Consider the following 72,089-nt stretch of genomic DNA (forward strand, 5'->3'; position numbering starts at 1 on the left):
TCACGTTTGAGGAACGGCCGGTAGAGATAGTAGATCGACGAGAACAAGTGTTGCGACATAAGTCAATTCCACTTGTTAAAGTACGATGGCAGCACCACGGGCTTGAGGAGTGTTCTTGGGAGCCCGAGGCTGATATGAGAGCTAAATATCCATACTTGTTCGGTACGTAATGTTAACCAAATTTCGAGGACGATTTTTTTTTTAAGGGGGATTGGATGTAATATCCGAAAATTTCTAAGTTCTTTTCTATAGCATTGTGAAATGTCTTGAATTTCGTGCCAATATAGAACCCTAATTTCTTTAAAAATTAATGTTTGAGTATATTTGTAAGGATTAAGGGGTTTAATTATATTGAATTGTAGTAAATATAAACCCTACATGGTTTGGATATCTGAGAAAATTCTAAGTGATGTCTAATTGAAAACATCTTACTTAAAAAGAAAATGTTGATTTTTCTTTTAAGTAAAATTATTTAAATAAAGTAAATTAACAAAAGTAGATTTTTAAAAATATACATATTAATATGCTTAATAAGATGGAATTAACTTATATTCAATTCCTTTACATTTTCACATGAGTTGTGGTTATATAAAACAAAAACGATTTTTAATTGGAATTTTATGATTATTCAATAATAGTTTAATATAATAGTTTTCTTTTTTATAAATTAAAATCCATTTTCATTAGTTTAGTAGGAGCCCATAGGTGGGCCGTCCCATCCTATGTGGCATCTTACTTCAAATTCAAATTGAAAATAAAGGTATAGTGATTTTCAAGGTTATTTAAAGTTTGAAAAGTCAAAGTGGAGATCAAGGGCTCCAAATGAATTTCATTAATGAGATCAAGGGCTGGAATTAATTCCAGCACATAACCTAATTTAAGAAGGGTTATAAAACCCTCCTCATTTGTGCTGGAAAAAAAAAGGAGAGCTTCTCTCTCCCCCCAAAACCCTCTTCTCTCTCTCCTCTATTTCCCTTCCCTATTCTCTTCTTTTAGGGTTTCTTTTGGTTATTGAGTGCAAGATCCAGGCCTCAAGGGGTGTGGAGAGGATATCTAAGGTCCTCACCTTGCTGGAAGAAAGGGCTGATCGGTGGATCGAGCAAAAAGGGCCGTTCATCCATCAAGAAATACATTTTTTTCAACAAAAGGTAGGGTTTCTATGCTTTTCTTGCAAGAACGGAGTCCTTGGCATGGATTTTGATGCTTTTTCATGAGTTTAGATCATAATCAAACCCTCCTAACCGTGGGTTTGACTCAGATCTAATGATCCATGGCAAAAACACGTTTTTCCCTAAAGAAAACCATTTTTGAAATCGGGTTTATTATAAAAATTGGTTTTTTAGAAATAGATTCGTAAAATATATTTGTATTTGATTTATTCCATGATTTTTATGCAAATATTAGTTTGGATTGATAGATTATGAAGTATTTCATCTACTGTGAATATTTTAGAATTTTCAGAATTTTATTTCATGCGGATTCCCTATTTCTTTTAATTTTTCTTGGGATTCGGGTGACGGTTTGATTCACCCAAATGCAAATCTCGGAATTTCAGGTTTTCCACTTGACCTCCGTTCAGTAAAATGGTTGTTTCTCCCTCGTCCGAAAGATTTTTGATGAACGAATTGTTGCGTTGGAAAGCTAACTCCATTGTGCATCTACTGTAGAAATTTGGGCTTTGTTTATGGACCGAGCACATCTCTGTGACAGTCAAAACAAAAACAAATAGGTCTGTAGTAAAACATGCATAACTCTCTCATACAGAAGAGTTTTTACGAACGGTTTGCGACTATGGATAGCTGACAACAATTCCTATATACTGTAAAATATTCAGCTCTGTTCATGAAGCCAAAAATTTTCTGTGAGCTCTGTACCAGTCGAACAGAGTTAAGAAATTAGAAAAATTTAGGGCAAATTCATAAATCAAGTCTCAAAGGGTGCATAGTATATATGTTTTTAATCAAATTCTTTATAGAATTAGTATGCATTATGTGAATGATTATGTAGGTCTGATTTTATGCAATCTTATATGATTATGGCATGAATTGTAAATGGAAGGTTACACATTAAAGATTTAGGATCAAAAGGTCCAATGAATACAAGTTTATGTTTTAAATTCTAAAAATGTGTTGCCTACATGTATGTTCATGATATCGTGATGATATGATTGTTTCATTGATACGGATATTCATATATATTCTCCTTGTTGCAATGGCCATGTACATGCATATGCATTATAATGTGTGAAAGTGAATAAGATGTTTATGCTACGCATGTGCTCTAGTGTCTGTTATAAGTTTAATTATATGACTTTGTCCAATGCTTTATAAGAATGCATCCATGACCATAAAGTGGTTTAAGTTTGATGTTGCATAAAAAGTATGACTGTAAACAAGTAAGCATGTGACATTAAACTCAAGATACTTGCTTGGAGAGTAGCAGGTGATACAAAACTTCGTGGGGCAAGTTCTGTTACGGGCACGGAAGGTTGCTCCTCCCCTCCCACGATTTTAGGGAGAAAACCTCTGCATTAGACTGCAGCGTAGAGGTTATAGTACTCATGAGGAAAAACTGATGCATCGGGTTGAAAGGTGTTGGGAATCTCTCTCGTATTAACGTCCCTCACCCCGTCTTAGTGAATGGACCTGGTGAGGCTAAAGCCACCCCTGTATGTAAAACACGTCCTGTGTCATGGTCCTGATCTGAAAATGTCTGCCTGTGTCGTATCAGCAGGGCTAAGAACTGATAACTTAAATGGTGTGTGCATTAATTTGGCATCGCACGCATCATCTAACTAAGAAAATGTAACTAAAGATAAGAAAATATGCATGCATTGAAAGAGCTTCTGCATATGGTAAGTCATGCATTTTAATGGTTCATGCATTTTGTATTTTGAATATATGAATTTATGTCTTTCTGTTAAATATGAAACTTCTAAACATGCATGATTGTTGTATGATTTTTTTTTAGTTAAATTAAATGTTAAACCATGAAATTTCTATTGAATACCTTGTCTTGTTATTCTGTCTTACAAGTTTAGCATAATTACTCTACTGAGACATATTGTCTGACCCTATATGGTTTAAAAATTTTCAGGTAATGAGTAGGTACTTACGTGCGAAGGCGGAAGGTTGCGACGGGGACTGAGCCTACCTTTCCTCTGCTTCATGAATTCTGAACTCTGATTTTACTTTAATTCAATTCAATGACAAATGTGATAAATTTTGGATATTATGGAACTTGATTTTATTTCATGCAATGTTAATTAGTTGTTAAAGTTTAAATTCCATAAGTATATGTTTGCAAGCATTCATCTGAAGTAGCACGCCAAGTTTTATGCCCAATGTGTTTTTCCGCTGTTAACTGCTAAAAGATTTAAATGTATTTCAAAAAAAAAAAAAAATTCCACCAATTTCGGGTTATAAAAATTGGGGTGTTACACCATAAATGTGAATCATTTACTTAGAATTATTTATCTCTTATTAGAAAGGTGCACGCGCCATTCGTGTTTTACCATTCGTGAATTTTTGAAATAAAAAAAAATGAGATGAAACAAGTAATTTACGAGATTTACATGCTGATACATTCTATTCTAAACTGAAAAGTAAAATTCTCATTAATATCTAATTATTACAGACTTGAAGTTGAAATTGAAATGATAAAATCTCTAATCTAAGAAATGAAATCAACATTTCCATGTATTCCTGCAAAACAAGGTTAGCATAAAGCAAAATGCAAAATATAGAAGCAAATGGAAGGTATCATACTAAAACCATTGTACATATGATCATACTTATACTAATGAAGAGATGCATGTGGACTTGCCTGAGTGTGATGCATGTATTTAACGAAGAGATGCATGTGAGGATGCATGTACTCATGAAGAAATACAATATATATATATATATATATATATATATATATATATATATATATATATATATATATATATATACCTAAGGGTAGTGCTTAGCCCTAATGAGAAATGCACTTATACTGATACATAGGACATAGGCAAGATTGAACATATGTACACTGGACATACATAGTACATAGGCCAGACTGGATGTATATGAATAGTTCATAGGTCGGACTGATCATATATACAACCTAAAATATATGTAGTGCTGGACTGAGAAGAGGGCAATGCATATGCCAAACATGCAGGGGATGGGGAACAGGCTTGTGCAAATAAAAGGGGATGAAGGTGCAGTGGCACATAGAGGGTTGCAGTGAATATGTTGTTGATGGGGAATGGAATGGAGGTGAGCTTGGTGAATGGCGGATAAGACAGTGAATAGGGTGTGTATGCATAGGAGAACCTTGTTAATATGCAAGATGTGAAATGCTGCAAAAAGTAGAGGTTGCAACAAGTGGTTAGGTGGAATGGGTGTGGCAGCAGTATGTGAATGCAGCAGGTAGGTATGACAGTGCAAGATGCAGTGAAGTGTAGTGGCATGGTGAAAATGTAGTGAGAAAATCAGAAGATGCTGTCAGATGCTGTATTGAATATAATAGATGGTGCAAGGTTGTGCTGACGAAGGTATGCAGCAGTGGTGTAAGGCCCTGTACACAGAATGTAATGAAATGCTGATAGTGGGTGGTGATATTGCTGTGATTGCAACAATGTTGCTGTGAAGTGAAGATTGTAGAGGAAGCATAGGGAGATATGCAATAGTGAAGGTACATATGCAGTGGTAAGTGGATGGTGTTAAGCGTGATGGTGTTGTGCAACACAGAAAGTGGGGAGACGGTGGGCGTGTGCACACAGTGTGTGTGCACACTGTGGAAAATACAGGTGCTGGTGTAAGCGTGTAGGAAGTGGAGTATAGTAGCAAGTGAAGATGCTAATGGTGAAAAAGGTAAATGATGCTGTGTATTAGAGTGTTGTGAATAGCAGCAGGTGGATCCTATGTTGTTGTAAGTGTTGCAAGGTGGTGTAGTGAGTGTTAAGTGCAGCATTGTGTAAAAGAGTGTATAAAATGGAAAAGTGTTGTGAGATGGTGAGATTAAGAAGTGGAAGGCTGCAGGGGGTGCAGGTTGTGTAAATGCTATATACCAATGTAGCAGTGCTAGTGACGTGCGAACTGCAGTAGTGGAAGTGAAGTTGTAAATGTAATGGTGCCTAAGTGAATGTGCATCGGGTGCTTGCCATGCTAGAGATGTGTGAACACCCCAAATTTTTCAAAGTTTTGTAAAAATGCCCCTTTTGCCCCTAACCCCGTTTTCTGAGAAAATCAAGTCATTTCTTCAGATTCTCTGAATTAAAATCCATATTGATATATTCAAAATCAATTCCGGATCCGAATACAGTGCTTTAAGTCCATATTTCTTCAAAATCCGGATCCAAATGTATTTTCTGAATTTTTTTTTTCTCAAAGTAGCTTTTAAATTCTCAGAAAAATTCCCTTTTGTAAATATTTTTGCAAAAACACAAAAAAATAGTTTTAACCTTTGATTTCTCGTAAAACTTTAGGGTTTTATTCTAAAAATACAAAAAAATTGAAAAATAAACCAAAAAACAAAAAAAAATTGGAAAAACTACAAGAAAAGCAAATGATTCTCAAGGTTTTTTAGAAGCTTCTTGATGAAAACCTCAATTTTGAACTATTTTACAAAAAATTCTTTTTAAGGGGAGCCTCTTTTAGGAAATATCACAAAAAGCCAACGGTTTGCTCCCGCACTTTTCCTCCTTCTCTCTCCATCGCAGATCTTCAAACGGCCTCCTCCTCTCTCAGCCTTCGATCCTCAACGAATTTTTCTTCCCGAACCCTCCATTTCCCTTTAAGAAGGAGCCTCCATCGCTTCTGTAAAGGGGGAGAAGAACAAAAAAACCCATCGTCATCACTTCTCTGAAGGTCGTGAACCAACCTTCCCCTTTCCCTTCTTCAATCAACTTGTCTCTTCATTCAGAAAAATAAAGAAAGAAGAAGAGTCCTCCAGGGCAAGCACGAAGCCTCTTCTTCATCCCTTCGAACTTCAATAAGATCCTGGTAAGTCGCCAATCCAACTTCATTTCTTCTTTTGTGATTTCCTCTGAAGTTCATTTTCCTCATTTTTTTTTACCCCTTGAACGCACTATGGGTGGTGTTGGGTTGTTTATACCAACCTCAACCCATCCTGTGCGATAACAACGAGATCTTCTAAATCCCGACATTTTTTTTTACTTTCTCTTCCCCTTTTTGCCGATTATTTCTGACTTGTCCATAAATTTTCATAAGATCTCTAATACCTATTTGCTATCAGTTTTCTATTTTCATATTAATCATCTGTTACATGGGATTTTCTGATTATATTGCTGATGGTTTATGTCCACACTTTTTTTTTCTCCTTTCTGCTTCAGCGTCATCATCATTTCTGGGTTATATCTCGATTTTGGATTATCATATCTCATCGCAGCGATTTTTCATTACCCCCACGTCATTTCTATAGTTATGTTTGATTCACTTTGTTTGCTGTTTTAATGTTTTGGATTTTGTAATTCAGCACACTTCCCCCCTCCCCCCCCCATTACTCTGTACCATATCCGTGTTGCATTGCATCATTTCATCGTTCTTTTTTTTTTCATTGAATGATAGGTCAGGTAACATCTTGTTGTCCAAAGAGGATCTGTATCAACCCCTGTTTGTTATTGCATTTGCTTCAGTTCACTGATAGATCTGACCACGTAGGTTGTGTTATGAGAATCATTCATTCCTATTTGGTATCCTTAATTGCTCATTTTACCCGTCAATTTTATTTGTCTTCTATGATCAGTATTATCATGATCAGTGGCAATATGTCATTTCCCCCTTTATTGCCATTACCTTCACAAAGGGACCGGGACTGACCCTGCGTTAGATCCGATCTTTGGAATGCAAATATCTTGTAGAACCTCATCAGTATTAGTTGCTGCTTAGAGTAGCATTTTACCAGTCATCAGTCGTAATGACTGCTAATTCGGCATCTACAGCCCTAATCGTATGTCGATTATAAGTTGTCTACATTTAGACTCATACTGGCATTTGTTGCAGCTGGGATTCCCTCATATATTTTCCTTTTAGACATCACTCAGGAACGCTTCTCTCAAACTAACAGATTTTGGGGAAGGCTCAATACCAACCAATCATGGGATTCATATAGGTAGAAAGTTTTCATTTCAATTTTCACAAAAGGAGATATATGTAAGTTCATCAATCTTGCGCATGGTATGGATGATGTAGCATATATACCCTCTTCAGAAGAGCAATGTTGTCAGATCGTCGCTCACTGGGGCAGGTCTCAAAGCTCCATCAGTAATAATCTTATGGACATTAGAACAGTTATGCTCAATTACTGGAACAACTTGAGTCTTGGCCCCTTGAGCCTAATTCATTTTGAGCAGTGACTCAGATCAACGATGGGAATGTGATGTCGTGAACAGCACCATGGTCTATGAAATTCCACTAGAGGGGGGGTGAATAGTGAAATATGATAATGATCGATAAAATAAAACAATTAAGCAATAAGGCACAACACATAAAACACATAATTTATACTTGTTCGGTCAGTATCCAGACCTACATCCAGTCCCCAAGCAAACCACTTGAGCTTTCCACTATAACATCCGAGTCACCGGATAAATAGTACAACACCCTCTTCCCCAGAGGTCTTCTTCTCTCAACAGAGAAGGACAACACCCTCTTTCACAGAGGTCTTCTTCTCTCAACAGAGAAGGGCAACACCCTCTTTCACAGAGGTCTACTTCTTTCAACAAAGAAGAAATACAGTGAATAACAGAGTTACAATACTTCCTATAGAACCTTCAGAATGATATGAATGCACGAATGAAGGATTCTCAGAATGTTCTGTTTGTCACTCAGAGGATACTCTTTGTCAAAGAGCTGGACTTGACTTTTTCTCTTTTCTTTCTTTCCTTTTTCTCTTTCTTTTTCAAGGCTCTCTTTTCAAATATCGAATAGAAATTTTTCTCGTTGTAAGCTCACACGTCTATTCCATTCCATGTTTGAATAGTTTATTTGAGTGTGTTTATATAGCTTTTTAAAAAGTAGTCGTTACATTTTTGGAATTGTAACTTTTTGAAATGTGAAATGTTATGTCATTTCAAAAATATCTTTTAGATAAATTCGAGAATGCCTTTTTCCATAAAAGTAGAATAGAGGGTACACTAGTCGTTGTAATATTTTAGGTAATACATATTTTATGTAAAAAGTCTATTTCTTACAATAGTACATTGAACGTTGGGTTGTAGTTTTGTCTTTATTCTAATTAATGATTTGAGGTACATTAGTACTTCTTTGCTTTAAATGAGTGTAAGTACAATGAGTGCTTTGAGATATTTATTTGTACATAGTCATGTCAAGTGTTTTCTTTATGTTGTGTATTTCAAAGTCTCCAGAGAGAATGAGGACCAAAAGAAGGTCGACATTCTTTGAGAAGGATATTAACAAGGATTTGTTACAGGAGGCATTTAATGCTATGTAAAGAGAATGATGACTTCAAGTAAGTCGACATTCTATGGTTATGAAAAAGTGACTAGAGTCCTTTCAAAAACATATTTTATTTGTTTTTCTTTTGTGTAGCCGATTTATGTTTTTGTCTTCTTCTTATTAAAAAACATTTCTTTAAAGAAGGTAACTAAAGTCCTTTTAAAACATATTTTATTTGTTTTTCTTTCGTAGTCGATTTTATGTTTTTGTCTTCTTCTTATATTAAAAATATTTCTTTAAAGAGGGAAACTAGAGTCTTTTCAAAAACATATTATATTTGTTTTTTCCATGTAGCCGATTTTATGTTTTTGTCTTTTTCCTACATTCATTTTTTCATGTTGTCTTGTATATAGTGTAAGGTACAATTATTACATGACAAAATATCTTTTTCATAAAAGGTTGTAAGAAGGTACAATTATTGGTTTTCAAAAAGGAGCTTTTTGAAACTATCGTATACTTTTATGATATAGTGTTTATGAATGAGTATGTAATATGCAATATGCAAGTTCCTGAAGGTTCTGTTACATATGACTCTAAAGAAGAAAAAAGTCTTCATCTTGAGGTAGCCGATTTCTTCATTTGAACTTTAGGAATGCATGGCTCATCAAGCTTTTTCTTCAAGGAATATGATTGTACCATAGTTGTACTTGAACAGGAAGTCTCCATCCTTATTGGGTGAGATATCCTTGCATCAAATACTCGTTAGATTTATGGCAAAACATATTCAGTCATAATATAACATTATTTCAAGAGGACATATTATCATATCATATAAAATCAAATGAGACAGTGTATCATATTATGTGACATCAAAACCGAGTTTCTCAACATTCTCCCCCTTTTTGATGATGACAAAATATGCTCCCCCTGTCAAAAAGACATTATGCATAGAAATAATAATATGATAAAAAAGTGAAATAATGTTTAAAGAGAGAATATTTCTCCAATAATGGAGACAGGTTTTCTCCCCCTTTGTCATGGACAAAAAGGAAGGGATCAGAGTAAAAGAGTTATTACAGACCAAATATTACAGTCCAAAAGTATTTAAAAGTTATTATAGATAAAAAAATGAGTTTATTTCGAAGGTGGAGGAGGTGAATGTGTTCGGTCGGCACGATTCCGCTTGCGAGTCTGCTGCAACAGGGCTTGATTACGAAGGATTCGATCCTGAGTTTGCTCGATATCCATCATAGCAGAAAAGTAATTGAAGGAGGATGTTGGATCTGCTTCATCAGAGTCGGGCATGTGCAGGGACCTTAGATTGAAGGTGGTTCCATCGAGGACTTGCGAGGGACGGAGGATGACTTCGTTGTGAAGTGGGACTTGGAAGTATTTGAGAATGGGAGTTATGAAACACCCAAAAAGAAGAGGCTCAAATTTCTGATAACGAATGAAAAGGTCAAAAAGAATGGATGACCAGTTTATCGGAAGAGAAGAAAAGATTGCGTAGATAAGAAGAGAGATTTTTCGAGGAACTAATCCCTGGCGGGGACGCTTGGGATAGATGTTGTGGAGAAGAATCTGGGCAAGTAGCTGAGCATGAGGTTGGAGATTCCTCATGTGCCACGGAAGTTGGTAGCAGTTGGTGCAGAGAAGTATTTTTCGAAGTAGCGATTGGTACTATGGTGTTAAGGTCGGTACCGGTGGTAGGTAGGTTTAGAATTCTACCTAGGTCGGAAGCATCGAAAATCATCAGCTGTCCTCGGACTTTGCTGGTGATTGAGGTCTGTTCATGATCAGTAGAGAAGTTGGTATAAAACAGTCGGACTAGTTCGGGATAATAGGCAGCTGGGTATGAAGATCCTATTAGAGGTTTGAGTTCAGGGAGATAGGTGTCTAAGTCAAAGAGCATGAAGTCGTCAAAGTTGACCAATTTACCTTCATGAATGGGGCGAGAGCATAGTGAGTTGTAAGTGTGAAACAAATCTGGATACCTTAGATCGGCTGCTGTAATCACATTGTTGGAGGAGGAAGAGGTCATTGCAAGAGTTTGTAAAAAAAAGAACTAAGGAGAGCGAGTTTGAAGAGGGTAATAGTGTGTAGGAGAATTGATAGATACGAGTGGAATTGGTATGGTATGAACCAATCCATTAAATAGAAGAATGACAATAATTTAGATATGTTTTGAATGACATTTGAAAGTGAGTGATTTTTAGAATTTAGTCAAATAAGGAAATCCGTGAGTAGTAAGTTAAGAGGCTTGTGAATGACAAATCAAATCAAGATTGGAGGATAGTGTATTATATTTGAGAAGAAGTCAAGGGGGAGATGGTTTTGAATTATTCTTTTATATGAGAGTTTTATCGAATTGTGAGTTTGTGTCATGTATGGAGTGACTTGATGTGTGATAAAGCCAAAAGAGTGAATTTTTCTATGGTTTTTTTTAAAGATTTTCGAGAAATGAGGTGAAATAATGGCCTAATAAAAACAAATATCCTTTTATAAGATGTTTTTACTTTATGGAGAGTATACGTGAAGAATGTGTTTGGAATAAGACAAATAGAGATGTGTGAGTGACATAAGATGAAGTTTTTCTTGAGGAAGTTTTTAATGAGTCTTGATTGGAGAGAAAGATATACAATATGAAAAAGGTCATGATTGCTAAAGACGATAATTGATTGAACATAGGCTATGATATAGTAGATGATATAGTAAAAAAAATTAGCAACAAAAATAGTAGATGATAAGTTGTATATTTTACGTGAAATGTAGCAACAAAAAGATCGATGGATAAATAATCAAATTTTGACCCAAGTTTTAGTATATTGAAAGGACAAAGAAAGAGATATATCATTTGAATATGAGGAATATACTATTTTGTTGATGATTGGCTAGCCTATCGTGAGAGAGAGGAGTGATAATGATGGAAAGAAGAAGATATTTTGATTAGACATAAAGTTGTTTTGAGAGAAACAATGAGAAACTCATGAAGAGAGATAGAGAGAGAGAGAGAGAGAGAGAGAGAAAGTGAGCAATGAAGGCCTACTAAAACAAGAAACAAGTGGGTGTTATTAAAATATAGTGCATGGGTTGAAGTGTAGAAGATTGTTATACGTATGAGGGGTTTTCACAAGAGGACAAAAGGTGATGAAAGGATGTTATGAGATGAGTGATATGAAGGAGTGTCATAATACTTATATTTAAAGAAGGTAGTACTCATGGGTATGCGTGGAGGAGGATAGGACAAAGTGTGATTATTAATGTGTACTTGAAAGGTGACAAAAATGAAAGACATAAAGAATGTGTTGTTATTCATAGAAGTTTTGGTTTGAGGAACAAGGTTTTGAAGAAATTCGATTGAAGGAGTTCATAGTTTCTTTAGGAAAATAGTAAAGGAGTCAAAGTTATGAATGGAGATTCAAATCGTATGTGTGAGAGAGAGAAAAGTAACTAAAGTAACTATATAGTAAAGAGAAAATCAAGTTATGAGAAACAATAATTCTGAAAGTGACGTAAAAGATGATATGACAAGAGGTAGAATGTACTTTGACATGAAGTTTCAACTTTTAAGGCAATGTGTGGTGTTCGAGACCCTTAGAAATGATTCTTTTGTAAAAATAAAATAATAAAAAAAAAATTGAAAAATGAAGACACGAAAATTTTTAAAGTCCTTTTATTATCCTTATTAAGATGAATTTAGTAAATATTATGAACTCGAGTGAACTCAATATTTTATATATCATTCAATTTACATATACCTAGTTCTCTTCTTATTCTTATAAAATCTTCATTTTTTAAAGGTTTAGTAAAGATGTCTGCTAGTTGTTTATCTGTGGGTATAAATTCTAGTTTAATTATATTATTTAAGACTTGTTCTCTTAGAAAGTGATGTCTAATTTGAATGTGTTTAGTTCGAGAATGTAAAACAGGATTTTTGGAAAGGTTTATAGCACTTGTGTTATCACATAAAATAGTTGTATTTTCGAATTTTAAACCAAAATCTTTCAAAGTTTGTTTCATCCAGATGACTTGTGTACAGGCTAGGCTAGCAGCAATGTATTCGGCTTCAGTAGTTGATAAGGATACACAATTTTGTTTCTTACTGAACCATGATACTAGTGAGTGCCCTAGCATATGACATGTTCCACTTGTGCTTTTTCTGTCAGATTTACTTCCAGCAAAGTCAGCATCGTTGTATGAGATTAGATCAAATGTAGAGGATTTTGAATAGAATAATCCAAAATCAACTGTGTCTTTTAAATATCTCATTATTCTTTTAACAGCTTTAAGATGTGATTCTTTTGGATTTGACTGAAATCTAGCACACAAGCAAACACTAAACATAATATCTGGACGGCTAGCAGTTAAATAAAGAAGTGATCCTATCATACCTCGGTATACCTTTGTATCAACAGACTTACCATCTTCATCTTTGTCCAAAACAGTAGTAGTGCTCATAGGAGTAGATTTTGAAGCAGTTGAGTTCATGTTGAACCTCTTCAGAAGTTCACGAGCATACTTACATTGATTGATGAAAACTCCATCCTTGGTTTGCTTGATATGCAGTCCAAGAAAGTAGGTGAGTTCTCCCATCATGCTCATTTCAAATTCTTTCTGCATGGACTTAGAAAAATCTTCACAAAGAGTGCTGTTAGAAGATCCAAAGATGATGTCGTCGACATATATTTGAACAATTAAGGTATGATTATTCACTACTTTAACAAATAATGTAGAATCTGCTTTGCCAACAGAAAAACCAGTTTTTAATAAAAAAGTTTTAAGCCTATCATACCAAGCACGAGGTGCTTGTTTTAAACCATATAAAGCACGTTTGAGTTTAAAAACATGATCTGGGTATTGTTCATTTTCAAATCCTGGAGGTTGTTTTACATAAACTTCTTCATTTATAAAACCATTTAAGAAAGCACTTTTAACATCCATTTGATATAATTTGAAATTCATATAGCTTGCATATGCTAAGAGCATTCTAATAGATTCAAGTCTAGCAACAGGAGCAAATGTTTTATCAAAATCAATACCTTCCTCCTGGTTGTATCCTTGAGCTACTAGTCTGGCCTTGTTTCTTATAACATTACCTGCTTTGTCTAGCTTGTTTCTGAAGATCCATCTTGTCCCAATGATTGGATGATCCTTTGGTCTAGGTACAAGATCCCAAACATCATTTCTTTGGAATTGATTCAGTTCTTCAGTCATGGCTAGCATCCAGAACTCATCAATGATGGCTTCATCAATCTTCTTTGGTTCAAGTTGAGAAATGAATGCCATGTTTGCAATCCGTTCTAGCTGAGCACTAGTTTGAACCCCCTTTGTTAGTTCTCCTAAAATCTGCTTTTGAGGATGATCTTTGATATCGACAAAGGTTCTTTGATGATCATCTTCATTAGACTTAGCTGTGTTATCTAAAAATAAATCTGTACTTTCAACATCATCATCATTAGTTTGTATATGAACAGATTGATCAATAGATTCACAAAAACTAACATGCATAGATTCTTCAATAGTATTATGACTCTTATTGAAAACTCGGTATGCTTTACTATGACTTGAATATCCTAAGAATATGCCTTCAACAGATTTAGCATCAAACTTATCTAGGCTATCTTTTGTGTTTAGGATAAAGCATTTACATCCAAAGACTTTGAAATAGTCTATTCTTGGAGTTTTGTCATAGAATAGTTCATAGGGAGTTTTATTTAATAAGGGTCTAATGAGAACTCTATTTGTTATGTAGCATGCAGTATTAACAGCTTCTGCCCAAAAAGATTTTGCAAGATTATTGTGTTGGAGCATAGTCCTGGCAGATTCCTGAAGGGTTCTATTCTTTCTTTCTACTACACCATTTTGAGGTGCAGCTCTAGGAAAGACAAAGTTATGAGAAATACCATGCAAGTTACAAAATTTTTCAAAAAGTTCATTTTCAAATTCTCCTCCATGGTCACTACGGATTTTAACAATAGAACAAGATTTTTCGTTTTGTAATTTTTTACATAAGATTTCAAATTGACAAAACGTGTCACTTTTGTTTTTCAAAAATATTACCCAAGTAAATCTTGAGTAGTCATCTACAATAACAAAAACGTATTTATTGTGATTATGACTAGCTACTCTAGAAGGACCAAAAAGATCCAGGTGGAGAAGCTCTAAAGGTCTCTTACTTGAAATAATATTTTTTTATTTGAAAGATGATTTTGATAATTTTCCTAATTGACATGCATCACAAAAGTAATCCTTTTTAAAAGAAATTTTGGGTAACCCACGTACTAACTTATTTTTAGCTAATTTAGACATGTATTTAGAATTCACATGACCCATTCTTAAGTGCCATAAATGTTGAGAGTCATTATTAGCTATAAGACAATGTTCTGTGATGTTTTCTAGGTATAGTTCATATATATTATTCTTTCTTATACCTTTTAAGATGATGTTTTCATTGGTGTCTGCTATGAGGCATGCATCATGATTAAAGCTAACATTATAACTTGTGTCACACATTTGACTGATACTTAGTAGGTTATGTTTTAAGCCTTTAACGAGGAGAATGTCTTTAATAAGAGGTTTATCTATGTTACCAATATTTCCAATACCAATTATCAAACCTTTGTTGTTATCTCCAAAGGTGACAGTTCCTCCTTCTTTATGATGAAGAACAGCAAAAAGGTCTGGATGTCCTGACATGTGCTTTGAACATCCACTATCTAGTATCCATCTGTTCTTCTTCTTTGGAGCCTGCAAAACATTAAGTAAATCTCCTTTTTGGTACCCAATCGGGTCCTTTTTTGTTAGACTTTGGAACCCATATCCATTTGGATTTGAGTTTGTCTATATCTTTAGAGGAGTTAAAAAGATTATCATTATAATACTCCTTATTTGGTTCAGATGAACTTTTCACAAACGTGGTCTTTTGATTCATACAAGAAGGTTTTTTGAAATGAGAGTAGCCAATACCATTCTTGTAAAAACAGACCTTCTGAGAGGATAAGAGTTTATCCAAGTTCTCTTTACCTTTAGTAAACTTGAAAACCGTTTTCATGAGGTTTTCAGTTTTACTTTTTAGCTCTGAAATTTCTACTTGCATATTTTTAGTTTTGGAGCTAGTAGAAGAAATTTCAGACATAAGCATAAGACTTTCCTTTTTCAACTCAAAATTTTCACTGCTGAGTTTTTCATTCTCTTGGGAAAGCTTTAAATTTTCAGATTTTAAATCTTTATTTTTGAAACTCAATTTTCTAGATTCTTCAAATAGTTCTTGAAAAGCATCTAGAAGTTCTTTAAAGGAAAAATCAGAGATTTCACTTACCGAACTTTCGTTTGCCATGAAGCACATATTTGCAGTTTCGGCTTCATCATCACTTGACTCTTCACTAGTGGATGGTTCTGAATCATCCCATTGAGCATGCAGAGCCTTTTTCTTGAAGAACCTCTTCTTTGGTTCCTCAGTCTTGGACTTTCTTTTGAGAAGGGGACAGTCACATTTTAAGTGACCTGGCTTATTACACTGAAAGCACATGGGATCTTCTTTAGGATCTTTTCTTTCCTTGTGCCTGTTTGGAAGCCGGTTCCTTCTCATGAAGCGCTGAAATTTTCTGGTAAGTAGCGCAATTTCTGATTCTTTATCTGAGTCTTCATTCTCAGATTGGGCTGGGAAAGCTAGAGTTTTCTTTACTGGTTGCTCTTCTTCCCTTCTTTCTTTCATGTGGACTTCATAGGCCATAAGATTGCCTATTAAGTCGTCCAAAGTAAGCTTAGATAAATCTTGAGCTTCTTCAATAGCAGTAGTCTTTTTCTCCCAATCAGTTGTGAGAGATCTCAAGATTTTCTTCACCTTTTCAGTCTGGGAATATGTTACACCCAGAGATTTCAGATCGTTGGTGATGTTGGTGAATCTGGTAAACATCTCTGTGATGAGTTCATCTTTGTTCATTTTGAACAACTCATATTTTCTAACAAGAGATAAAATTTTGGCTTCTTTCACTTTGTTGGTTCCTTCATAAATAACTTCCAAAGAATGCCAAATATCATATGCAGATTCACATATAGATATTCTATTGAATTCGTTTTGATCAATGACACAATATAAGGCATTCATAGCCTTTGCATTTAGGTTTGCCATTTTCTTTTCTTCATCAGACCATAAGCTATAGTCTGCGGATGGAGATGTGTATGGATGCTCAACAATTTTCCATACAGCAAAATCTATGGATTTGAGAAATATATCCATTCTGCACTTCCAGTATCCATAGTTGGAGCCATTAAAGAAAGGAGGACGAGATGTGTGTTGACCTTCAATATCACGAGCATAGGAAGTAGATGCCATTTGTGCTGGAAGACTTGTTACGTCGAAACCAGCAAACCTGCTCTGATACCAAATGAAATTCCACTAGAGGGGGGGTGAATAGTGAAATATGATAATGATCGATAAAATAAAACAATTAAACAATAAGGCACAACACATAAAACACAGAATTTATACTGGTTCGGTCAGTATCCAGAACTACATCCAGTCCCCAAGCAAACCACTTGAGCTTTCCACTATAACATCCGAGTCACCGGATAAATAGTACAACACCCTCTTCCCCAGAGGTCTTCTTCTCTCAACAGAGAAGGACAACACCCTCTTTCACAGAGGTCTTCTTCTCTCAACAGAGAAGGGCAACACCCTCTTTCACAGAGGTCTACTTCTTTCAACAAAGAAGAAATACAGTGAATAACAGAGTTACAATACTTCCTATAGAACCTTCAGAATGATATGAATGCACGAATGAAGGATTCTCAGAATGTTTTGTTTGTCACTCAGAGGATACTCTTTGTCAAAGAGCTGGACTTGACTTTTTCTCTTTTCTTTCTTTCCTTTTTCTCTTTCTTTTTCAAGGCTCTTTTTTCAAATATCGAATAGAAATTTTTCTCGTTGTAAGCTCACACGTCTATTCCATTCCATGTTTGAATAGTTTATTTGAGTGTGTTTATATAGCTTTTTAAAAAGTAGTCGTTACATTTTTGGAATTGTAACTTTTTGAAATGTGAAATGTTATGTCATTTCAAAAATATCTTTTAGATAAATTCGAGAATGCCTTTTTCCATAAAAGTAGAATAGAGGGTACACTAGTCGTTGTAATATTTTAGGTAATACATATTTTATGTAAAAAGTCTATTTCTTACAATAGTACATTGAACGTTGGGTTGTAGTTTTGTCTTTATTCTAATTAATGATTTGAGGTACATTAGTACTTCTTTGCTTTAAATGAGTATAAGTACAATGAGTGCTTTGAGATATTTATTTGTACATAGTCATGTCAAGTGTTTTCTTTATGTTGTGTATTTCAAAGTCTCCAGAGAGAATGAGGACCAAAAGAAGGTCGACATTCTTTGAGAAGGATATTAACAAGGATTTGTTACAGGAGGCATTTAATGCTATGTAAAGAGAATGATGACTTCAAGTAAGTCGACATTCTATGGTTATGAAAAAGTGACTAGAGTCCTTTCAAAAACATATTTTATTTGTTTTTCTTTTGTGTAGCCGATTTATGTTTTTGTCTTCTTCTTATTAAAAAACATTTCTTTAAAGAAGGTAACTAAAGTCCTTTTAAAACATATTTTATTTGTTTTTCTTTCGTAGTCGATTTTATGTTTTTGTCTTCTTCTTATATTAAAAATATTTCTTTAAAGAGGGAAACTAGAGTCTTTTCAAAAACATATTATATTTGTTTTTTCCATGTAGCCGATTTTATGTTTTTGTCTTTTTCCTACATTCATTTTTTCATGTTGTCTTGTATATAGTGTAAGGTACAATTATTACATGACAAAATATCTTTTTCATAAAAGGTTGTAAGAAGGTACAATTATTGGTTTTCAAAAAGGAGCTTTTTGAAACTATCGTATACTTTTATGATATAGTGTTTATGAATGAGTATGTAATATGCAATATGCAAGTTCCTGAAGGTTCTGTTACATATGACTCTAAATAAGAAAAAAGTCTTCATCTTGAGGTAGCCGATTTCTTCATTTGAACTTTAGGAATGCATGGCTCATCAAGTTTTTTCTTCAAGGAGTATGATTGTACCATAGTTGTACTTGAACAGGAAGTCTCCATCCTTATTGGGTGAGATATCCTTGCATCAAATACTTGTTAGATTTATGGCAAAACATATTCAGTCATAATATAACATTATTTCAAGAGGACATATTATCATATCGTATAAAATCAAATGAGACAGTGTATCATATTATGTGACATCAAAACAGAGTTTCTCAACAGTCTATGCAAGGGATGTTAGTTATGAACTAGGAAATGACTTCCATATTTCTTTTCCAAGGAATACTAGATTCTCCTGGGCGTTGATTGGATGGATAATATTCACAGCATAAGGTATGACAGGTAGTAATCAGTTGCACACCACTGTACACATAACTTACTCATTTCCCTCACAAATGCATAATACATTATATTCATTCTCTTGTATATAGATAGCCTATATATATATATATATATATATATATATATTTTACCTGAGCATATTGTTTCATATATATATATTCCTGCATATTCTCCCTTATTTTTTTTTATTTATGTCATTAATATTTAATGTATATGGTTTCCTTGCTGCAAGTATAACACAATACCCATCTCCATCTCCAGTCCTCTCACCATGCGTCGGCCAATTACATGATTTTGATATTCACAAAACTCCCAGCTCTCAGAATTACCAAATCTATATATTTTCAGAGGACTCTTGAGGTCTAAAAAAAAAAAGGGGGTCAGTGGAGCATTAGCAGAATAAGTTTTATTGAGAAGAAGCTTTTTACTTGCATAATTAGATTGATATCGTACTTGATGCAATCACCTATTCAGCTCTTATGCAGGGTTTGTATGAGCCACTGAGAAGGAATGAAACTCATGGTTCCTTTGAGAAGATGTTAGGTGAAAATTTGCTTCCTGATCATGTTTATGATGTTAACTACTTTAAAGAGGGCAATGTAATGTGCGCTCTACATCTTCACGATGAAGTATTTCAGAAAGAAACACTGTCCTGATATTTATATCTTCCCTGTGGACATACCAGCTGAGCTTACTCATTAGGTTTATCTGCTATGGACTCTCCGTAGCTTTATTCACCTTACCTGTATCATACTTCTCCATTACTATCTCATTAATGCCTTGCTTTTTCCATTATATTCTCAGCCCTATAAATCCTTGTCATTATCTATCGCAGTCCCATTTCCTTAAGTACTTACCACGCCTGTTATTCCATGCATATACCCCTATAGCCCAGCCAACAATTAGGATCCTTCTGCTCTCATATCCGTTGCAGGTCCACTATCCCTGTCACACGTGTATATGCACTTCTCTACAACACCTACCTTGCTGCCATTGCTTAGCAAAGAGTCTGTCACTGCACTAACCCTACACATCTCCAACAACCTATCCTATTCCACTACCATCGGTGTCAGTTGCTGTATTCTCCAGCTCCTGCCTACATTCCTAGCAATGTAAGTTGTAGCTGTGATTTCCCTAAAGTCCACAGATGCTGAATGTCTTATTTTCACAAATTAAGTACCACAGAAGTTCCAACTGCTACCTGGCCATCGTCAATCATCAGTTTTCTCAGTCTCTAGCACATTCTTGATTTCAGAACAGGCCATTGCAACATGGACATATTCAGTAAAATATCATAAAGGGGTAAATTACTCAAGGTTAAGAAGTCATATGGGTCAGTCCTCTGGAAGTGTAAATCAAAGCCTTGTTCAATGTTGTACAGACATCACAGAATTTTCAGATGATGTCCAATATGACAACTGCAATTTCGTTACAGCTATCTCTTCAAAAGAGGCGGGGCAAACTTCAGGTTCACAGTTTAATTGGAGATCAATTTCATCTCCATCTACATCTTCTTCCTTCAACAATATAACCACATTTCCCTTTACCATCAGCATATGCACTCATTTCCAACCCAATTTTCATCTTTCTTATTTTACAAGATATTACATGTGGCATTTCCCATCCTTCTCATCATCCATATCTTTTTTATTTCCGTATGATATATATATGATTTTCCTTCTCTTTTCAATACTAACCCGTTTGTTTTGCAGGAAATATGTGGATAAAGTTCTTATTTAAAGTTGTAAATTTAATTTTATGAGTTGTAATAGCTAGACTTTAATGAGAATTTACATTTTCCTGTCTTAGGTAGAATGAATGAGCATTATAGAATGCCATGAATTGTTTATTCCATGCACTTTTCCTTTATTTCACAAAATCCCCACAATGGTGAAACACGAATGGCACATGCACCATTTCGTAAGAGGTAAGTTAATTCTAAGTTGACGATTTACATCAACGGCCATAGTCGGGGTGTGAACAAAACTTAGAATTCTCATCTTTTACGAAATAACACTGGATCCACACTAGATCCACTTTCAAAATTCATCATATTTTCTCAAAATATTTTCTTTCTTTTATCAGAATCTAACTTAGGATTAACTCAAAACATATACCAATGGCCATAGTCAGGGTATATTGAGAGTTAATTCCATTTTAAATTCTATAAAAGCACTAAAATGTATTTTATTCTTCTTTTGAATTTAAATATAGATTATCATATAATACATTCAATGACCATATTCAAGGATGTATTATATTTTTAATCTTATTTTAATTCATTTAAAGAATGAAATAGCTTTTCAAATTCCAATTTCAAACTTATTCAAATTCAATCATCATATAGGATAGAATTGCATCATTTTTTAAAAAAAATTCCTTTTCAAAAACTCAAGTGATTTTGAACCTCTTTCTTCAAATTTCTATTTCAAATCCCAAATCTATCTCAATTTCAAAGTCCAAATCTCACTTTGGAATCATTTCATATTCAAACTTCAAAATTCCAACTCAATTCAAAATTCAATTTCAAAGTTCAATTTAACTTTGAAGTTATCTTCTGATCAAGTCTTCAATCAAGGTTTGGATTGGAATCTAAAATTTTGGGTTTCTAAAAACCCAGATCCATCTTTAAAAGTCCTATTTGGACTTCTCAAAACCCAAATCCAAGGACAAATCCCAGTCTCAAACTTGGATCCAGATTTTCAAGTATAAACTTCATTCCACTTTGGATCTCCCATCACAGATCCAAAATTCCATTTTAGGATCCAGATCCTCATTCTACCTTGGATCTCAGATTCAGATCCAAATTCCAATTCCTAGGATCCAGAATCCAATTCTACTTTGGATCTCAGACTTCAAATCCAAATCCATTCTAGGATTCAGAACACAATCCTACTTTGGATCTCAGATTTCAGATCCAAAATTCCACCTAGGATTCAGATCCCCATCCTATATTGGATCTCAGATTACAGATCCAAACCCATTTTTAGGATCCAGAATCCAAATTCTACTTTGGATCTCAGACTTCAGATCCAAATTCCATTCTAAGATCCAAAACCCAATCCTACATTGGATCTCAGACTTCAGATCCAAATCCATTCTAGGATCTAGAATCCAATTCTACTTTGGGTCTCAGACTTCAGATCCAATTCCATCTTGGGATCCAGAGTCCAACCCTATCTTGGATCTCAGATTTCGGATCAAAATACCATCTTGGATTCCAAACCTTGGATCCAATTCCATTCAAAATTCCAAAATCCAAATTTCACTTTAATTCCAACTCTTAAAATAAATTCCATTTCATTCTAGATTTCAAACCAAGTTCTCATTTCAGATCCTAAATTCAAAGCTCAAACTTTGAACTCTATTCAGAATCCAGATCTTGGATTCGGATTACATCTTGAAATTCCAAATCAATTCCATTTCCCAAATTTTATTTAGATTTCCCAATTCTATCTTTTTCTTCTGATTCAATTCCATTTTTCATTTCTATTCTGATTCAAAGTCCATTTATGACTTTGAAAATTTCCTTCATTCTCTTTTTTTCAAGACTTTAAGATCAATTTCCAAATTCCAGATTTATTTTCCCAAGCTCCTGATTATTCTAAAAACCTAGAACTTTAATCTTAAGTTCTAAGTTAGAAAACATTTCTTCACTTTATCGGATTCACTTGGGATTTCTTCAAAATATTTTCAAAAAGAGCATACATCTTTGCATTTGCACAAGCATGATTCATTGTGCATTTTAGACTTGGATAAATACTTAGATAATTTCTTAGCAAAGCAAAAGGCATTAATTCGACCCTTGGTTCGATTACCCCTGGTAAAGGCGCCAGGAACGGTCGAACCTCGTACCGACGAGCGGATCCCGTCTCCCAGTTTTCCCGCAAATATTTCAAAAATGGAGGCGAGTTATTTTAAAAATTTTCAAAATCAAGGTCAAGTGAGACCCGCAAAAGAATTCCTCTCCTCTTCTCTTCTTTCTTTTTCTCTTCTCTCTTTCTTTCTGTCTTTTTATCTTTCTCCCTTCAAAAAGGAGAAAAATAAGAGGTTGGAAAGGAAAAGAGAAGGAAGAGAGAGAATATTACGAGAGGAAAAATTTTGCGATGATCACAAGATGGTAGGTGCTGTGGATGGAGCTGGTTAGGGTGTGAATACATAGGTGCAACGAAGGGTAAGGTGTTGTAGCTGTAGCTGTGATGTACAGGGTATAGGTGATGATGCTGAAGGTGTAGATGATACTAAACTCACATTCATGAAATAAGCACCCGATTACGGCTTTCCTTTTCCAAGACAATTAAAACTACACTATGTACAATCAAAATTTTAATGAAGTATCTATGCTAAAATACTAAGCTTGACCAAATAAGTCGATTGAAGATCTATGCAACTTTGATGATGGGTTGTATTAGCCATATTAAAGGCTTGATGCCGATGATCCATTACTTTTGCCATTGCAAGATTGCTGAAAATTAGCACCTGCTACACCTATTTCAAATCTTTATCCTTACAGCCAAGGCACAACCAATTTTCAGATGGATTATCACACCTAAAATAACAGTGATCCATCTGGAGCAAGAAGAATGAGGGGATGGATCGATGATGATGATATGCTGGTGTGAATAATCGGATGTCGTGAACAATTTAATTTCAGTGAAGCAGAAATGTAGTCAAAATAAATAGAGTTCATAAACAAAAATGATCAAATGCTATCAAAACTAGGAATCAGATGCAACAGATAATCAAAGAGGAAATGTGAAACTCAGATGTAAGTATGGCAATCTAAGATAAATTGAAAAATCAGAATGAAAAACAAGGAAATGAAAGGTAAACAAGACGTCAAAGTGCAAAGTGGAGCAGGTAATGCTGGTTAAAATTTCACTACTCGGGCCAGCCTGTTAAAGCACTGAAATGCATTGATTAAGGCAAAACCTCATAAACATTGGCGATAGGCTAATGAAAACTAAATTTTAAATCTGCAAACATGCTAAAACACAGATGAACTAGCTAGCTCAATACAATATAAAGCCTTACACAAACGTACGATATGGGATATACATAGTGAAGGTGGACATATGATATCAGAAGTAAAATTTTGGGTCCACATCAACAGAGGCAACTCTTATACTCAAAAGAGGATTGCCGTGATGCTAGTGGATGCCAAGGGTATGATGCAGATGAAACCTGATGCAGAGGGAGGATCAATGCATGATTTGAAACTGAAATAAAATATGCAGATATAAGGGAGATAAATGACATAGTAAAAACATCTATAGGAAACCTGCTGGAAGCAAGCATGAGATGGATGCCTGTGATATGCATATGATAATCAGTGAATTAGCTAAAAATGCAGGTGGTTTTGCAGAGAATCGACGATGAAACAAAAAATTTGTGTGTGAAATGCAACGATTCGGCCACAATGGAAATAGGTTCATCCAGAGTCATCGCAGAGAATGGGGCACATTGATGAAGACACTACACGAAACAGACGTTGAAACCAAAGCATGTGTTTATGCTACAACAAAGCATAAACACATGCTTACAGCGAGCTTTCAAGATATATATATATATATATATATATATATATATATATATATATATATATATATATATATATTTATGCTACAACCAGGCGTAAACATCTGTTATACGTGATGCATAAAAGGAAAATCAATTAAAATCAGTAAAGGAACACAAAAAATAACAATGATGAATAGAATTAGCGACAAATCAAAAGGGATTTACAGAAATGAACAACAAATTAAAGGTTCAAAGAAATGGAAAACACATACTCATGCTATAGCAAGGCATGTTCATGTATTATAATGAAAATTCAATGGAATTCAAAACAAGGTTGGAATGACAATGCACAGTGAAAATAAGAAATCGAAAACCAAAGAAATTTAGAACAAAAGAAAGAAGATGTTGGAATCTGAGAATTCCATTGATGTTGCACATCATATGTGGATTGGTATTTGCTATATGGAAACCGATACCACAGTGGTGCTCTAATGGGGCCGATTAAACATAAAAACTAAAAAAAAAGAAATCAAAAGTAACAAAGAGAAAAGGGGAGAGGCTCTTACCGGATTGCTGGAGCTTCAGAAGATCGTTCCTTCAGTCGCTTGAAAGGAGAACAGAGGAAGAAAGAAAAGGAAGAAGTATAGGGATCGAGAGGAAGAAGGAGATAATGAGGAATCAGAGAAGAGGGAAAGAAGGGAAGTAGAGGACTCGATGGTGGGGTGGAAACGGATGGCTTCATCGACTCTTCGGCTTTGGTTTTATAACTGAAGGCCGTTAGAGGCTTTTCAAAGGGAGTCTCTCATCTTTTAAACAAATTCAGAAACAAGGTTTTTGAAAAGTGGTCTTTTTCAAAACGATGGTTCTCTTTACAAAGTTTTTTTCAGAAAGGGGATTTAAACTAATATATATATATATATATATATATATATATATATATATATATATATATATATATATATATATATATATTTGAAATCTTTTTATATCTTTTTGAAAGAAATTCTAAAGACACGAGGGAAAACTCAAGGATTTTTAAAAGATGGGATCCAGACGAGGTTTTTGAAATGTTTTTTTAAATTATTGGTTTTAAAATTTAAAGATTTTCTGAAATGAAGCTTTTGGGAAAATACATGGTTAATTTCAGAAATTGGGTTTTAGAACGGGTCTGGATCCGAGATTTTGAGAGAATATTGGGTTTGGATCTCAAATTGAGATTGGACCAAGATAAAATATCTGAGAAAATACAAAGAATTACATTTTTTGATTTTTTTTAAAAAATAAAAGATCCGAACTCAGAATCAGATTCGGATATTAGATCTGGATCTGAAGTTGGGTCAAATATGGAATTTGGGATTGAATTTTGTATCTTCAATTAGTAAATCCGAGAAATAAATGAAATTTTAATCAGAAGTTGACCCGATTATTCAGAAGATGGAGGTCAGGAGCAAAAAGGGAATTTTTTGATTTTTTTGGAAAAATTGGGGTGTTCACAGATGCCCCTCTTTGCTGCTAAGCCGGTTGAAAGCCGAGCTTAGTGGCAAAGAGAACACACCAAATTTTAAAAATGCCTCAGTCTGAAATAGGTGTGGAAGAATTGTTTTGTGAAATATCATTCTCAGTTTTAGCACCTTGTCCTAAATGGATGTAGAATGACGAAATCCTCGAAAATGAGATAATTGGATAGAAGGAAATAAGAAAATCGTGATGGGACTTTGGGATGAAGATCCCGAGAAAAATGAAGATTTTGAACGGATGAAGGTCTCATGGGTGAGACAAAATAAACCTTTTGGAAAGACTCAGGTTTAGCCCTTAACCTGGATGGGACAAAGATATTTCAAAATGAATTTCAGGTTTAGCCCTTACCTGAATGGGGACAAAAAATATTTCAAAATGAATTTTCAGATTTAGCCCTTACCTGAATGGGACAAAAATATTTCAAAATGAATTTTCAGGTTTAGCCCTTACCTGAATGGGGACAAAAAATATATTGAAAGCTACGATGGGACATTTTTGAAAAAGACCTCGTGAGGCGAGGCTCAAGTATAATCCTTACCTGAATGGATATGAAAAATATGGATTCTTTGTCAAGATGGGGAAAAACCATGATGGGACTAGAAGAGATATCTCACCAAGATGAGGCAACTCTTTTTTTCATAAACCATGCTAGGTTACATCAAAATAGACATCGAGTATTTATTTCATTTTTAGATAACTAGAGAAATTTGCCAATAAGGTAGAATTTGTAATTGATTCAAAATGCTTAAAAATGTGCACATGTGTGCAACAAATATTCCCTCTTTTATCTAGAGTATTTCCTTCAAAATGAGGTTAACTCCCTGGATTCAAGAGTCAAACTCAAATTTTAGCGCTGTTGATTTTCTTCAAGGAAGCTATCCATTTCCATGACATGAAAAGAAAATAAATACTCTTAGTTTCATAAAAGCAAGTAGTGGAAGAATATTGATAACAGAATTTTGCATGAGAAAAGATGATTCTAGGCAGTTTTGGCAATTTGATATATAAGATATACTTTTTGCACCTTTTGAGACATAAAATGAATTTTTTTGTTGGGGTTTGGTGAGAATTTCATCGCATCAACCTTCAATTTGGAGATGTTCTGATTTTCTCTAGAAGAACACTTCACACACTCCTTTAACTTGGAGGTGATCAGGGTCTTCCTTGTCCCCAGAAACTGATAAAGATGTCTCTTTTGATTGAAATCTTTTGATAGTATGAATCAAATATCTTTGAGGGTTTGTCGGGAGGTTCATCGCATCAACCTTTAACTTGGCTATGATTTGAACTTTTCTTGGAAGGATACGTCACAAACTCCTTCAACTTGGAGATGTTTCGAATCTTCTTTGGCCCCAGGGGTCTAACTCGCATATCAGTCTTCAACTTGACGATAGTTGAGAGATCCCTCTTGCAGACAGTCAATTATACTTGCTTTACTAGGAACTTGAGAGGATTCTTTATTTCTCAGAATATTTCTATTGTTTTTCTTGCCAGAAGAAACATCTTTTAAAATTCACCATAGCTATGATCAATAACAATTCGCTTCTGGCTTTTCAACATCATCAAAATTTCTTCACTAATCATACCAAGGATATTTCTTTCAGCCTTTTGGTTGATCAACAGGGAAAAAGTTTTGAATTTTGCTCTTTTTTCAGCAAGCTTCACCTTTTTGAAAAGAAATACTAGAGGTAGGTAATATGAGGTGATTCTTTTGTGTAATAAAATATTAAAATCAACAAATGTTTTTAGCAAGTTGGCAAAATATTCGAGAATCCTTTGTGAAATAATCACTCAATATCAATTTTGATGCGACCTTGGGTTGAAAATTAGACTTTGGAAAATCTCGACCAGTAAAACCGGATTTTGAAAGACTGACCAACGAAAGTTGGAACTTTTGATTTACTAACCAGTGAAAAACTGGAACCTTTTATTTAATGACCAACGAAAGCTAAAACCTTTGATTTAACGACTAGTTGAAAAACTGGAACCTTTGAAAAGACTGACTAGCGAGAGCTGAAACTTTTGACTTGCCGACCAGTGAAAAACTAGAACCTTTTATTTAACGACAAGCGAAAGTTGGGACCTTTGATTTAACGACCAGTTGAAAAACTGGAACGTTTGAAAAGACTGACCAGTGAGAGCTAGAACTTTTGACTTGCCGACTAGTGAAAAACTGGAGCCTTTTATTTAACGACCAGCAAAAGCTGAAACCTTTGATTTAACTATCAGTTGAAAAACTGGAACCTTTGAAAAGATTGACCAGCAAGAGCTGGAACTTTTGACTTATCGACCAGTGAAAAACTGGAACCTTTTATTTAACGACCAACGAAAGTTGAAACCTTTAATTTAACGACCAACAAAAGTTGGGACTTTTGATTTAATGACCAGTGAAAACTGGGACCTTTGATTTAATGACCAACGAAAGAGCTGGGACCTTTGATTTAACAACCAGTGAAAACTGAGACCTTTGATTTAATGACCAGCGAAAGAGCTAGGACCTTTGATTTAACGACTAGTGAAAACTGGGACCTTTGATTTAATGACTAGCGAGATAGCTGGGACCTTTGATTTAATGACCAACGAAAGTTGGAACCTTTGATTTACTGACCAGCGAAAGAGCTGGGACCTTTGATTTAATGACCTGCGAAGGAGCTAGTACATTTGATTTAACGACCAAAAAAAGTTGGGACCTTTGATTTAACGACCAACAAAAGTTGGAGCCTTTGATTTACTGACCAGCTAAAGAGCTGGGACCTTTGATTTAACGGCCAACAAAAGTTGGGACCTTTGATTTACTGACCAGCGAAAGAGCTAGAACCTTTGATTTAACGATCAACAAAAGTTGAAACCTTTGATTTACTGACCAACGAAAGAGCTGGGACCTTTGATTTAACGACTAATAAATGTTGGGACCTTTGATTTACTGACCAGTGAAAGAGCTGGGACCTTTGATTTAATGACCAACAAAAGTTGGGACCTTTGATTTAATGACCAATAAAAGTTGAAACCTTTGATTTAATGACCAACGAAAGTTGGAACCTTTGATTTAATGACCAGCGAAAGAGTTGGGACCTTTGATTTATCGACCAACAAAAGTTGGGACCTTTGATTTACTGACCAGCGAAAGAGCTGGGACCTTTGATTTAACGACCAACAAAAGTTGGGACCTTTGATTTAATAACCAACGAAAGTTGGATCCTTTGATTTAATGACCAACGAAAGTTGGAACCTTTGATTTAACGACCATCGAAAGAGCTGGGACCTTTTATTTAATGACTAGCGAAGGAGCTGAGACCTTTGATTTAACGACCAACGAAAGTAGGAACCTTTGATTTACTGACCAGCAAAAGAGTTGGGACCTTTGATTTAATGACCAACAAAAGTTGGGATCTTTGATTTAATGACAAGCGAAGGAGCTGGGACCTTTGATTTAATGATCAACGAAAGTTGAAACCTTTGATTTAATGACCAACAAAAGTTGGAACCTTTGATTTAACGACCAGCGAAAGAGCTGGGACCTTTGATTTAACGACCAACAAAAGTCGAAACCTTTGATTTAACGGCCAGTGACAAACTGAAACCTTTGATTTAATGACATGCAAAAGAGTTGGGACCTTTAATTTAACGACCAGTGAAAACTGGGACCTTTGATTTAACGACCAGTGAAAACTGAGACCTTTGATTTAACGACCAGTGAAAACTGGGACCTTTGATTTACTGACCAGCGAGAGAGCTGGGACCTTTGATTTACTGACCAGCAAGAGAGTTGGGACCTTTGATTTACTGATCAGCAAGAGAGATAGGACCTTTGATTTACTATAGACTATTATAATTGAATATATGTGGTCCATTTTCAGGAGTATCCCCTTATCCTGAATGGGTAACTCAGGTTTATCCCTTAACCTGAGGGGGAAAAAGAAATTTTGAAGAGAGTAAACCTGAAACTTGAATTTGGAGGGGAAATTCTAAATGAAAGATTCTTGATTTATGATTTAGATGGACCATCATAGTTAGTTGTATGTGGTCCGATTTTCAGGATTAATCCCTTATACTGAACGGGGACGAAATTGAAGAATTTTGAGGGAATCATGAAAAATGATTTAGGTTTATCCCTTAACCTGAGCAGGAAATGAAGAAATACCTCGTTAGAAGGAGGTTCAGGTTTGTCCCGTAACCTAAAAGAGAAGTTCAGGTTTATCCCTTAACATGAGCGGGAAATGAATAAAGATTGAGGAGAATTTTGAGGAAATCATGGAAGGTGATTCAGGTTTATCCCTTAACTTGAGCGGGAAAGAGGAATATGAATGATGAAAAGATTTGATTTGATCCTGCCTACATACAGAATTTTTGAAAAATGAATTTTTATAAAATAATAAAAAAATGCCCCAGTATAATGGTAAGGAAGAATAACATTTGAAAAAGGGCTATTTGAGAAAATATAACAATAATAGGAGAAAATTAGAATTGGTAATAAGTCAAAAGGGAATTTTTTTTTTTGAGAAAAATCACTTATCACCTAAAGACACAAGACAATTGGAGGAATTTTTGACAAAAGAATGAATCAAATTGACAATTTAAAGACAATGATATTCCATGATGAGGGATTGGGTTATTATAAAATTTATGACAATTGTGTTGCTCCTCCGTGGGTGTAAACACCCCAAATTTTCACTCACACTTCCACCAATAATTGCAGCCTATCCTCCAAGATCTTCAGAGAGCAAAATGGTCAATTTCTGAGCCTGGACCCTGCAAAAGTCTAATTTTCATCTACAATTCTCAAAATTTACATGTTCTGGCTCAAAAACTTCAATTTCAGTAGCGAATTTTCAAAATCCTATTCATACCAGGAAATTGAAATCTCCAATTCTCCATGCAGCATTGAATTCCCCGAGACATGTCATTGTGTATCATCGCATAAGCATTTCATATCATTCCACTGCATAGCATGTCATTTTGAGGTCCAGAACTCTTGATTTTTAAAAATTTTAATCCAGATTCGAGTTTTAACTTTTTCAAAGTTGATTTCAAAACCCTAGGTCTTCAAAATTGCCAATTTCTCTCATTTTAAACCCCAGGACCCTAGATTGTGAAAAGTTTTCTCAGGAAAACAATCTGGACAATTTTTAATATCAATTTCCAAATTTTGTCAACCGGACCGGCCCTGCCTGAAGAAGGGAATGAAGCTTTGAATTTAACAATTTTATCTCAGATTTTACCCTTTTATCAGTAATTTCAAAATATCATTCTTTTACAAAATCGCCCTACAGGGACCACCTTTCTTTTAAAATTTTCGCAATTAGGCTAAATTTTATTTCTTATTTACCAATTAGTCTAGGTTTTTATGAAAATTCCAAAAACAGGTTTTATTTTTTTTTTGCTTTTATTTCAATAAGTAGCGATGTGGGGTCCACCCTGAGGTGGCGCCACATAGGCCCTCCTTTTGTAAAAACTTGAAATTTGAAAATCCCAAAAATATAGGAGCCTTGTCCCTGAGGTGGCGCCATTTGGTGCTTCATCTCCCTCTTGCCACATGGCAGTATGGGGGCCACCCAGAGATGGTGCCACCCTTTTCTCTCTCCTTCCACCCTCCGCCATATGTCATTCTCTCTCCTTTTCATTCATTGCCATTTGACATGTGGAGTCACCCTGAGGTGACACCATATGTCCTTCTCTTCCTCATCTCTCTCTGCCACATGGCAATGTGGGGTCACCCTAAGGTGACGCCACATGGCCTTTCTCTGTCATCCCCAGCAATTGCCATGTGTCTCCCCTATTTCTTTCTTTTTTTAATTTTCTGACATGTGTCACTATGGGGCCAACCAGAGGTGGCGCCACATGTCTTCACCCCCTACTTATGTTCTCGCCACATGTCCATCTTTCCCTCCTCCAGAAAAAGCAAAAAGGCAATTTGAAATTCAAAATTACCAGAAGAGAGGGGCACCCCACCGTGAGGTGGCGCCATCTCTGGAAAACTCTCCCCAAAAATAGCTCTACAGCTTGATTCTAGGAAAAAGATAGAAACCAAAATTCAAAAATTTTCAAATACCTCTGAGGTGGCGCCATATGCTTCCTCTGCTTCTTCCCTCTGACACATGTCAGTGTGGAGCCACCCTGAGGTGGTGCCACATGGCAGTCTCTCATTCTTCCAGAAAAACAAGATTTTGAATTTCAAATAAAAACAAATCCACAAGAGGCGTCCCACTCTGAGGTGGTGCAAATCCAGAGTTTTCTATTTGATTTTCTTTATTTTACAAAATCTCAAAGTGGGCCCACACATAGGTGGCGCCACACTAGAGCTCCCTGCAGAGAAAATCAAGCCAACCTCATTTCAAAAAAATTCAAATCCAGCTGAGGTGGCATATTTACAAATATTCAATTTATTTTATTTCAAAAAAAATCCAAGGTGGCATTCTCTGAGATGGCGCCACATGGAGGGTCCAGATACCATCTTGTTTGAATTTTAAAATCTCTCAAAAATCTATAAATACCATAGCCCACGCCCAGTCTAGGGAGAGCTTTCTTTTTGGATCTGAATTTCAACCTGAGTTTTAATTTCAAGTTCCCTTTTCCTTCCCTGAGTCCATGCCCCCTTTGGGCCCATCTGGGACTTTGCATCTAAGTCCCTACCCAGCTCATGCCATTCAAAGCCAGACCTAAGAGCAATGGTCGATTTCTACACGCATCCTGAGGCTTGGCTAAAAAAGCGAGAGAAACCATCTGTAGCCGCCCGTCTTTGAAGCTCCAGAAACACTAGAAGAATACAAGGTGAGCTCCCATTCAAGTTAATCTTATATATGATCATATTCATGTATTGAGATACTACTCTTATATTCATTTATATACTGAAAATCGTATATGATCATATGGATTTGTCGTTTTAAAGGAAGGGTTTGTCTGGATGATGGATCAAATCTCTCTTATAAAGGGCATATAATAAATACATAGTCTACTTCCTTGATTCATTCATTTTTTAGCATTTCATCATAATCATGCATTAAATAGGATAAATTTATATTCCGTTTAATTAAAATAGTACATTTTATGAATTTATTAGGTATTTCATGCATTCTATTTCATTTCTGTAATTTTCTGTTTTTAGCAGTCAGTCCATGCGTCATTTTATGTTCATATTTTCTTCTAAAAATGCCAAAAAAAATCATATTGTGTGAGAGTTGTTGTCCCTAATATTCTGCAAAAAAATCAGAATCATTTAGTCCTGTTTATTTTACTCAAAATTCAAAATGTTGGACCGGGTTTTAAGACTTGGGAAACACTAATGATAGTGGATCCTGATTTGTAAAATCGCGATCTCACTCATGGGAGATCCGATTTCCGATCCAAAAAATGCCCCGGATTTGGGGTGGAGTCTAGTATTTAATCTGATTTTATCAGATGTTTCCAATTTCTTTTTATACTTGTCAAAAACCCGAGACCAGGTGACATGTGTTAGAGCCCAATATGAGCTCTTGAGACTCTAGGTCAATTTGAGTCAACTGATTCTCTCTGGGTATAACTCCAAATCCAGATCTGTAAAAAAAGAAATTCATGTTTTAAGCGTCCACTGTTTGATTCTGGAATTTTAGAATTTTTAGAATAGTCTACATATCAGTTCTGTAATTTTAATGTTAGACTATTGTTTTGACATCCATATCTACTTTTTCAAATTTTGCATTTATTAGCATATTTTTATTTCTTAGTTCGTTGATCCAATGCCAAGGCCGTAAACATGAAAGTTGTTTGTATACATGTTAGGAGTATTCTCTTAAAATTTTGGGAATTTTTACAGCAGATTATTATTTTTTGTCTATTTTTGTAGCAAATTTTGTTAATTCCATGTCTATCATACACAAATCCCTGCTACCGAATGCGTCGTAGGTCAAACCCCATGGTTCTAAAAACCAAAGTTGTTCATCTTTATGTTTTTCAGTACCCTGTATAATATTAGGCATTTCTATGGTAGACTGCTCTGTTATTGTGTAAAATACCGTAGTTGGCTCGCGTCCGTCAGCGAAATTTGCTTATTTTAGAGTTTTATTTGAAATTTGGCATCAAGGTCATACCATTTCATGCATTGTATCGTTCTATACTGTCCCTAAAGGTAAAGGAATGCTCTCTGTCAAATTTGGTACAATTTGAAGGTCATTTAATGTTCAGAATAGTCATATCATCAAAACAAGGTTCTCGCGGGACCCTGATCCAGGCGAAAAACAAGTGAAATTCATCATTTCGGAAAAATTTCAACATTACTTCTGATTTTTACATTTCCATCATGTTCAACAGCATGTCATCATGTCTCATCATGCATTCCATCATCATTTGGTCCAATTCAAATTTCAAAAATCTCAAATTTCATCAAAATCCCTTCAAAAACCCTGATTTCAAAAGATATAACCTCAATATTAGAGGTATTTTGGTCATTTGACCATTATTTCGAATTTCAATGTTATTACCCTATTTTTCTTACATTTTCATGATTTTCAAAACATAATCATAGCAAGGAGGTATTAGATTGGGTTTATGTCCAGATAAATCCGATAATTTCAGGATATTATTGGAAAATCTTAGAAAAACCCACATATTTGAGCTAACCCCATTTCAAGCTTGGCAGGGACATCCAAAGGAAGGAGTTGGAGCCTATCATGAATACATAATTTTCTTTCTTTCTTTCATTTTATTTAATAATGTAATAATTACATGTAGCTTTGGAATAAGCGATTTAATTTTCTGCTTAGTTTAGAAAGCATTGCATATAGAAGTGCATTTAATATTATTTATCTTGTGATTCATGCATTTTATTTAGAGATTCACTGTGGATGAACATGAATGGCACATGCACCAACTCTTAGGGAGTTGATGAACTCGGTGGAGTCCATATTTACGACCCTAGTCGGAATATGGATGAAACCCAGATTTAGCATCTTCCTACTAGTCACACCGAGCGTACACTCTTAGGCTATCTTCCAAAATTCACTTCATATCTTTAAATTTTGCAAAATATTTTAAAATTAACTAATGTATATTACAAGCATATTTACGGCCATAGTCGAAATATGTGGTAATCTTGCCTTAGTTTAATTTTAAAATTGCATATTTTTCTGAAAAGATGTTTTCATAAAAAGGCATTCATTCAATTAGGATAGTTTGCATCATTCCTTCTTTTTTTAAAGAATCAAGAAAACTCCATTTTCAAGGAAATCGATTCTTCAAGGGTACTCTGAAAATTTTCAAAGTTTGATTTTCCCAAGCTAAGTTTTCCATGATTTTCCCAAAAAATATTTCTTATCTTAGAATTCATTTTCAAATTTTCAAAGGAAGTTTTCCATCATTTTCAAGAGTCAAAATCAATTTCCAATTCCTCAAGGTTAGGACCTCTTGAATTTCAATTTCCTAAGATTTGATTTCCTTTCTCAAAAGAGTTTTCCTATGAATCTTCAATCATTTTCCAAAGATGATTTTCAAAGTTGGAGTTTTTCTTGACAAATATTTTTCCTTCAAGTGTTTGTTTTTTCTCAAGAATTCACACTATTTTCTAAGGATTCTCATTCCTTCTTGATTTTCCCTAAATCTTTAGAGACTTTCTTAAGATTTTCAAATCTTTTTATCAGGGTTTCCTCGAGAAATTGATTTCCATCTTTGCCTTAGAAATATTTTTCATTTCCAAAACATTTTCTAAGCATACATCATGTTTTCCAACCTGCATTTTATAGAATTCCATAGCACATGCCTGAATTCTCTGTGCATTTAGGATAGAACACGATTTTGTTAATTTAGCTGAGTCAAGAACACATTTGGTCCTTGGTTCGATTACCCCTGGTAAAGGCGTCAGGAACGGTCGAACCTCGTATCGACAGGTCGAGTCCCATTCTTCGTAATTTTCTCGCTATTTTTAAAATGGAGATGAGTATTTCAAAGCAAATTTCAAACTCTGGTCAAGTTTGACTTGCAGGATCATTTTCCCCTCTCTCCTCGCAGGGAAGGGAAAAATTTTGCGATGATAACAGTGGGGAAGAATAAACAACTAGAATATGGAGGAAAATGCTATTTTGAAAAGGATATCTCTTGACTAAAGAGATTTTATGTGAGAAAATAGAATTTTTGAATAGAATTGGAAGATATATTAGAAGATATGAAGAAGAAGAAAAGTTTGAAAAAGGATGGTAACGATTTAAAATTTGAAGAATTGCAGGCAGGATCAAAAGAATTGAAGAAATCAGAAGAAGAAAAGAAAATACACCTGAACTTTTGAAAAATAGAAGAAGACTTCAAAACAAATATCTAGGGTTTTTTAGAAAACAATTCTGAAGAAATATGAAAAGTGAAAAATATACCTAGATTTTGAGAAATACAGGGAAATCTTAAAAAAAATGTCCAGGGCTTAAGAAAATTATGAAAAAATAAAGAAAGAGGAATATACAACCTGAATCTTGAGAAATAGAGGAAATTTTGAAATAAATATTCAGGGTTTTGAAAATGTGAAGTAAATGAGGATTTACAAGATAATATCCACAAAAGAAGCAAATCTATACAAGCAATGATGTACAAAACAACACTCCCTAGAAGCTGACTCTAAATGCAATATTTGAAAAGGCTTATAGGACCTTAATCCTAACTCTAGGGTTTTAATCATCTGATTCTAATCAGGATATGCTGATATACTCAAGCCGAAGCTCGAAGTACGTGGCATAAGAATAATTCTCCGGTTCTAAGGCAATGTTTTCCCAACATCCTTGAACGCCTACCGATATACTTCGGACTATGGCCCTTAGTACGTGGTAGGGGGGTGTTAATCCAAATAAGTAGTCCAGTTGTGAGGCTCTTTTCTAGACTATGGTTCAGTGAGACAACCCAACAATGTGAAGACCGAGACAATATAGGTAGGGATGTTTTTGAAAATATGCTCAACATGCAAGAAATCAGATGGCTCTAATGTAGAGTCCTAAAGAGATAGAATTTTGAAAATCAGAAGAAGCATACACTTGCATACATTGTTTACATTCAATCCCTAGATTGAGAAGAGTTGTATTTCAGACCTAAGTTTAAGTGAACATGAAGAAATTCTCCTCAATATGGTCCTACCAAACCATACTTAAATCCTATATGCACTATGTCAGCTAGGATAGAGTCTAGGCTCCTAAGGTTTGCATGAAAATGAAGCTGACATTTATAGAATAAAGACTTAGACAATTTTAAACAAAGCAAAGATATCAATTCGACCGGACAAAGACGGGTCCCATCTCGGTCGCCACTTCTGTGATCGTTGCAAAATTTTTCCTTTTCCTTTCTTTCCTTCTCTCTTTCCTTTTTAGCCCTTTTTCCCTTTTTGAAGGGGCAAAAGAAAGAAAGAAAGAAGAGAGAGAAAAGAAAGAAAGACAGAAAGAAAGAAAGAAAGGAAACTCTTTTGCAAGGTCTCACTTGACCTTTGTTTGAAAAAGATATTTTGAAAATTAACTCGCCTCTGTTTTAAAAATTTGTGGGAAAAGATGAAGAGACAGGATTCGGTCGTCGGTACGAGGTTCAACCGTTCCTAGCACCTTTACCAGAGGTAATTGAACCAAGGATCGAATTAATGCTTTTTGCTTTGCCTAAATTTGTATAAGTAATTATTCTAAAATACTAAATGCACATTGAATCATGCTTGTGCAATGAAAATGCAAGGATGTATGCTTTTGAGAAAATGCTTTAGAAATTTTGGGTTTTTCCAAGTGAATTTAAAATAAGTTTTGAAAACATCTTTGGGGAAATGGTCCAGAGATTGATCCTGTTTTGAAAAACTGGAATTTGAATCCAAACCTAAAATTTGAAGTGAATTCAAGATTTGAAAAGGGAGGTTTGAAATTCTGAGGTTGAAATAATCAAAGATAGATTTAGGATTTGAATTGAAGAAGGAAGTTTTGAAGAAAATGAAATTTTGGAACTTGAAATGAAATGGAAATGGAAAATGTGAGTTGAATTTGGAATTGATAATGGAATTGAGATTTGAACTCTAAAATGAATTTGGAAATTGGAATTTAGAAATAGAGTTTGAAATTTCAAAGTTGAATTGAACTTTGAAATTGGAATATTGAATTGATTTTGAAATTGAATTTTGAATACTGGAAATGAATTTGAAAATTGAAATTTGAATCTAGACTTTGAAATTAAGATTGAAATTGGATTGAGAATATAATTTTGAATTCAAACTTGAAATTTGAAATCAGAAGGGAATCTGAAAACTGAATTGAATTTGGAAATGAGAACTACATTTGAAAATTTATCTCAGAAATCACTTGGAATTTGGAAAATAATTTGAGAAATAATTTGAAAAGGAATGCAATTGTATCCTGAATGATGCATGTTTTGAAAGAATTTAAAGATTGAAATTTAAAAGCATATTTTATTCCTTAATAGAATTGAAATAAGATTAAATCATAATACGTTCGTGACTATGGTCACAAACATATTATAATATAATCTATATTTAAATTCTGATAAAGAGTAAAATAAATTTTTGTGCCTTTATAGGATTTAAAATGAAATTAACTTTTAATATATCCATGACTATGGCCACAAATATATCTTAAGTTAATTCACATATCAAATTTTGATAAAGGAAGAAAAGAATATTTCAGAAAATATGATGAAAATCAAGTGTTATTCCATAAAAGGTAAAAATCCTAAGTATTGTTCACATTTTGACTATGGCCATAAATGTGAATCATTTACTTAGAATTATTTATCTCTTATTAGAAATGTGCACGTGCCATTCGTGTTTTACCATACAGGAAATTTTGAAATAAAAAAAATGAGATGAAACAAGTAATTTACGAGATTTACATGTTCATACATTCTATTCTAAACTAAAAAGTAAAATTCTCATTAATATCTAATTATTACAGACTTGAAGTTGAAATTGAAATGATAAAATCCCTAATCTAAGAAAGGAAATCAACATTTCCATGTATTCCTGCAAAACAAGGTTAACATAAAGCAAGATGCAAAATATAGAAGCAAATGGAAGGTATCATGCTAAAACCATTGTACATATGATCATACTTACACTAATGAAGAGATGCTTGTGGACTTGCCTAAGTGTGATGCATGTATTTAACGAAGAGATGCATGTGAGGATGCATGTACTCATAAAGAAATACAATATATATATATATATATATATATATATATATATATATATATATATATATATATATATATATATATATACCTAAGGGTAGTGCTTAGGCCTAATGAGAAATGCGCTTATACTGATACATAGGACATAGGCAAGATTGAACATATGTACACTGGACATACATAGTACATAGGTCAGACTGGATGTATATGAATAGTGCATAGGTCAGACTGATCATATATACAACCTGAAATATATGTAGTGCTGGATTGAGAAGAGGGCAATGCACATGCCAAACCTGCAGGGGATGGGGAACAAGCTTGTGCAAATAAAAGGGGATGAAGGTGCAGTGGCACATAGAGGGTTGCAGTGAAGATGTTGTTGATGGGAAATGGAATGGAGGTGAGCTTGGTGAATGGAAGATAAGACAGTGAATAGGGTGTGTATGCATAGGAGAACCTTTGCAGGGGCGTGCTGAATGGTTAATGAAAATGCTAATACCTTGTTAATATGCAAGATGTGAAATGCTGCAAAAAGGAGAGGTTGCAGCAAGTTGTTAGGTGGAATGAGTGTGGCAGCAGTATGTGAATGCAGCAGGTAGGTATGACAGAGCAAAATGCAGTGAAGTGTAGTGGCATGGTGAAAATGTAGTGAAAAAATCAGAAGATGTTGTGAGATGCTGTATTGAATATAATAGATGGTGCAAGGTTGTGCTGACGAGGGTATGCAGCAGTAGTGTAAGGCCCTGTACACAGAATGTAATGAAATGTTGATAGTGGGTGGTGATATTGTTGTGATTGCAGCAATGTTGCTGTGAAGTGAAGATTGTAGAGGAAGCATAGAGAGATGTGCAATAGTGAAGGTACATATGCAGTGGTAAGTGGATGGTGTTAAGCTTGAAGGTGTTGTGCAACACAGAAAGTGGAGAGATAAGTGAGGTATGAAAGGTAAGGTACTGTGGGCGTGTGCACACAGTGTGTGTGGACACTGTGGGAGATGCAGGTGCTGGTGTAAGCGTGTAGGAGGTGGAGTATAGTAGCAAGTGAAGATGCTAATGGTGAAAAAGGTAAATGTTGTTGTGTATTGGAGTGCTGCGAATAGCAGCTTGCTGTAAATGCTGTAAGGTGGTGTAATGAGTGATAAGTGCAGCATTGTGTAAAAGAGTGTATAAAAAGGAAAAGTGTTGTGAGATGGTGAGATTAAGAAGTGGAAGGCTGCAGGGGGTGCAGGCTGTGTAAATGCTATATACCAATGTAGCAGTGCTAGTGAAGTGCGAACTACAGTAGTGGAAGTGAAACTGTAAATGTAATGGTGGCTAAGTGAATGTGCATCGGGTGCTTGCCATGTTGGAGATGGTAGGTGCTGTAGATGGAGTTGGTTAGGGTGTGAATACATAGGTGCAACGAAGGGTAAGGTGTCATAGTTGTAGCTGTGATGTACAGGGTATAGGTGATGATGCAGAAGGTGTAGATGATACTAAACTCACAATCATGAAATAAGCACCCGATTACAGGTTTCTTTTTCTAAGACAATTAAAACTACACTATCTACAATCAGAATTTTAATGAAGTATATATGCTAAAATACTAAGCTTGACCAAATAAGGCCACTGAAGATCTATGCAACTTTGATGACGGGTTGTATTAGCCATATTAAAGGCTTGATGCCGATGATCCATTACTTTCACCATTGTAAGATTGCTGAAAATTAGCTCCTGCTACACCAATTTCAAATCCTATCACCTGAACTGGTGGCCTCTCTCCAAATTTCAAGAGATAAGCAGTCTCATAACAGGTTGGAGCTGCAAAATGAATTGAGCATCTAGATATGCATCACATGAGTAACACCATATTGAAAGGTCACTGTAACTGAACACCAGACAATGTCCACTATGTTGATGATGCTCAAACATGTGCTTGTTGACAAACCGACTACATAAGACATCCTTACAGCCAAGTCACAACCAATTTTTAGATGGATTATCACACCTAAAACAACAATGATCCATCTAGAGCAAGAAGAATGAGGGGATGAATCGATGTTGATGATATGCTGGTGTGAATAATCGGATGTCGTGAACAATTTAAATTCAGTGAAGTAGAAATGTAGTCAAAATAAATAGAGTTCAGAAACGAAAATGATCAAATGCTATCAAAACCAGGAATCAGATGCAACAGATAATCAAAGGGGAAATGTGAAACTCAGATGTAAGTATGGCAATCAAAGATAAATTGAAAAATCAGAATGAAAAACAAGGAAATGAAAGGTAAACAAGACGTCCAAGTGCAAAGTGGAGCAGTGTGATCATCGAAACTTTTTCTCTCTCTTGTGGTTTCTCTCTCTTCCTTCTCTTTTTCCTTTCTAACCTCTATTTCCTCCTTTTTTAAGGGAGAAAAACAAAAGACAGAAAAGAAGAGAGAAGAGGAAAAGAAAAGAAGAGAAGAGGAACTCCTTTGCGAAGGTCTCACTTTACCTTGATTTGAAAATATTTAGGAAAATAACTCGCCTCCATTTTGAAATAGTTGCGGGAAAATTGAGAGACGGGATTCGCTCGTCGGTACGAGGTTCGACCATTCCTGGCGCCTTTACCAGAGGTAATCGAACCAAGGATCGAATCTATGCCTTTTTGTTTTGCCTAAATATTATCTAAGAATTTATTCTAAGTTTGAATGCACAAAGAATCATGCTTGTGCAATGCAAGGATGTATGCTCTTTTGAGAAAATATTTTTGAAAATTTCCAAGTTTTCTGAGATGAACTTGATAATGGAGTGAAGAAATTATTTCTAAATGGTTGAATCTAACTTAGAACTTGAGATAGATTAGGAAGGATATTTTGAAGTTCTAAGTCTTTGAAATGATCAGAGTTGGGAAAATAAATCTTTGAATTTGAAAATAATGATTGGAAGATGAGTGAAAAGGAAATGAAGCTTCAAAGTCAAAAATGGACTTTGAATTTGAATTTTTAAACTTGGATTTAGGAGAGGAAATGAATATTTAAAGTGGAATTGAATTCTAGATTTAAGGTTGAAAATCAGGATGGAATTTGGACTTGATCAATCCAAATGGAATTTTTAAAAATAGAAATAGATTTAAGAAGTCCATATGGGATTTGAAAGTGGAATTGAATTTGAAATCCGTAAATCAGGATAGAATTTGAATCCACAGTCTGAATCCTAAAATGGAATTTGAATCTGAAATCTAAGATGAAGTGGAATTCTGGATTCTAAATGGAATTTGGATCTAAAGTCTGAGATCCAAGATGGAATTGGATTCTGGATCCTAAAATGGATTTTGGATCTAAAGTCTGAGATCCAAGATGGAATTGGATTCTGGATCCTAAAATAGATTTTGGATCTGAAGTCTAAGATCCAAGATAGAATTAGATTCTGGATCCTAAAATGGATTTTGGATCTGAAGTCTTAGATCCAAGATGGAGTTGAATTCTGGATCCTAAATGGTATTTGGATCTGAAATCTGAGATCCAAGATAGAATTGGATTCTGGATCCTAAAATGGATTTTGGATCTAAAGTCTGAGATCCAAGAGTGGAGATTGCATTTTGAAAATCTGGATCCAAGTTGGGATTGGGCTCTAACTTTGGATTTGAGATGTTGATTTGAATTCGACTTTGAATCCTGAAGATGAATTTAGAATTCCAAAGTTTGAATTGAACTTTGAAATTTGTTTTGAAATTTAGAAATTGAATCTTGAATATACAAATGAATTTCAAAGTCAAATTGGACTTTGAATTTGAAGTTTGAATTTAGAATCAGAAGTTGAATCAGAGATCTCAAAGTTAAATTGAACTTTGAAATCAAATTTGGAAATGGAATTTTGAATATAAAATTGAATTTGAAATCTCAAAGTCAAATTGGACTTTGATATCGAAATTTAAATTTTTGAAATAAGATAGAAGAATGAATTAAAATAGAGATTGAGGAAAGATATTTGAAATCACTTGGATTTTGGAAAAGAATTTTGAAAGTATGATGTTGTTCTATCTTAAATGATGAATGAATTTAAAGAATTTTTGAAATTGGATTTGAAAATCTTATTTCATTCTTTAAGTAAATTAAAATAAGATTGAAGATATGATACATCCCTGACTATGGTCATTGAATGTATTATATATTAATCTATATTTAAATTCAGGTGAAGAATAAAACACATTTCGGTGCTTTTATAGAGTTTAGAATGAAATTAACTCTCAATATATCCTGACTATGGCCATTGATATATGTATTGAATTAATTTTGAACTAAACTCTGATAAAAGAGGAAAATATTTTGGAAAATATGATGAATTTTGAAAAGGGTCCAGTGTGGATCCAGTGTTATTCCATAAAGGATGAAAATCCTAAGTTTTGTTCACATCCTGACTATGGCCATTGATGTAAATCATCAACTTAGGATTTAATCACCTTTTATTAGAATGGTGCACGTGCCATTCATGTTCCCATTCGTGAATCTTTGGAATAAAGGGTAAAATGATATGAGAACAAGTAATTCATGATATTTACAATGCTCATTCCTTCTAATCTAGATATGGAAATGTAAATTTCTCATTTATGCCTAATTTATTACAACTTTGAATTGCAAATATCAGAAATTTCTAGTCCAAGAGAGAAATTCAAGCTTCTTATATATTCCTGCAAAACAGAGTTAACACAGGACATTGAATATATAATAGACGGATGTTGTATCAAGAATTGATATATATCTATGTAGGCAATGTACACACACACATACATACATATATATATATATATATATATATATATATATATATATATATATATATATATATATATATATATAGAGAGAGAGAGAGAGAGAGAGAGAACATATGCTTATATTTTAACGAGGAATGAAGCTGTCCATCCTACTTGCTAGATGGAAATTGTGTATGACATAATACACATACTGAGGCCTATGTATTTATGCATCTAAGGTAAATATGAACATGATGGCAAATCGAGGTAAATGCTGAAGAAAAGGAAACAGCAGGTAGGCTATAACATGTTTGGGGAGTGAAGGATTGGTGTACAGTGCGGCTATGGTGTAGAAGTGAAATAGGTATAACTAGTGGAAATATACATGATATAACCAGTGGCTGTTATAGGCTATGGATGCAAGAAGATCACAACAAGGCTGTGAATCACTGCAAGTGCAAGAAATACACAACAGTGTTTTACACTGTTGTAGATGTGAAGAACTCACAGTCGTGTCTTGTATGACTGCAAGGGTGAGGAGAATCCATCAAGGTGGATACCAGGGGTGCTAAGGATGGAAAGCAGCTAAAAAAAATGAGTCATATAAGGGCCAGCAGGTGGTTGGAAGCATGGTTGGAAGCAAAGGGTGTGCATACAGGTGGTATGTAACTGACAAGGCAACACACAAGTGTGTGTGTGACAGTAGGATGCCATAAATGGATTACAGGATATTGATGAGTGGCATGGGCTAACATATAGCTCTGCATGGGTTGGAATGTGAATGGAAGGTATGGGGTAGATACAGTCTAAGAGCACACTGGGGGATGGAATAAGGAAGTAGTGTTTGGATGAAAACTGGTTTTAGCAGTGAACCATCTCTTGTGGTGAACCACCTCCAGCAGCATTAATGAAAGGAGCTTGACAACATTGAGTGAGCCGTTGTAAACAGCAGCCTATGAGAGTGTTAGATCTCAGCCAGTGCAGTGATTCCAACTGTAATGAATGATGGTGTCTCGATAAAATGGAATGATACAGTAATGCTGGGTACAGAGATGATGAGCCATGCTGTGAGAGAATGGTCGTTACAGCAATACTAAGTAATGTTGTAAATGAATGGAGGATGGGATGTACTGATGTTGTAGCAGAAATTGTGCAGGAAAAACATGGTGATGGAACATGCATATCGTGTACAGAATGAAATGTACTTGATGAATGTATATTCAGTGTTTATGCACGTAACACATATGCATATAGTATATATACCCATAGTGAAACACACACAGTGAAGGTACACACAAAGGGGACTGTGTCATGAAGACACGGCAGGTCACAACAGGGTTTCATGAATGAACTAAAAGCATAAGAATAATAAACAGTGGAGCTGGCTTAGTGACCTGGCAGTGGCGAAATATCACTGACCGGAGAAAGCATTGAGCCCCGAACACTCAGTTCAGCCCTTACCTCAAACACGTGTATCCTCAGCCTATGTATACATACGCAGGAATGTAGTCGCACAAACCTGTGTCTGAGTATGGGGAACCATACCATGTACTCTTTTTAATTGCTTAGAGATTCTTGTACAAGAAATGATATGAGTATCACGCTATTTCTCCACGGTCCCAAAAGAGAAAACGAGTTTAGCTTGATGCCATTGTTAGAAGTTGTTATGTCAGTTTAACTTACAGTAAATTGCACAGAACATAGACCACGACCTCTTGATTCCAGCTTCATTATCTGTGGTGATTATGGGCCAAAGGAGTGATTGATCTGGGTAAGATGCCAAGGTTAAATGACCTGAGCCCTATCACATCAATCGACTAATGAAGACACTCAGTGCTTATGAATGCCAATGGCACCCAAAGGGGGGTAGAGAAGAGGATACTTGATCATAAAGCAAATGAAATGTTGTATATTGTTATCGTCGCGAAATTTTTCCCCTGTCTTCCCTTCCTTGCGGAAGAGAGAGAGGGAAACGCTTTCGCGATTCAAACTTGACCGGATTTTGGAAATTGTTTTAAAATACTCGCCTCCGTTTTAAAAATTGCGGGAAAATCCATGGGATGGGGCTCGACCTGTCGGTACGAGGTTCGACCGTTCCTGCCGCCTTTAACAGGGGTAATCGAACCAAGGACCAAAATTGTGCTTGACTTAGCGGAATTATCAAAGTTGTGTTCTATCCTAAATGCACAGAGAATTCAGGCATGTGCTATGAGATTTTGGAAGATGCAGTTTGGGAAAACATGATGTATACTTGGAAAATATTTGGAGTTGAAAAGATTCTCTTAGGAAAAAGCTGAAAGTCACTTTCTCAGGAAAACTCTTGTGAAAAAGGGGTTTTTGAAATCACGGGAAAGTTCATGAAGTTGTGAGAAAATCATGAATGGTTGAAAATCCTGGGAAAATGGAAGTGATTCTTGAGAAAAGGGTGAACCTTTGAAAAGGGAAACACTTCTTAGGAAAACTTGGAATTTGAGAGTTTTCTTAGGAAAATGATGAAAAATTTATAGAAAAACTCATTGGGGAAGGAAATTCAAAACTTGGGAAATCGAAATTCTGAGAATTTTACCTTTGAAATACTTGGAAATCGATTTTGAATCTTGGAGAAAGATTGGAAAACTCTTTTGAATCTCTTAAGAAAATATCATTTTCCAAGGAAAACTGTGAAAAACTTGACTTTAGGAAAACTGATTTTGGAAAATCCTTAGAGTTTCTTGAGAAATCGATTTCTTGAGAATGAAGTTTTCTTGAGAAAATCTTGAGAAAATCAATGATTTCATGATGCAAATGACATGAGTGAATGAATGCACTTTGAAAAGATTTTCTAAGAGATTTGTTGGAAAAATGTGCATTAAGTCAAGATAAATCATTCACATATTCTGACTGTGGCCATGAATATGTTCAGAATTTAGTTGATTTGATGCACATGATTTTGAAAACTTTGGAAATATGATGTGCATTTTAAGATAGCCTAAGAGTGTAGGCTCAATGTGACTAGTAGAAAGATGACGGATCTGGGTCTCGTCCATATTCCGACTAGGGCCGTAAATATGGATCCCACCGAGTCCATCAACTCCCTAAGAGTTGGTGCACGTGCCATTCGTGAACATCCATAGTGCTTTTGAAATAAAATGCGTGAATCACATAAGCAGGATATTACATAAATTCAAACTATATGATATGCATCCTAGTCTAAGAAGGAAATTAACTCTCTTATTCCAAAATTTACATTATTACATCACTAAATAAAGGAAATAAAAGAAATTTGCAGACTTCAGCTCCTTCTTTTGAATGTCCCTGTCAAACTTGAAATAAGGTTAGCTCAAATATGTGGGTTTTTCCAAAATTTTCCAATAATATTATGAAATTATTGGATTTAATTGGATATAAACCCTATGATCATGCTTCCTTGATATTTGAAATGATGTAAATGCAGGGAATTCAGTGCAAAAACGTTTGAAATTCGGAATTGGGGTCAAAATGACCAAAATACCCCTAAAATTAAAGTTACACCTTTAAAATCAGGGTTTTTTGAAGGAAAACTTAGTAAAATTGGGATTTCGAAATTCAAATTGAATTCAATGATGATGAAATGCAGTATGACATGCTGCTAAACACATTAGGACTGTAAAATCAGAATTTGACATTTTGCAATTTATCCAAAATAACGAATTTCGCTTGTTTTTCACTTGGATCCGGGTCCTGCGGGACCCTGTTTTGGTATTATGGCTAATCCGAACCTCAAATGGATTACAAATTGCACCAAATTCGGTATGAAGCATCTACTTACTCTGATAAACGACCTAGAATGCTAAAAATCATGAAATGATATGATTTAAATGCTAAAATTCAAAGAAAGTCCTAAAATGGTGGATTTTGCCTATGGATCCGAACCAAATGCAATGCTTAACATGATAATGCAAGATTTACACCATGAAAACTTCTGATATTTTGCAGACTGCTAAAAGACCCGAAATGGAACATTTTTGGTTTTTACAGCCTCAGGATTTGAGCCATGGTGAGTTCAATAACAGAGATTTAGTTCTGACAGAGGTAAAAATCACACTAATCTGATGTAAAACGCTAAAAAAATATCAAAACAAATGCATGAAATGACATGTGGACTGACTGACAAAAACAGAGATCTACTGAAAATGAGCAGAGTTGAAATAAATGCTAAACTAATCCTAATTAATTCATGAAATGTGCTAAATGAATGAAATAAAATGCAAATTAAACCTAGCTAAATGCATGAAGGTTAAAAATCATCAAGGAAGCATAATTAAACGTTTTATATATGTCGTTTTATGGGAATAGCTCAATCCATCTCTCGGATGAGCTCTTTCTTCAAACGACTCCCGAATCGAATTATGGAATCAAATCAAGGGAAAAAGAAGTGCACCTTGCTTCGTTACGCAGCGTAGAAGCTCTTGAAAGAGGCGTCTATCACGAGCTTCCTTCGTCCTTCGCTCCGAGCTTCGGATGGTTCACCAAAATCGACCTATGCTTGAATCGAATTGGCCACTGCACGAACTTTACTCCACCTTCTCCAATGAGCCAAAGGGGGCACGATTTCCAAAGTTCAAAATCAGATTTTAGAGAGGCTAGGTTGGATTTTCAAGTTCACAAAAATGGTCTCCAAAGATGCTCCCTTCTCCTGGGCGTGGAGCCTTGTTTTTATAGATTTTCTGAAAAATTTTGAATTTCAAACAGGCTCAATCTGAGCCCTCCATGTGGCGCCATCTCAGGGGGTGCTATCTAGGGGTTTGAAATTCGAATTTGGCTTTTGCAGGGAGCCCTCAGGTGGCGCCACCTCATGGGGCTATTTTGATTTTTGAGAAAAATAAAAAAAAATGGAAATTTTGTGGGTGAGACACCTCAGCAGGGGAATTTGGAATTTTTCAAAAGCTTGCTTGATTCTCTCTGCAGGGAACTCCCAGATGGCGCCACCTCAGAGGGTGCTCTCTTGGAATTTGAAATTCAAACTCACCTTTTGTAGGGAGTCCTCAGGTGGCGCCACCTCCTGGTGGGCTACTTTTATTAAAAATAAAATAAAAATCAAAATGGAGCCAAGTGGGAGCTCTGGAATGGTGCCACCTCAAAAGGTGTTCTGAGGTGTAAAGTTGGAACAGTAGGGGCATGCCATGTGGCGCCACCTCTGGGGGAGTTCAAATGTTTGAAATTTTGCTTTTTCTGCAGGAAAGGAGAGGCTGACATGTGGCATTTCCTCAGAGTGGCTCCTACGATGCCATGTGGCAGGAGAACATGAAGGGAGGAAGCAAAATGCGCCACCTCATAGGGGGGGGTTTTCAACTTTTTCTGATGCAGGGAGGTCTGGACATGTGGCAGACAAGTGTCAGCTGTCTGGAGAGGCCTTCTTAAATGGCGCCACCTCAGAGGAGAATTTGAATTTTAAATGGAGGTTGGCCCTGGAGGAATGGAGGATGGACATGTGGCGCCACCTCAGGGTGGCTCCTACAATGCCATGTGGCAAGAGGGAGGAAAAGGAGGGAAGCCATGTGGCGCCCTCATAGGCCATCTGGAAAAATCAGAGCTCAAGATTTGCGCCACCTAGGCTTTATTTGAATTTTGAATGGTTTGCTTTTTCTGAAGAAAGCCAGGAGTGACATGTGTCTCCTACTTTTCTGAGAAAAGTAGGGAGAAGACATGTGTCCTCTACTTTTTCTGAAGGAGGTAGAAGGAGACATGTGTCACCTGCTTTTTCTGAAAGGAGCAGAGAATGACACGTGGCAGAGGGGAGAGAAGGAGGGCCAAGCCATGTGGCGCCATCTCAGATAACATGGAAAAGTTGAAGTTCAGGATCTGCGCCACCTATGAGGAGATTTGAAACTTTGAATTCTAATTTTTCTGAAGAGAGCAGGAAATGACACATGACACTTGCTTTTTCTGAGGAAATAAGAGCTTGACATGTGTCCTCTGCAGGAGACACACTCCAAATGGCGCCACCTCAGAGGAGACAAGCCTACCTTTTCTGGAGGAAGCTAGGAGTGACACGTGTCTCCTACTTTTCTGAGAAAAGTAGGGAGAGACATGTGTTAGGTTACTTTTCTAGAAGGAGGGAGAGGTTGACACGTGTCCTCTGCAGGAGACACACTTCAAGTGGCACCACCTCAGAGGAGACAAGCTCCACTTTTTCTAGACAGGACAACCTACGACACTTGGCATCTCCTGGTAATCTTGGAATGACACATGGCGCATGACGGATAGGGTGACACATGGTAGATAAATGGGATCACATGTGGTGGCTTCTTAGGGTAGCCTCACACTGACACTTGGCATGTAGATGAGAGGAGAGAGAAAAGACAAGTGGCACCAATCCAGGGGACAAGGCTCCTATATTTTTGGGTTTTTCGAAATTCAAATTTTCAAAAGAAAAGCTTGTGTGACACCACCTCAGTGTGGGTCCCACATTGCTTCTTTATTGAACTAAGGATAAAACAACAACTTCTTTTTGGAATTTTCATAAAGTCTGGACTAATTGGTAAAACAGGAACTTTGAAAAGAGTTGGCCCCTGTAGGGCAATTTTGTAAAAGGAAGATATTTGAAATTGTCAAAAGGGCAAAATCTGAGGTGAAGTGGCTGAAATCCATATTGAAAACTATCCAGATCGTTTTCCTGAGAAAATATTTTGAAATTCAAAGTCCTGGGGGTAAAATGGGAAGAATTGATAATTTTGAAGACCCAGGGTTTTTAAATCAATTTTGAAAAGGGTAAAAATTCTAATCTGGATTGAAAATTTTGAAATCAAGAGTTCTGGACCTCGAAATGACATGCTGTGCAGTGCAGTGACTTAAAATGCTCATGCAATGATATGCAATGTCATGTCTTATGAAATGCAATCTTGAACTAAGACTTGGAGATGTCTGTCTCCTGTCAGGAATAAAATTTTGAACATCTGAGCTAAAAATAGGGAAATTTTGAGAGTTTCAGATGAAATTTGAACTTTTGCAAGGTCCGGGCTCAGAAAATGACCATTTTGCCCTCCAGCGATTTCAGAGGCTGGATGATGATGCTTGGTGGAACTGTCGAGGAGGTGAGTGAAAATTTGGGGTATTTACAGATGCCCCTCTTTGCTACTAAGTCGGCTCATGGCCGAGCTTAGTGGCAAAGAAAAACACACCAAATTTGGGCTATACATAAAAAAATGCCCCAGTTTGAAGGATCTGACTGGGTGTGAAGAACTTAGCCCAAGGAAGATGGTAGATATGAAATGAAGAATAAAGAGGAAAGATTTTCTCTATGAGAGCGAAGTTCAGGTTTTTGCCCTTAACCTGGATGGGACAGAAATACCTCGCATGGAACGAAGCTCAAGTTTTGACCCTTGACCTGATTGGGGAATGGAATATCTCATCGAAATGAGACTCGGGTTTGTACCCTTAACCTGATCGGGCGGAAAATGAAATACCTCTTTGAATGAGGCTCAGGTTTGTACCCTTATCCTGATCGGGCGGAAAATGAAATACCTCTTTGAATGAGGCTCAGGTTTGTACCCTTATCCTGATCGGCGGAAAATGAAATACCTCTTTGATTGAGGCTCAGGTTTGTACCCTTATCCTGATCGGGCGGAAAATGAAATACCTCTTTGATAGAGGCTCAGGTTTGTACCCTTATCCTGATCGGGCGGAAAATGGAATACCTCTTTGATTGAGGCTCAGGTTTGTACCCTTATCCTGATCGGGCGGAAAATGGAATACCTCTTTGATTGAGGCTCAGGTTTGTACCCTTATCCTGATCGGGCAGAAATGGAATACCTCTTCGAAGGAAGAGACCATGATGGAACCTTCGGATTTTGCACAGTAAATCCGACAGGGGTTTTGCAAAAGGAATGAAAATGGGGTCCCTAAAGCTTGAAAAGGGATTGATTTTGGGCATCTCATTGCTGAGACTAAAATCAGCTTTTGAAATTGCCTTTTGCGGGAAATGATTGGTGGTTCGACCTCGAACCAAAATGGGACTGTCTATGGTGGGACAGTGGGGACACAGGGAAGTGTGCAATCTGAGAGTTCATGCTCTCGAAGAAGGGAAGGAATCAAGTCCTTAAGAGGGATTTAAAACTGGTGTCAGGATGCATCGAAAACGAACATCAAGCTCTCACTTCATGTTAGGATAGCTAGAAAATATTGTCAAAATGTTGGAAATTTTGCTGTTGATTCAAAATTTTTGAAAATGTTGCACATGGTTGCAGAGATATTCTTTCTTTTCTACCCAAAGCATTACCTCCAGACAAGGTTCACTTTGTAGAATCGAGATTTGAAATCCAAATTGCTCGCAATTGACCTTCTTCAAGGAAGTTATCAATTTCCTTGATATGAACAGGGAAGAGAATTTTGATATTGTGAAAGCAATTGATGAAAGAGTATTGATAATAGAATTTCACAAGATTAAAGAGGATTCTTGATAGACCTGGCAGATTGATATCCTGAGAGCTTCTCTCATGATAGTGTTTCTGCACTCTTTTGTCTCTTCTTTGAGTTTTTTGGCTATATTCTCCTTCATTTTGGAGATGCTCTTACTTTTTCTCTCTTTCTTTTTCCTCTCTTTCTCTCTTTTGGGAAGGGTACGTCACAAACTCCTTCATCTTGGAGATGTTTCGATCCTTCTTGGGCGATGGGTTTGGAGATCTTTGGGTGATAGCTGAAATTAAATATCTTTTAGGGATTGTCGAGAGGTTCATCGCATCTGCCTTCATCTCAACAGTGCTTTTGACTTTCCCTGGAAGGATCCGTCACAAACTCCGTCATCTTGGAGATGTTTCGAATCTTCTTTGGCCCCGGGGGTCTACTCGCCTAATTTGCCTTCATCTTGACGACAGGTGAGAGATCCCTTTTGCGGATATTTAATTGCAGCTTAGGTGATTTTGAGGAAACGGGGCTTGGGTAAATTCTCTCTTTTCTAGCACTCAGGATATTTCCACTGCCTTGTCTTTACAAGAATAATCCTTAAAGATGTGCCATAACTGCGATCAATATCAATCATCTACGACTTTTCAATAACATTGAATCTTCTTTTCTGGCCATATCGAGGACTTATCCTTCATCCTTTTGGTTGGCCAATAGAAAGAATTTGAAGTTTGAATCCCTTTTCGCAAAAGCTTCGCTCTTTTGGAAGTAATGCTGAAGGTAAACTGATTAGTGCAATAAAGATTCTGAAATCAACAAATAATTTGACAAATTGACAAAATTGTCTTGAAATCCTTGGTGAAAGTGAGTATCTGAAGTCTGGCTCAATGCATCTGTGACGAAAATTCTCCTCTCTTTTTCCCCAAAAAGACAGACTCAGGCTTAGCCCTTACCTGAATGGGAATTGGGAAATACTCCTCTCTTCCTTGAAGAGGAGGTGTTTGCAAAACGAACTTTCGAAGAGAAATTGAGCTTTCTTCAAAGCTCCCTAATATTAGGCTTCTCTTATGGAAAGGGGGCCGATAATAGTGAGGTCTGAAAATTGGGTCATGAAAGGAACGAGTCCATCACACTCTCCCTGCAAAGAGGGTCTTTCATGACGAAAAATGGCCTAGTATGAAATTGGGGGGTCACAAGAAAAGCGAGTCTCCGTCGAGCCTCTCCCTTAAAAGGGTTCCTCGTGTGAAATTGAAAATTGTTTTGCAAACGATTCACAAAGACGCGAGTCCCTTCAAACTCTCCCTGAAAAGGGGCTAAGTGAACGAATTGGATAGCATGCGAAAAGAACGAGCTCCCTCGAACTCTCCCTAAAAAGGGTCTCTCGCAAGAGAAAATGATTGAAATTGGATATTGAGATTGATTGACCCAAAGGTCGAAATTGAAAATTGGAAAATTGGTTGCTGGAAATTGAATGACCCGAAGGTCGAAATTGGATGACCTGATGGTCGAAATTGAGAATTGATTTGACCAAAAAGGTCGAAAATTGTGTGACTCGAAAGTCGAAATTGAGAATTGAGTGACCTAAAGGTCGAAATTGAGAAATGAAGGTCAAAGATTGGAAATTGATTGACCCAAAGGTCGAGAATTGGAAATTGGTAACTGAAATTGAGAATTGGTAATTGGGTGACCCAGAGTCGAAATTGGAGAATTGCCTGATTTGAGGATTTAAATTGAAATTTGGAGGGCAAAATGTCAAACTTGAGCAATTGATAGACTTTGATGATTGAAATGACTTGGATTAACCAAAGGAGAATGATGAGTTCGAGTCAGAGCTCGAATAAAATAGAGATCACGAGTCGGAACCCGGATCAGCAAAAGAAAATGAAGAGCTCGCATTTGAGCTCGAATGATGTAGAGAGATCACGAGTCGAAACTCGGATCAACAGAGAAAAAATGAAGAGCTCGAATCTGAGCTCGAATCTGAGCTCGAACGAGGTAATGAGATCACGAGTCGGAACCCGGATCAACAGAAGAAAATGAGAGGCTCGAATCAGAGCTCAATTAAGATAATGAGAACACGAGTCGGAACTCGGATCAACAAAAGAAAATGAAGAGCTCAAATCAGAGCTCAAATAAGATAATGAGATCACGAGTCGGAACCCGGATCAACAAATGAAAATGAGGAGCTCGAATCTGAGCTCGAATACATAGAGAGATCTCGAGTCGGAACTCGGATCAACAGATGAAAATGATTTGAATAAAAACCTGAGTCGGAACTCGGTTTTCTGAAAAATTGGGATTTTGAAAATGTGCCAGTTTGAGTACTAGATTTTGAAATAATATCAGTCCGAGCGCTGGGTTTTGGTTCAGTATTGGTGATGACCTTTCGATTTTGAATCATTTAGGAATCGTGATGGGACTGTTTGTTGAAATCCCAATACTGACCAGATTGTTGTTAATGCAGTTGAATGCAAATGAATATGAATTGATGCATATGAATGCATACGTGCATGAAATGAGGAATTTGTTTATTCTGCCTGCATATAGAACAAAATTTTAAAATGCCCCAGTGTAACTGGGAAAAAAAGTTGGATCATTATTTGAGGGAAACAGGAAGGATTACAAGAGGAGAATAAATGTTTCACGTATAAAACTTTTTCAAGTGTCGAGCATTAATAGGATCTGGCAATTCTACCCCATCGGCATTGATAAGCCGATATGAGTTGCGGGGTAATGCTTCTTTGACAACATAGGGACCTTCCCAATTTGGCGACCATTTGCCGCCGGGACGATGCTTGAGATAAGCTGTGGATCGAAGTACTAAATCATTGACTTTGAATCTTCTTTCGATGATAGATTTCGCATATTGCCTGGCTACTCTCTGGCGATAGGATTGAGCATGCTCTGCTGCTTTTAGCCTTCTCTCGTCGAGTAAGTCTAGCTGCACTAGTCGCTGTTGCTGGTATTGATCAAGAGGTAATTGCAGAAGTGAAGCAAATTTCAAAGCGGGCTTCTGAACATGTAGTGGCAATACTACTTCTGTCCCATAGACCAGTTCTGATGGGGTAGCATTCGTTGGTGTACGAATGGTGGTCCGATAGGCCCATAGTGCATCGTGGATCTTCTCATGCCAGTCACGGCGTGTTTCCACAGTTCGCTCCAAGATACGAATTAAAATCTTGTTGGTGGCCTCTGCCTGACCATTCCCTTGAGGATAATATGGAGCGGAAAATTGGTGATAGATCTTGAATTTTGAGCAAAATGTCTTCATCTTTTCATTCTTGAAATGACTGCCATTGTCTGACACAATGTCATGTGGGATGCCGAAATGGCAAAGGATGTTCTTATGAATAAAAGAGACCACGTGTCGGCCTTCTATTGTGCGGAGACTGATGGCTTCTACCCACTTGGTGAAATATTCTGTTGCGGCAAGGAAGTATTTGTGGCCATTTGAAGCTGAAGGAGTGATGGGACCTACGACATCGAAGGCCCACATGGAGAACGGCCATGGAGAAACAACGGATTGTAAATATGTTGCTGGCGCATGGATGGAAGGTGCGTGTATCTGACATTGCACACACTTCTTCACATAATGATAACAGTCTTGTTGCATAGTCTTCCAGTAGTACCCTGCTCTTATGATTTGCTTGACAAGGGTTTGGTAGCCAACGTGACCACCACAGATGCCTTCGTGTGCTTCTCGCACGACTTCTTTGGCTTCGTCTTCATCTAAACATCTGGAATACTCTGAACTGAATCCACGACGATAGAGGACATTGGCCAAAATGAAGTATCGAGTAGACATACGCTGGATTGCTCGTTGCTCTTTCTTTGAGAGTTCTGGAGGAAATTCACCAGTTTCTATGAAAGTTTTGATATTGTAATACCAAGGCTTCTTCCTTTGCTCAGCCTGGTTTACCTGTTCCGCTGGAATGAAAGCAGGTTGGTCAAGTCTGCCAATTTCAAAAGAGCGACAAGATTCTCCATTTCTGAATGTCATAATGGAGCCTAAACTGGCTAGGCTATCGGCCACTTGATTGAAATCTCTCTTGATGTGGAATAACTGAAATTCTTCAAAATTGCGGACAAGCGCTGAAACAATTTTCTGATAGGGAAATAGTTTCTGATCTTTGACATGCCATTCGGCTCGAACTTGATTGAAAACAAGTAATGAGTCACCGTAGGCATGTACTCTCTTGACATTGAAGTCTAATAGAATCCTTAGACCTTGAATCAGGGCTTCGTACTCGGCCATATTGTGAGTGCATTGAAAGTCTAGCTTGAGAGAAAATGGAATCATCTCCTTCTTAGGAGTGATTAATAGGATTCCGATGCCTATTCCAGCCATATTCTTAGAACCATCAAAAAAAAATTCTAGACTGGAAATTGCTGGATGTTGCATATTTGCTCATCAGGGAAGTCATCTTCGGCTTTCACTTCTTCGGCCAGAGGAAAATCCGCCAATTGATCTGCAATTGCTTGGCCTTTGATTGATTGCTGCGAGACATATTCTAAGTCATACTGCATCAGTAAGACTTGCCATTTTGCGACTCGTCCGCTGAGGAAAGGCTGCTCTAAGATGTATTTGAGGGGATTGAGTTTAGACAAAATTTTGACTTTTGATGCTAGCAGGTAGTGTCTTAGCTTCTGACACATCCATACCAGAGCTAGGCAGGTCTTCTCTATTTGAGAGTATCTCTTTTCATAATCTATGAAAGTCTTACTCACATAGTAAATAGCATGCTCTATTAGGCTGCCTTCTTTGTATTGCGCCAAGAATCCACCGCATGCGACTTGATTAACTGAGATGTATAGCAAAAGAGGTTTTCCCAATTCTGGTGGCTTCAGGATGGGAGGATTAAGAAGATACTTCTTGATTCGATCGAACGATTGCTGGCATTCTGGCCCCCATTCGAACTTCACTCCTTTTCTGAGTAAGTGGTTGAAGGGCTCACATCTCATCGCCAAATTGGAAATGAATCGCCGGATTGACTGCATACGTCCTTGAAGGCTACATAGTTCTTTGAGATTCTTTGGGGGTGGCATATCAATGATAGCCTTTGCTTTGGCCGGGTCAACTTCAATTCCCTTTTTGCTTACCAGAAAACCCAACAGTTTGCCTGATTCGACTCTAAAGACACACTTTTGCGGGTTAAGCCTTAACTTGTAAAGAATAAGTCTTTTAAAGACTTGATCAAGTGCTTCGAGGTGATCTTCTTCCTCTTTAGATTTCACGAGAATATCATCAACATACGCATCCATGATTTTGCGCATCTGATCGTGAAAGATGACAGTCATTGCCCGTTGATACGTTGCTCCAGCATTCTTGAGCCCAAAAGGCATAACTGTATAGCAGAAAGTGCCCCAAGGCGTAGTAAAGGAAGTTTTTGATTGGTCGCGGGCGGCCAACTTAATCTGATTGTAGCCGGAATATCCGTCCATGAAAGAGAACATGGCATGTCCTGCCGTGCTATCGACTAGAAGATCGATGCTTGGAAGTGGATAGTCATCCTTCGGAGTTGCCTCATTGAGGTCTCTGAAGTCTATGCAAATCCTCACTTTGCCGCTTTTCTTTGGGACAACGACGATATTGGCTAACCAATCTGGGTAGTCAATAGCTCGAATAAATCCTGCTTTGAGCAGATCTTCAAGTCCTTCCTTGACTTGTTGTTCTATTCTGGGATCCATTTTTCTCAGTTTCTGCTTGACTGGCTTAGCATCCGGCTTTAAGACAAGACGGTGTTCGACTAATTTGGAGTCTAAGCCCGGCATGTCTTCATATGTCCATGCGAACACTTCTTCATGCCGCTTGAGAAAGTTAGTAAGTCTTTCCTTTTCTTCTGAACTCAAACTGGTTCCGATCTGGAGAATTTTGGGATCTTCCTCTGAACTGATATTAACATCTTCGGTTGGATATTGTACTAGAGGAGATGGTTCATCTTGCTTCTGAACAGCGGCGAACTTCGGTAATTCCTAAAGAGACTGATCATATTTTGCACAATCATCTGACTGCTTTGCACTCTTGCCATCTTCGATGCTTGCTTTGATTTTGTGAATTGCTGTCGACTTCTGAAGGGCCTTGGGATTGAGAACAAGCTTCTTGATTATCCAAGAAGTCATTCTGAAATTTTGGAGAAAAAAAATATGGTTCAGGCAAATCGGCCTATAGTAAGACAAGCAATCATTTGAAGAGAACTATGCATAAAATGGCATTGAATTATAAAATGATGAGACAGACAGAAAGGGAGTAGATGGCATCCGGATAGACAAAGAAACTTGGAATTTTATTGATTGAATTGATCAATGATATTGGTAAAATGAGACATTTATTTGGAAAAGAATAGAAAGAAAATAACAAATGGTCTTCATTGTGCTCCTTTGACAAAAACAGTCTTCCTTGATGAGCTTCCTCCGGAGAACCCTAGTCCTGCTCTGTGGGGACGATGTTTCTGGATCATTGGCTCGATGCGGCCGTCTTCGTTCTTGCCGAGTCCCTTGAAGGGTTGATAGCCATGCTTCAGGAGTAACTCAAATCCCTTTTTTGACTTCCTGAATTGTGGAAACAATGGGTGATCCTTAATAGTGATGTAGTCGATTCGACCTCCAACCTTGAAGAATTGAGGACCTTTCCATCGGGTCGTGGCTACTGTGTGCAGAGATGGCTCTGATGATGCCTGAAGTATTTCTCGATTCTCTCCGAGATTGATCTCTTCACTTTCCCTGATGCTGGGAATATCTGCATTGAATGATGGCCGAGGAATCATGGGCTGCGGGAGCCTTTCTTCTGGGTGTTCTCCCAGTATTGTGGTAATCATTCCACCTTTTGACCATTTCACACATTGATGTAGGGTGGAAGGCACTGCATTAACATTGTGAATCCATGTCCTTCCGAGCAGCAAGTTGTAGGTTGGTGGTACATTAACCACGTGGAAAAGCACTGAATGCACTGAATAGTTGATAAACACTTCCAGGAATATCTTGCCCTTGGCCGTTTGACCATGATTGTCAAACCCATAGATAGTGATGGGATTCGGAATATATTCTTCATCCTTGATCCCTAATGCCTTTGCGGTCATTTCAGGGCAAATATTGAGGCTACTGCCTCCATCGACCAGCACATGCGGTACTGTCATTCCTCTGACCCGAACGACAATGTAAAGAGCATTATTATAAAAGGAATGAGGCTTTGGAAGGTCCTCATCTGAGAAGGTGATTGACGCATTGGTCATGGCAGAGTTCACAATCTGTGCCATGTCTTCAGGAGTGGTACTGGGCTTAACTTTGATTTTCCTGAGTAAATCATCCAGTACTTGTCGGTGCTTGCTAGAATTCTTGGCCAAGTCAAGGATGGAGACATTGGATAAAGCGGTCAGAGGCTTCTGACTTGACCTGTCTGGCCTTGGTCTAACGATTTGCTTGAAGAAGTCAGGAGTTCCTTTTGATTTGGGAACTGACTTCACAGGTGCTTCCGAAACTTTCATTTTACCGAATGCTGAGATTAAGTCCATCTTCTTGGAATCTGGAGCTGCTTGTTGTAGCACCGTCACCTGATGCTGAACTTGGAGATCTTGCGCAGAACATGGCTTGATATGTTCATGCGGTAGAAAGGGTTGTGCAGACACTACTACTGTGGTGTGTGAAGGGAAGGGATGATTGAGAATGTCCATTTTCTCTTCTTCTTCGCCTTCTACTAATAGATTCTTTTCAATGAGATCTTGCACGATGTTTTTTAGAACAAAGCAGTTCTCGGTGTTGTGTCCCACTGTCCTGTGGAACTTGCAGAACTGATCTTTCCATTTCCCCATGGGCACAGGGGGATCGGCCAATCTGGGCAATTTGACCATCTCTTTTGATAGCATGTACTCGAGCACATCCTCGAGTGATTGGTCAAGGGGAGTAAACTTTCTGTCATAGCTCCATCCTTCATGTTTGGTCTTCTCACGCAGTTTCGGCCCTTGATCCTGCTGAAGAGGCTTGCTGTACTGAGGAGCAGGCTTTGCTTTCTGACCCTTGTTGTTCGAATTGCTTGAGCTGTAGCAGTAATCTTTCTTCTGCCCTTTGTATCGATTTTGGCCTTTGTTGTTGTTGCTGGCAGAATAAGTGAAGTGAGCTTTCTTCTTCTGCTCACCTTGGGAGTTGATCTTGGAAAAGGTAAAGCCTTCATAGACTCCATTTTCCACACTTAGTTCGAGCCATTCGGCTCGTTCAGTCAACTAAATGAAGGTCTTGGATGGTGCTGTGGAGATCAATCCTCTTAACGGCTGCGAAAAATTGTTGAGGATCAGGGACAATGCATGCCTTTCCGAGATAGGATCTCTCATCTTATTACAGGCTGATCTCCATCTATGAATGAAGTCCCATGCTTTTTCATTCTCATTCTGCCTTAAATTGCAGAGATGACTCAGTGTAGGCAGCGCTTCTGTGTTGAACAAGAAGCGTTCAATAAAGAGATTCACAACTTTGTCGAACTCCTTGAGCTCGATGGGGTTGATATGCTCAGCATACCACTTGGCTGCAACTCCTTCCAAGCTGCGGGGGAAGCATAGAAACAATGCTCGGTTATCCCTCTTAAACCGAGAGCATTCAGCAAAGAAGGTGGCGAGATGAGCTTTTGGGTCGCCAGAACCATCGAACTTGATGAATTTTCGGGGGAGATTCTCCATATCATCATTCCCTTCTAAGCCGTCATAGAAGTCCTCACTGGTGAAGACTTTCTTGCCCTTGTCGCGGGCTTGCAGATCTTTGACAACTCGGGCCATTTCTTTAAACTGCGCTTGCAAAGGCTCTTCTTTATCTCTGCTCTTTGATCTGTGGCTTTTACTTTGGCCACGCTTCTGAAATGCCGGAGGCACTTCATATTCTTCGTCTGTGTTTTCAGTTGAGTCTGATTCATCTGAAATCTCTTCTGGCTGGATCTGCTTTTTGGGAGCCTTCTTACTCCTACGACCATGGAACTTTTCTCTGAATGGATTCCTTTCTGAGCTGGTCCCGGGCTGCTCATTCATCATCTTATTCATCATTTTTCTGAACATGGCATACATTTGAGGGTCTATGCCATCGTCTTCTTGCTGCTGTTCTTGACTCTTCTCGGATCGAGGGGAACTCATTTCTTCTTCCGAGGCTGACGAGTACTGGGATGCCGTGGTTCTTTTGCCTGATCTTGTCTCAACCATCAAATGGTATGGATGCTCTCTGCAGGGCAAAGACCTAATTAGATTATGAAGGAATTAGCTTTTGGAAGAAATATTTGCTGAAAATATGGTAGACAATTTGGAAAAGATGTCCCATTACTAGGGACTGAGTCGTCGTGGGAATCACGACAATTGTGTTGTCATTCCTTCTGCAAAAGAAATAAACAACGAAAATATGCCTTGTTACCTAGGCGAGGTCGTCAAACTACAATAGAAAGAAAGAGAATTTTATTAAAATGAGAAGAATAAGATTTTATTGATCTTGACAAAGAGGTGGGGGACAAACAATTTGCCACCATTCACGATAGTCGGCAGACACTCTAGGACCTGGAAAAATTTTAAGAGAGACAAAGGAATCCCAGCCGTAGCGGGCAGAGTGATATGCCCCGGACCATTGTGCGGAAGTGAGATCAAACTCTGCCATAACTCCTGATAACAAGCGGGCTTCAACGTACTGCTGCCTTTGAGAGAACTGCCGAACACATCTCTCTGGTTGGTAATAAGTGCAGAAGAAAGGTCCCAGCAACTTGAATCGCTTGCCATAAGCGTACGTATATCGGGGAGGAGACAGCTGCCGATCAAAATAGTCCCAGACTACGTCATCCTCTTGAATGTTGTTGATCATGGTTCGGTACTGCGCCACTGGAAGGAGTTCTTGACCATTGTATCTGAAAGAGCTTGCTCGGGCTGGAACGTGTTGGAAAAACCAGGACTGAAGTGCGTAGATGCATCCTTCAACTAAAATGGATTCTCCAAGTGAGAATCGAGTCAGACCTCGATATAGGAAGGCGAGCGCTGCCATGGCTATAGAGAGGCGATTGGTTTGCCGATTTCCCCATCTTCTCATAAGTTGGATTATTCTGATGTCCATGTAGTTTTGTCCATCTGGGAAGAGGGATAATCCTACAGTGCACAGAACCATCGCATTTTGAATCCTTTCTTTAGCTGTTCTTGATAGCGAACTGACTTCGACGAAGGTCCCGTACTGGCGATACAACTCAAGTAAGTCAACATATTCATTTCCTTCCAACTGGATCAGGGGCCAAGATCGACGGCCTGTCATATGAGCTAAGGAGTCTCGGGGGTCCAAAACCTTGACATTGATAAGGAATTGATGCTCTAATGGGTCTCCTGGTTGACCGGCTGGTTCTGGTAACCCCATGATTTCTGAAAATTCATCCATTAAAACAGTCATTTCTCCCCATGGGAACCAGAAGGTACACGTCCGAGGATTCCATCGCTCCGTCATTGCATGGATTAGGTTGCCATTGATGGTCTGCTTTCCGACTGTTGATGCCAGCTCTAATCCGCACTCGCTCAAATGGTCCGGGAACATTCGGGAAAAGCTCTTTAGCCAGGAATAATACCACTGGGGAATGAAAGATCCGGTGCTAAGGGCTCGATGTTCAGGACGACCTTGTCGCACCTCGAAGGAGATGTGACCTTCAGGAAAGATAGGATCGATTTGACTGGATGCCATCGAACTGAAAACAGAGAAAGACTCAGAATGAGACTTAGGAAAATGTGAGAAATTTTGAAAAATTTTGCAGGCAGGATAAAAATGCAGCTGAAAATTCGAGATCCAGTAGAATGGTAGAATGAAAAATCGCCTGGAGTTTTGAAAGAAATTGGATATTTGAGAAAATCATCTAGGGTTTGAGAAAACATCTTGTGGAAAATAAAGATGTTTTGAAAAAAAACCTAGTAAGTTGGAAAACATTGGGAAATATAAAAAATTAAGGAAATCATACACATACAATCACATCCTGCACAAACATTTATGCACATATAGCACTCCCTAAAAGGCTGACTCTAGATGCATCAATTGAAAACAACTGTAGGACCTTAATCCTAACTCTAGGTTCAGATCATCTTTGTCCAATCCAGTTATGCCGATATACTCGAACCAAAATCCGAGGTATGTGGCATATAATTTTAACTCCGGTTCTAAGGTAAGGTTTTCCAACATCCTTGTGCGCCTACCGATATACTTCGGACTGTGGCCCGCGGTACGTGGTAGGGGGGTGTTAACCCAAATAGTTGGCCCAGTTGTGAGGCTCTGTCCCGAACTATGGTTCTGGAAGAGAGCCCAGCAACGTGAAGACCGGGTAATGATAGGTAAGGGAGTTTTGAAAAAATGATCATATGCAAGAAATAGAGGGCTCTAAATCCTAGAGAGATAGATTTTGAAAATTTTGAAGAAGCATACATTGTTTGCATTCAGATCCTAAATTGAGGAGGGTTGTATTTAGACCTAAGTCTATGTGAGCATGAAAATATCTCCTCAATCTGGTCCTACCAAACCATGCCTAGTCTATATGCAGTCAATGTCAGCTAGGTTAGAATCTAGGCTCCAAGGCTCACATGATATTGAAAGTAAAAGAGCTGACATTTTGTGAACATAATTTTGATAATTAAACTAAGTCAAGCATAATTTAGGTCAGACAAGGACAGGTCCCATCACGGTCGCCAAACCTGTTATCGTCGCAAAATTTTTCCCCTGTCTTCCCTTCCTTGCGGAAGAGAGAGAGGGAAACGCTTTCGCGATTCAAACTTGACCGAATTTTGGAAATTGTTTTAAAATACTCGCCTCCGTTTTGAAAATTGCGGGAAAATCCATGGGATGGGGCTCGACCTGTCGGTACGAGGTTCGACCGTTCCTGCCGCCTTTAACAGGGGTAATTGAACCAAGGACTAAAATTGTGCTTGACTTAGCGGAATTATCAAAGTTATGTTCAATCCTAAATGCACAGAGAATTCAGGCATGTGCTATGAGATTTTGGAAGATGCAGCTTGGGAAAACATGATGTATGCTTGGAAAATATTTGGAGTTGAAAAGATTCTCTCAGGAAAAAGCTGAAAGTCACTTTCTCAGGAAAACTCTTGTGAAAAAGGGGTTTTTGAAATCACGGGAAAGTTCATGAAGTTGTGGGAAAATCATGAATGGTTGAAAATCCTGGGAAAATGGAAGTGATTCTTGAGAAAAGGGTGAACCTTTGAAAAGGGAAACACTTCTTAGGAAAACTTGGACTTTGAGAGTTTTCTTAGGAAAATGATGGAAAATTTATAGGAAAACTCATTGGGGAAGGAAATTCAAAACTTGGGAAATCGAAATTCTGAGAATTTTACCTTTGAAATACTTGAAAATCGATTTTGAATCTTGGAGAAAGATTGGAAAACTCTTTTGAATCTCTTAAGAAAATATCATTTTCCAAGGAAAACTGTGAAAAACTTGACTTTGGGAAAACCGATTTTGGAAAATCCTTAGAGTTTCTTGAGAAATCAATTTCTTGAGAATGAAGTTTTCTTGAGAAAATCAATGATTTCATGATGCAAATGACATGAGTGAATGAATGCACTTTGAAAAGATTTTCTAATAGATTTGTTGGAAAAATGTGCATTAAGTCAAGATAAATCCTTCACATATTCTGACTGTGGCCATGAATATGTTCAGAATTTAGTTGATTTGATGCACATGATTTTGAAAACTTTGGAAATATGATGTGCATTTTAAGATAGCCTAAGAGTGTAGGCTCAATGTGACTAGTAGAAAGATGACGGATCTGGGTCTCGTCCATATTCCGACTAGGGCCGTAAATATGGATCCCACCGAGTCCATCAACTCCCTAAGAGTTGGTGCACGTGCCATTCGTGAACATCCATAGTGCTTTTGAAATAAAATGCGTGAATCACATAAGCAGGATATTACATAAATTCAAACTATATGATATGCATCCTAGTCTAAGCAGGAAATTAACTCTCTTATTCCAAAATTTACATTATTACATCACTAAATAAAGGAAATAAAAGAAATTTTCAGACTTCAGCTCCTTCTTTTGAATGTCCCTGTCAAACTTGAAATAAGGTTAGCTGAAATATGTGGGTTTTTCCAAAATTTTCCAATAATATTATGAAATTATTGGATTTAATTGGATATAAACCCTATGATCATGCTTCCTTGATATTTGAAATGATGTAAATGCAGGGAATTCAGTGGAAAACAGTTTGAAATTCGGAATTGGGGTCAAAATGACCAAAATACCCATAAAATTAAAGTTACACCTTTAAAATCAGGTTTTTTTGAAGGAAAACTTAGTAAAATTGGGATTTCGAAATTCCAATTGAATTCAATGATGATGAAATGCAGTATGACATGTTGCTAAACACATTAGGACTGTAAAATCAGAATTTGACATTTTGCAATTTATCCAAAATAACGAATTTCGCTTGTTTTTCACTTGGATCCGGGTCCTGCGGGACCCTGTTTTGGTATTATGGCTAATACGAACCTCAAATGGATTACAAATTGCACCAAATTCGGTATGAAGCATATACTTACTCTGATAAACGGCCTAGAATGCTAAAAATCATGAAATGATATGATTTAAATGCTAAAATTCAAAAAAAGTCCTAAAATGTTGGATTTTGCCTATGGATCCGAACCAAATGCAATGCTTAACAAGATAATGCAATATTTACACCATGAAAACTTCTGATATTTTTCAGACTGCTAAAAGACCTGAAATGGAACATTTTTGGTTTTTACAGCCTTGGGATTTGAGCCATGGTGAGTTCAATAACAGAGATTTAGTTCTGACAGAGGTAAAAATCACACTAATCTGATGTAAAACGCTAACAAAATATCAAAAAGACATGGAAATTTATGAAATTAATCAGAGATACTCACGACACCTACATGAACAACTTTCATGTTCATGACTTTGGCATTTGATCAACGGAAACACAGATAAAAATATAACTATTTCTGCCTAAATCAACAGAACAGACAAATGTAGCAAAACAGGGGGCGGACAAGAAAAATCCGAAGCAGGTGTCAACACGGTTCTAAAAATCACAAGCTTTCATATGCAAACAGAGGACATCTCGGACATAACTTTCACTTTTTACAGTTTTGGATTTGGAGCAACACACAAAGAGAAACCATAGCCCTAAGTCGATCCAAAATCTCAGAGGCCCAAATAAGGCTCTGACACGTGTCCCGAACTCTAGAATTTTTTTCAGACATTAAAAGAAATCATAAAAATCTGAAAACATCATATTTACAACTAGACATTCTCCCTAGTTCGTAACATTTTTTGGATCGAAAATCGGATCTCTCATGAGGGATATCTCGATTTTACAAGTCGGCAAATGATTTTCAAAATGCATCCCGGGTAACAAAACCCGACTTGCCATTTTGAATGTTTACCGAAGTAAAAAAATTCAAATTCCTCCGAATTTTTGGCAAAAGTTTAGGGACACTTAAAGGAGCATTTCGTGATTTTTTTGGGATTTTTAATAAAAAACAAATGCATGAAATGATATGTGGACTGACTGACAAAAACAGAGATCTACTGAAAATGAGCAGAGTTGAAATAAATGCTAAACTAATCCTAATTAATTCATGAAATGTGCTAAATGAATGAAATAAAATGCAAATTAAACCTAGCTAAATGCATGAAGGTTAAAAATCATCAAGGAAGCATAATTAAACGTTTTATATATGTCGTTTTATGGGAATAGCTCAATCCATCTCTCGGATGAGCTCTTTCTTCAAACGACTCCCGAATCGAATTATGGAATCAAATCAAGGGAAAAAGAAGTGCACCTTGCTTCGTTACGCAGCGTAGAAGCTCTTGAAAGAGGCGTCTATCACGAGCTTCCTTCGTCCTTCGCTCCGAGCTTCGAATGGTTCACCAAAATCGACCTATGCTTGAATCGAATTGGCCACTGCACGAACTTTACTCCACCTTCTCCAATGAGCCAAAGGGGGCACGATTTCCAAAGTTCAAAATCAGATTTTAGAGAGGCTAGGTTGGATTTTCAAGTTCACAAAAATGGTCTCCAAAGATGCTCCCTTCTCCTGGGCGTGGAGCCTTGTTTTTATAGATTTTCTGAAAAATTTTGAATTTCAAACAGGCTCAATCTGAGCCCTCCATGTGGCGCCATCTCAGGGGGTGCTATCTAGGGGTTTGAAATTCGAATTTGGCTTTTGCAGGGAGCCCTCAGGTGGCGCCACCTCATGGGGCTATTTTGATTTTTGAGAAAAATAAAAAAAAATGGAAATTTTGTGGGTGAGACACCTCAGCAGGGGAATTTGGAATTTTTCAAAAGCTTGCTTGATTCTCTCTGCAGGGAACTCCCAGATGGCGCCACCTCAGAGGGGGCTCTCTTGGAATTTGAAATTCAAACTCACCTTTTGTAGGGAGTCCTCAGGTGGCGCCACCTCATGGTGGGCTACTTTTATTAAAAATAAAATAAAAATCAAAATGGAGCCAAGTGGGAGCTCTGGAATGGTGCCACCTCAAAAGGTGTTCTGAGGTGTAAAGTTGGAACAGTAGGGGCATGCCATGTGGCGCCACCTCTGGGGGAGTTCAAATGTTTGAAATTTTGCTTTTTTTGCAGGAAAGGAGAGGCTGACATGTGGCATTTCCTCAGAGTGGCTCCTACGATGCCATGTGGCAGGAGAACATGAAGGGAGGAAGCAAAATACGCCACCTCATAGGGGGGGGTTTTCAACTTTTTCTGATGCAGGGAGGTCTGGACATGTGGCAGACAAGTGTCAGCTGTCTGGAGAGGCCTTCTTAAATGGCGCCACCTCAGAGGAGAATTTGAATTTTAAATGGAGGTTGGCCCTGGAGGAATGGAGGATGGACATGTGGCGCCACCTCAGGGTGGCTCCTACAATGCCATGTGGCAAGAGGGAGGAAAAGTAGGGAAGCCATGTGGCGCCCTCATAGGCCATCTGAAAAAATCAGAGCTCAGGATTTGCGCCACCTAGGCTTTATTTGAATTTTGAATGGTTTGCTTTTTCTAAAGAAAGCCAGAAGTGACATGTGTCTCCTACTTTTCTGAGAAAAGTAGGGAGAAGACATATGTCCTCTACTTTTTCTGAAGGAGGTAGAAGGAGACATGTGTCACCTGCTTTTTCTGAAAGGAGCAGAGAATGACACGTGGCAGAGGGGAGAGAAGGAGGGCCAAGCCATGTGGCGCCATCTCAGACAACATGGAAAAGTTGAAGTTCAGGATCTGCGCCACCTATGAGGAGATTTGAAACTTTGAATTCTAGTTTTTCTGAAGAGAGCAGGAAATGACACATGGCACTTGCTTTTTCTGAGGAAATGAGAGCTTGACATGTGTCCTCTGCAGGAGACACACTCCAAATGGCGCCACCTCAGAGGAGACAAGCCTACCTTTTCTGGAGGAAGCTAGGAGTGACACGTGTCTCCTACTTTTCTGAGAAAAGTAGGGAGAGACATGTGTTAGGTTACTTTTCTAGAAGGAGGGAGAGGTTGACACGTGTCCTCTGCAGGAGACACACTTCAAGTGGCACCACCTCAGAGGAGACAAGCTCCACTTTTTCTAGACAGGACAACCTATGACACTTGGCATCTCCTGGTAATCTTGGAATGACACATGGCGCATGACGGATAGGGTGACACATGGTAGATAAATGGGATCACATGTGGCGGCTTCTTAGGGTAGCCTCACACTGACACTTGGCATGTAGATGAGAGGAGAGAGAAAAGACAAGTGGCACCAATCCAGGGGACAAGGCTCCTATATTTTTGGGTTTTTCGAAATTCAAATTTTCAAAAGAAAAGCTTGTGTGACACCACCTCAGTGTGGGTCCCACATTGCTTCTTTATTGAAATAAGGATAAAACAACAACTTCTTTTTGGAATTTTCATAAAGTCTGGACTAATTGGTAAAACAGGAATTTTGAAAAGAGTTGGCCCCTGTAGGGCAATTTTGTAAAAGGAAGATATTTGAAATTGTCAAAAGGGCAAAATCTGAGGTGAAGTGGCTGAAATCCATATTGAAAACTATCCAGATCGTTTTCCTGAGAAAATATTTTGAAATTCAAAGTCCTAGGGGTAAAATGGGAAGAATTGATAATTTTGAAGACCCAGGGTTTTGAAATCAATTTTGAAAAGGGTAAAAATTCTAATCTGGATTGAAAATTTTGAAATCAAGAGTTCTGGACCTCGAATTGACATGCTGTGCAGTGCAGTGATTTAAAATGCTCATGCAATGATATGCAATGTCATGTCTTATGAAATGCAATCTTGAACTAAGACTTGGAGATGTCTGTCTCCTGTCAGGAATAAAATTTTGAACATCTGAGCTAAAAATAGGGAAATTTTGAGAGTTTCAGATGAAATTTGGACTTTTGCAAGGTCCGGGCTCAGAAAATGACCATTTTGCCCTCCAGCGATTTCAGAGGCTGGATGATGATGCTTGGTGGAACTGTCGAGGAGGTGAGTGAAAATTTGGGGTGTTTACATATATCAACTCAGATAACATAAAGGTGTAACAACATATTCAAAGAGATGCAATGAAATAAATAAGCAGAAAATCGACGATGCTATGATAATAGTAAACATGGGAGCATTAACTACATTATACAGATAAGCAAATAACAAAACTAAGAATAAGGGGTAACGTAATTTATTTATCAACAAATTGGGAAAGAAACAAAAGAATGAAAACAATAAATAATGAAACAGAGGGTAAACTTTGATGCATCGTGGCTTCTAATGAGCAGGGATGTTGTTACAAAAGTAAAGGCAATCCGAACTTACCCATGAAATGCAGGGGGAGGAGGGGGGGGGGGTTACATATTGGAAACCAACGTGCAGCAGACAATAGACAATCATCGTAAGAGTTTAGAGGTCAAGCGAGACTACGCACAGGAAATCCAAAGAGACTCAAAATGCAAAACAATAGTCCTGAATTGAAACTTGAAATTGGAAGTTTAATCATAGATCAACCTTTTACCTTTTTGCAGAAATTCCAGAGCATTTGGATGAACAAACGAGCGAGAATAACTTATCTAAGATGGAAATTTAATGAAGGATTTCCATACTTGATTCGTCGTTCCCTTCTTGCCACAGAGAGAAAGAAAAATCTCTTCTACAGAAGATTTTGTAAATCGTGAAGAGAGATCCAACGGATACGAGGGGAACACAAGGTAGGTGTGTCCATTTGAACCCCCAAGGCCAGAGACTCATCCTCTGAAGGACATCGAAAGGAGTGACCTCTTCTTATCAGTAATTGCAGAAATACAATCTCAAGGAAGATGAGTTACTCATATGAACCAGCAATTCCAGATCGTCATTTATAAAATGTAATCTCAAAGGATGCATTTTAGCCATTTCCAATCGCAAAATTACAGAAAAAGAAAAAAAAAGGGGAAAAGAAAACTGAAAGCAGATCATTCCGATAGAAAATGAGAGGTCAAGGTTTATCAGGGCCATCAATATCCATCAGTTACCAAAACGGGAATGGACACCCTAGAAATCCTGGGGTAATCAACAGGGATAGGGATCCGACCATCAAATATGTATAAAATGAAGGATCAATCTAAATGAGAAAAGGGAGAAAAGAAAAAAAAAATCAAGCGAATGTATATTCAAATCTCATGAACCAAAAATTATCAATAAGACATAGAAGGAGAAGGAAAACAAATAGAAATGTCAGGATGGAATCATCCCATTAATGTCGCACAGGGAGGTATTGGGATTGTTATAGACAATCCCATGCCATCCAAGGTGCATTGAAGAGGATCAAAAACAGGAAATCAACTTAAAATTTCAAAAAAAAAAAATAAAACTGAAAAGGAAGAGGGGTACTTACAGAGGCGTTTGCAGGGATTCTGAAGGAAGGGGAAGGAGACTTCTTCTGTGATCTTTGAGAGGAAGACTTCAGAGGGAAGGGGGGGATTGGAGAAGAAGAGAAGCGTGGATGAAGTGGCGATGGAATGGATTTGATCGGCTTTTCTTCTGTCTTCTTCTTAAATTTTCCTTCCGATGGAGGAGAAGAAGAAGAGGGGAAGCAGCTTGATCTAGAGGAGGATTGGAAGAATGGAATGGATAGTGGGTTGTAATGGATGAAGAAATGGAGGCCTGCGGCTCCTTTCTTATAACGGGAAACCGTTAGCCAATTTTCCAATCGGATCCTTTCTCTTTACAAATTTTTCCATAAAGGAGGTCTTAAAATTTTTTTTTTCTAAAAAGTGTTGTCACAAAAATTGATTTTCAAAAGGGTGCTTGGAAAAGGCTATTTTTGTGTTTTCTTTTTCAATTTTCTTATTTTTTTGTTCTTTTCTTGAAATTTTCTACATTTTTTTTTGTATTTTTGAAAACAAAACTCTAAAACTATGGGATTTCTAAACCATTTATAAAATTTTTTACAAATATTTACAAAAGAAGGCTTTACTAAGAATTTGAGTTTATTTTTGGAAAATTTCTTCAGAAAAATGGGTTTCGATCCAGTTTTTGAGCAAATATTCGAGTTTTGAACCTTGAATTGAGAAATATAATGTGATGGATCCAAACGGATACTAGACAAACTGTCTGAGCCTTTCAAAAAGTTATTTTGGTAATTTTGAGAATTTGATTTAAAATTGAATAACAAAGCTCAGTTTTGGATTTTGACAATGGATCCAGATCCGAGATCGAGTCAGATATATAAAATGGATTTAATTTCAATAAAACCTAAGAAATAAAATGAAATTTAGATTTAAAAGTGACTCAATTTCTCAGAAAATGAAATCAGGGGCAAAAAAGGAATATTTATAAGATTTTGAAAAATTTGGGGTGTTTACAGATGCCTCTCTTTTCTACTAAGACGGTTGAAAGCTGAGCATGGTGGCAAAAAAAACACTCCAAATTTTGAAAAATGCCCCAGTCAGCAGATCTGAACTGAGTGTGGAAGAATTTATTTGGGAAGACATGATTTCAGGCTTAAAACCTTATCCTCAATGGCCTTGGAGAGACAAAATCCTCAAAAAATGATATGATTGTATAACAGAAATGAGGAAATCGTGATGGGACTTTGAGCAAAGATCTCGAAATGAAGAAAGATAAGAATTTTG

This window comes from Nuphar pumila, chromosome 11 (genome assembly GCF_984573655.1).
Source record: "Nuphar pumila chromosome 11, dmNupPumi1.hap1.1, whole genome shotgun sequence".
Taxonomy (NCBI): domain Eukaryota; kingdom Viridiplantae; phylum Streptophyta; class Magnoliopsida; order Nymphaeales; family Nymphaeaceae; genus Nuphar; species Nuphar pumila.